The sequence below is a fragment of the Saccopteryx bilineata genome, chromosome 2, assembly GCF_036850765.1.
Source record: "Saccopteryx bilineata isolate mSacBil1 chromosome 2, mSacBil1_pri_phased_curated, whole genome shotgun sequence".
Classification (NCBI taxonomy): Eukaryota; Metazoa; Chordata; class Mammalia; order Chiroptera; family Emballonuridae; genus Saccopteryx; species Saccopteryx bilineata.
Window position 1 is genome coordinate 253,592,664 of NC_089491.1, and position 72,089 is coordinate 253,664,752.

Sequence of the window (72,089 nt, forward strand, 5' to 3'; positions counted from 1 at the left end):
GAGCATCAGCCAGACTCACCTGCACCCTGAGCAGTGGCTTCAGTGTTGGTGACTACGGTACAGTCTGGCACCAGCGGAAGCCAGGGAGCGCTCCCGGTATCCCCTGTACTACACAGACTCATATAAGCACCAGGGCTACGAGGTCCCCAGTCGCTTCTCTGGATCCAAAGACTCATCGACCAACTCAGGTGTTCTGCACATCACTGGGCTGCAGCCTGAGATGAAGCAGTCCGTTACTGTGCTACCTGGGACGGCAAGTCTAACAGTTACACAGTGTTCCAGACCCACAAGGATGTGAGACAAACCTCCTCTCTGCTCTCCAGTCCTGGTGCTGTCACCCCTGCTGGGCTGTGACCAAGTCTGGCTCAGCCGTAACTCGTATTGTCAGATCCTCATCCAGCACCTACCGGGTTCCTGGGACCAGTATTTGTGTCAGTGTCACATCCTTGTCTCCAGTTCTACTTTTAATTATTTTTTTCCCTTCAGTTCAACTTTTAGATGGATTTCTTGCTCATATGTTCTTGGTATGTCCATGTTATCACAGGCTACAATTCCTTGCTCAGAGACAGACATTTCCCATAGGAGACACTGTGGGGGACAAAGAGGCTGATTCAGACCAAGCACAGCTGAGAGTCGCAGAGGGACTGAGGTGATTCCGGTCTGAGTGCTCCCATCTGAATGTTGTGATACAGCCAACATGCTGAATTAACTGTATTCTATATACGAGCAGGGAACCACCAAAATTTCAAAAATAACAACAGTACTTTGTTTAAACAACGTGTGTATTAAATACTTAAGGATAATTCTGAAAAACTTGGACGTCTTATATAGTGAAAAGTATAAAACATTGCAAGGAAATTAAACTTAAGTAGATATCTCAAAATTTAGATAACTCAAAAGTTTTTGGTTCAAAATAACAAAATGTGGTTAAGATGACAGCTTTTCCTAAATTGAATGTAAAACTAACTGCAAAGTCTTCAGATAAAATACACTTTTGATGAGGATGAGGCAGAAAATTTCAGCCAAGAAATGGAAACCGTAAGAAAAGATGTAACTGAAACAGGGGCCCTGGAATAACCTTCTCTGCTTCCATGAGACCTGCTGCATGGGGGTGGGGGAGCTGCAGGAACCACACCAAGGAGAGGGGGGGACAGCAGCCTCTGTCCCAGAAGTGAATTGTGTTTGTGTGAGATAGGTCTTTGATTTTTCAACCAGGATTCACAGATGCAGGTTCCATTTGTAAGCCCTGGAATTACACTCAGGACCGGAAGTCAGTTTTGAGACACAGGATGAGAAGTCTTACTCAGCAAGTTGCAAGGACACACACAGTCTTTTATCGGAGTGAGGTGACAATCAGGAACGAGATCCTCTACAGCAGAAGCAGCAGCAGCACGACGTGGACAGGGCAGCCTGGCAGCAAGAGCACCGGGCAGCAGCCCTCCAGCCGTGGGCCTGGGAGTTCTGTCTCTGAGCCTTCTGACATGGAACCTCTGGCTTCCGGTCTGGCAAGGGGTGCTTCCCATGGGTCTCTGAGAGCCTGTCCCAAGTAAAGGCTGATCAGTAGGATGTGATAGAGAATGATTTAACGATGTGTTGCAGATCTGTGCAGAATGAAGATACAACCCCTCCCCCTCCCTCTGTGGTCTCATCTCTCTGTGGTCACTTTCCTTCCTCTGACTTCACAGCAGAGGTGACTGCTGGTAATTCTCTGACTGCCCCCTGAGGACCCGAAGACTCACCAAAGGTCTATGGCTTTGAGGATAACAGAAATGTTTCTAATCTCATGTTCCCAGTCTGGTTACTTCTCTGCAGACAGACACTTTATCTTGGGGACACAGATTCCCTCCGGGTAATGAATGGTAATGAATGGAAGGGTTAGTGGGAGGCGGATGCCAATGTCCTCAGCTCAGGGGTTAAGGACCGACCAGAATCAGATCAGAAGGATCCCATGCAATCTAATCTCAGGCCTTTGTCAAGAAACCAAGGGTGTGAGTACTTTTCTCATCTGCACCCAACCCATGTGGGGTGGCTCCCTTCCTGTCCTCAGGAGGACACAGGAAGTCCCCTCCCTGCCTGGTCTCCTGACCCAACCCTCAGCTCTGAGCAGATGTGTTCCCTGTAAGCTCCTTCCCTCAGATACCAGGCTCCCTTGTAAGTACTGGGATTCCCGCAGAAGCAGGAAACCAGGGGAGACTGCCCTTAGTCACAGAGGTCATCTCAGCTGGCGGGAAAGTGAAACCTCAATGCCTGAGACCCATGTGCTTAGTCCTGGGTGGGCCCCCCATCTTATGGCCGAGTCAGGGTGTCAGGGCGTAGTTCTGCTCAGAGTGGGAGAAATCCATGACAGTTTATGAGGCAAAAGGGAGCCCACTGTCCTTGTCATTTCATCGCACAAGGCATCTTCCTTAGGTCCATCAGTTCCTTGGAAGATTCTGGAAATGGAAGGTAAAGTCTCCATAGCAGGTGTTGGGAAGGAAACATGAGAATTTTGTGAATGTAAAGCTTCACAGTGAACCAAAGAGGGGTCAGTAATGAAGGGGAAATGAGTCTATTTTTGGTGATTTTTTAAAATTGCAAACGTTTTAAGTGGAAAAATACACATAACATTTTTTTTTTTCTGAAGCTGGAAACGGGGAGAGACAGTCAGACAGACTCCGGCATGCGCCCGACCGGGATCCACCTGGCACGCCCACCAGGGGGCAACGCTCTGCCCACCAGGGGGCGATGCTCTGCCCCTCCGGGGCGTCGCTCTGTTGCAACCAGAGCCACTCTAGCGACTGGGGCAGAGGCCAAGGAGCCAACCCCAGCACCCGGGCCATCTTTGCTCCAATGGAGCCTCAGCTGCGGGAGGGGAAGAGAGAGACAGAGAGGAAGGAGAGGGGAAGGGGTGAAGAAGTAGATGGGCGCTTCTCCTGTGTGCCCTGGCCGGGATCGAACCTGGGACTTCTTCACGCCAGGCCGACGCTCTACCACTGAGCAAACCGGCCAGGGCCACATAACATTTTTAATACTTGCTTAACTGCTACCAATTACATTCAATTACTACTGCTTTTATAAAAGTAAATATACACATAAAGAAATAAAGAATACTCCTTAATGTCTTATTGACTGTGCATGTTTATTCTAGAGAGGAACATTGTTCCTAAAAATAAAAAACTCCAGCATCACTAACATTTCATTTGGACCATTCATCCTGGCTGCTGACAGAACGACTGTGAAAAATGGCAACCAGGGATGTATCAGATCAATAATAGACATTTTAAAAAGAAAGTTATTCAAAGATGTAGAATCAATTTAATTTTTAAGTAATGGAGACTACCACCATGTACATAGGGGACTGGAGAGTTTATTGGAAATTCATTAAAAGGAATAAATAATTCTAGGCTACAATAAATAAAAATACTATATAGTTTTAAAATTATTTCATAATATACATTATCTTGCCCAAGTATAATTTTATATATATATATTTGACCATATTTGCAGGACAAATAATTACAAAATTCAACAACGAATAAAAAGAACATTTGAACAAGTGGTGAAGTATTTTTTTTACATAAGAACACAGTAAAAATGTTAACACTGAAATTCAGGCTATATAAGCACTTTTATTATTTACCTTATTACTCGTTTACACATGCATTCCCTTGAGAAGGTGTGGAGGTGCCTGTAAGCTAAGTTGTTACTACAAATTCCTTTGTTAGAGGAATCAGTAAATGGCAGACATCAGTTACTGATATCACATAGGGTCCTTGGGCCTTCTCAGTGCTAGGCTCTCCAGCAGTGATGTGCCACGTGGTCCCTTCCAGGGTTCTGCACGTACTCTGTGCTGACTCAGACGCCCAGGCTCTGGTTTAATGTCAACGCCTTTGGCACCAGATAGAGCAGCAGAGTTGGGCTGACACCAACTGTTCCCACAGGAGTCCCAAACAGTGATGCTGGTGATCTCCACCCTCAGGGTCTCATATTGGTTTTTTGGCTCCAGATCTGGTCACTCATTCTCCGTGATGATCCTGAGCTGCTATCTGAGAATGGAATAGGAGAAAGAAGAAGGTGGTTATGACTAGTTGAGATTTGAAGGGATCCCTGTATTAACCCAGGGCTCTAACCCTGGAAGCAAATGAGATAGAAGCCTTCCATCTGATCCCCAGCCTGGACTTTTGACTCATCCTCAACTCATGTGACCAACACCAGACTTGGAGAAATCTCTACAGTTATTTGTCCTCAAGAACCAGGGTTCAGAGGCTCTTCCATGGATCTGTGTACCTTCTGTCCATTCCAATCTTTTTTTGTGAGATAGATAGAGAGAGAGGAAGAGATAGGGACAGACAACAAGGGAGAGAGCAAAGAAGCATCAATTCTTTGTTGCAGCACCTTAGTTGTTCATTGATTGTTTTCTCATGTGAATTGATGGGAGGGGGCTACAGCAGAGTGAATGACCCCTTGCTCAAGCCAGCGACCTTGGGCTCAAGTCAGAGACCTTGGGCTCAAGACAGTGACCTTGGGTTCAAACCAGCGACCTCTGGGCTGAAGCCAGCAACCATGGGGTCATGTCTGGGATCCCATGCCCAAGCCAGCAACCCTGTGTTCAAGCTGATGAGCCTGCACTCAATCCAGTGACCTCGGGGTTTCAAACCTGGGTCCTCTGCATCTGAGTCTGATGCTCTAACCACTGCATCACCACTTAGTCAGGCCTATTTTTATAAATTATTATTATTTAGAAATTAAAATTAATGTGGTGACATTGACCAATAAGAGTACATATGTTTCAGGTAAACATTTATATAGCATTTAGACTGTTGTGTGTGTGCCCATCACCCAAAGTCAAATCATGTTCTGTCACCATATTTTTGTCCTTCTTTACTTCCCTTCCCCCACCTTCCTTCCCTGGTAACCACTTCACTTTTATCTACATCCATGAGTCTCAATTTTATATCCCATCCATGTGTGAAATCATATAATTCTTAGCTTTTTCTGGTTTACTTATTTCACTTAGTATAATGTGCTCAAGGTAAATAGCAATATATCATTATTTCTCACAGCTGAGTAGTATTCCATTGTGTACATAAACCACATCTTCTTTACCCAGTCCTCTATCCAGGGGCACTTCCATTGTTTCCATGTCTTTCATTCCAGTCTTTCTACTGAACTGTTCTGATAAGATGTCCCAGCCTGGTCTCTGCCATGCAGGCAGCAGGCTCAGGTGGGAAATGCTCATGGTTCTCCAGATGTCGGACACATGATCTCATGTGCACATCTGTCCACAGACTTGGCAGGCTTAAAAGAAAATGCTTGGATTTGGAACAAGGACTAAATCACACTTCCTGGTTCCCCATCACAGAAAGAGCAACCCCGCACGATTCACCCAACTTTCAACCTTTATCACATGAGAAATGAGACAGTGAAGTTGCTTTTCTCCATCGTGATCAGTCAGACTGAGGTGCCAGAGGACAGAGGCCTGCAGGGCGCTAAGGTCATGAGTAAGTGTCGCTGTTACTCACCAAATAGAGCGGTGATTCTGAAACACAGCTTGTCTACTTAGAGCCTGTGAGCATGTCCCCAGGTGGTGATGGATTTTTCTGTAAACTCTTGAGATGTAGTTCACATTCAATGTGTATATGAAATTTGGTAAACTTTACAGACACATAGAACATGGTTTATGAGATTTCTCTCAGTCAGAGGTTGGCACTGGCAGTTTTTTTTTTTTTAATGGGACATGCATCTAGGCACACTCAGAATCACGCACACAGATCACACACAAACACCCCTTCTAAGTGCATAGAAGCCTAAACCATCCAGAAGGAATAAAACTGCTGTTGAAACCTGGATGTATTCTTTACATTGGAAATTATTTTTGTAAATCACCCCAATAAAGCCAGAAGGGGAACAGATGACATGGGGTGTCTGTGTTTACTCAGTGTCACATGAGTTCAATGACTTCTACAGAATCTGGGTATGTTGTAGAATCTTATAATTGTGTTATGTGAAGAAAGGTTGACAAAACAACTCATAAATTAATAGTCACTTTCCTTGTCACATGCAAGCAAGGTGTACTCACTCTGGTGGCCCATCACTGCCCTGTCTCTGACTGTGACCAACACTCAGTCACGTTTTGTATTCTGCTGTCATTTGTGTTATAACCCAGGAGGTCTCATGTTCTCACCATTGTCTATCTTTATGGGGTCAACAAATGTACCTCATCCCCTTACTGGTTTCCTGAGGCAAATTGAATCCCCATGCACCCAAATTCAAAAAGATCATCTAGCGTTCCTTACTCACATGACAATAAAAACAGAAGTCCTCAATGAGGCCGGTCAGTCAAAGGATCCTGGCCTGTGTGTGAAGCGCTATGCTCACTGTGGGAACTCAGAGCTGTGTCCTCTCTGACCTGGCAGAGTCCCCTGAGCAGAGAATCCTTTGTGTTGTTTGAGCAGGTGATTCCTCCCAGGGCTCTCTCAAGGGGGAGGTCAACCTCCATCCTCCTCAGTCTGAGGTGTGAGCTGAGCTAAGGGAGGGGCAGAGCTGTCACTGAGGGACACACATTTACATGGACAGCCCCTCCTCTGGCAGAGGGGGGAGAAGAAAAGGAGGCCTGGGGCAGCCCAGTCCCACTGTGGGCTCAGGGTTGTGAGCACCATGGCCTGGACCCCTCTCCTCCTCGTGCTCCTCTCTCACTGCTCAGGTGGGACAGCCCTTGGGGACCAGGCCTCATTTCCAAATTTGTTCCCTGTATGCTTGAACTAATGTAAAAATTCACTGTGATCTCTGCCTCAGTACTAAAAGTGTGTGTGTATTTTGCAGGTTCCCTGTCCCAGCCTGTGCTGACTCAGCCGCCCTCCCTCTCTGCATCTTCTGGAGCATCAGCCAGACTCACCTGCACCCTGAGCAGTGGCTTCAGTGTTGGCAGCTATGGTATAAACTGGTACCAGCAGAAGCCAGGGAGCGCTCCCCGATTTCTCCTATACTACTATACAAGTACAAGTTTGGGATCCGGGGTCCCCAACCGCTTCTCTGGATCCAAAGACACTTCAGCCAATGTGGGACTCCTGCTCATCTCTGGGCTCCAGCCTGAGGATGAGGCGGACTATTACTGTGCTATAGCTCATAGTGATGGGAGCAGCTACCGTTACTCACAGTGTCTCAGATGACGAGAAAGTGAAACAAAAACCCCTGGGCCCTTAGGTCTTGGCTTAAAATTAGTTTTAAGAAAATCCTGTAATGATGTCTGTACAGGAGGCTTCTTAATGATAAGACCTGTTTTTCAGGAAAAAACAATAACATGGAATTTATAGCTGTCACCTGAGCCAGCACAGAGCATCCCAAGATCTCTTTCTTTCTCTAGCACGTTCATGCGCATGGGTGCGAATGCACACACACACACACACACACACACATGAAATAATAGTTTCGAGGTACTCATTCCCCGAGGGTCTGAAGTAAATGAACAAATAAAAATAGTATGTAATGAAAAAAAATACTTGGTGTTCTCTCCTGTTATTCCTTCTTTAATACTCATTTAAAACTTTTAGTTTTGACTCTCTGGTCCCCAGTGTGCAGGAAGTGTTCTCCACAACAAGAATTTCTGTGATGCACCCATTGTATGTCCTACAAGTTCCCTCCATTCTCACACTATCTGCACGGAGACGGGATCAGACCCACAGTTTCAGGGCTCTGTCCCTCAAGACTGTCCCCACTTCAGGTGCCAACCACACATAGGAGGTCTCCTACTGCCCACAATTTCTGTTTGAATTTTCTCCATCTTGAGGTTCCCATGATCCTGTCTTTGGGCTTGATGACCGCACTAGAGCATTGCATGGAACCCAGAGAAAGACGTGTTTACATTTCTGTGTTATTAGAGGATGTGGTAAAGGATGCAGGCAGACACGCAGATGATGACACATCGGGGTAGAGGTCTGGGAAGGTGCTGAGCACAGAACTCTTGTCCCTGTAATGTTGGCATCTGTCACCCTCCTGCTGTGGATTGGTTGGTCAACCCAGAAGCTGCATAAACTTTATGATTTAGTGACTTTTATTATGGGAGTTTCATCACCTTGACAGGATTAATTATCAACTCCACTCTCAGCCGCCTCTGTTTTTAAGCCAATGGGGGACGGGGCTGAACAACCTCAAGATTCTAATCGTGGTTGGTCCTTCGGCGTCCAGCCCTCCTCCACGAGTCCTCCCAGAGTCCCTGCATTGGATGAAGGACACTCCCGTTGCCCAGGAACTTAAAGTGTTTCAGGATTTCTTTGACAGGAATCGAGGGCAGAGCACACTATATATTTTTATTATCTCACAATATTTTTCCTGCAACAAAAATGGTGACCACAATGATCGTGTTCCCGCACAGAACTCATGTCCCAGTGTGAATCTTGTGTTACTAATGACACGGCCTCAGCTGTGAGTCAGAAGTCATGCTGGGCATAATCACAGTTTCCTCTCTGTCTGGATTATTCTACATATGAGATAGGACTCTGACCTCCTCTGTCACTGCCAGCACCCCTCACTCGTCCCTCCTTGTCCTCCTCTGCTGCAGCACCTCTCACCTTCTACATTTCTTCCTCTGGCTCATGAGACCGTAACTCTGTTGCATGTTGAGATTTTAGAAAAAAAAAGAAAAAGGTTTTGCTGTAGTTTCCATTTTCCAGGGATCCAATTCTAGGGAGGAAAATTTACATATTTAAGACTAACATAAAATTTCTTTATAACCATATGTTACTTTCAAATTTGAATTGATTTCACTCCCCAACAGCCTCAATCTCTTTACTATAACAATACAGTTATTGTTTATACCTAAAAATGTTTTCCCCACACTCTGAGTATTTGCAGAAATAAGCTCTCGGTGCATTTATCATTCCTCCCTCAGCGTTACTGAGGCTCCGCACAAGGTCAGTCTTGATGTCACAGACAAAGGAGGGAGTGGATGCCATATTTCAGCACATGCCAACAGTTTCCTTGTTGCCAAGAGTACTTGTATCTTAAGAACATCAGGGTTCACTCAATTGCACGCACATTTGTCTCATACTGATGAAATCCCATGCATGAGTCTTTTTCTAATATAAAAATTAATACTGCCTGACCAGGAAGGAGGTGGCGCAGTGGATAGAGCATTGGACTGGGATGTGGAGGACCCAGGTTCGAGACTCCGAGGTCTCCAGCTTGAGTGTGGGCTCATCTGATTTGAGCAAGGCTCACCAGCTTGAGCCCAAGGTCGCTGGCTCAAGCAAATGGTCACTCAGTCTGCTGTAGCCCCATGATCAAGGCACATATAAGAAATCAATCAATGAACAACTAAGGTACCGCAAGGAAGAATTGATGACTCTCCCTGTCTCTGCCACAACAAATAAACAAACAAACAAATAAATAAATACTTTTTTTTTAAATCAAACCCAGGTAGGCAGTGGGGACCACATTGCACTGTGTGGATGGCTGTGGTGTGCGGGCAGGAAGAAGGGGGAAGTGCTTACCCTGCCCTGTGCTTCCTGAGACCTGAGACCCCATAGTTGAGGGCAGAGCTGCTCACACCGGCTCACAGTCCTGGGATGATGAGGGACTCCGCTCCCTGTGCTCTCAGGGCTGGCACTGGACGTACACACCTGTCTCTCTCTCACTTTGGGACATAATTCAGCAGTAGTATTTTTTCTGAAGAAAGTGTAAGATCCACAAAGTAAGGGCCCAGTCACACACACACACACACACACACACACACACACACCCTCCTCTCTCTGAGTGCACATCCCCCTGGGCTCTGCAGTTCTCAGGCTCCTGTCCCCCCAGAACTCAAGAATCAGTCTGTGCTAACCCAGCATCCTCAGGGTCAGAATCATCAGGAGGCAGACTGTCCCTCAGAGGGAACCGCAGAGACAGGAGTGTAGCTGGGGTCTTGTTTTAAGAGCAGCCGGGAAATGCCCTGAGCACCTGCTCTATCCGAATGGGTGTGACACTCAGTGGTCAAGAGTGAGACTCCAGTCTTTGCTGGCAGCTCAGCCCACCCCGACCATCGCTGGGCTCCGTCAGCACATGAGGCTGATGATTGTGTTTATTCCTGAACCGCAGCCCCACAGCTGCTCACATGGTGCTCACCGTAGTGGGTTACAGGAGACACACCTCCCTGTGCTCTCAGGGCTGGTTGTCACATGTTTAGTCACTTACGAGTCATACATCCAGCTGTCTGAATTTCTGCTGAAATGTCTTCTGTCTCAACCTGGGCCACAAGCTTGTTCCCTCAGGGACATAATCTTCCCTTGTCTCCACCTTTCCATGAGTGATACATGGGTCTTTAGAAAAAAAAATATCGGGTCCAATTGGTCATTGGTAATTCAAATTGATGCCTCTACTTTTTGAGTGACTGAATGAACAAGTTCTCTAGCCTGAAATGCTGGACACAGGAGCAGAGCTGTAGGGGCGCCCACCCCTGACCCCACGTCGCTGTGTCCTAGGAACTCTGTCTCTGTGTGGTGCAGCCGTCACCGAGGTGGTCTGAAGTTCATAGGAGAGGACACTATGGGATTTCACTGAGCACCCGGTCTGCTTTCCTATCTACAGGCTCATTCCACAATGCAAATCTCGTAATAAATACATGAAATAGTAAATAAACAAATAATAAATAAATAAATAAAAGTATTTTAGAAAAGAAAATTATAATATGCTTGTATTCACCAAGAACAGAAGGCATTACATTTTCTTTTTTTTCTTTTATTCATGTTTTAAACCAGTGTTTCCCAACCTTTTTTGTGCCATGCCCCACCTTAACCTTTCTAAAATTTTTATGTCCCCCCCATGTAACATACATAATTTTTAACATTAAAAAATTGATTTGTTCACTTAATAAACATAAATGATAGTTTCTAGGAAGAAATCACTATGAAATTGTTAACAAAACACAGTAAGTAAAATTTCAAAACATATAATAAAAAACAAAAATTTAAATTCCAAATAATTTTAATACAGATTTTTCTATATTAATTTATTATTTTAATTTAGTGTGATCCTTGTGTTTGATGCTTGCTGCACAGAGATTTTATATTAGGTTCCAATTTGGTTAGCTTTAGTCTCAAGTCTCCACGTTGTGTTATATCCAGCCGATTTCTTTTTTTTACCAGTAAATCATTTACAGCACTAAATCCACATTCAGCTAAAAATGAAGATGGAAACGGTAGCAATAGTTTTCTTGCACATTTGGTTGAATTTGGGTATTTGATTTCTGTTTCCTCACAAAGCCACGCCATCACTCCTTTGATATTAAATAAAGCTTTAACTGACTCATCATTTTGCAATTCTGCGAGTTCTTCTTGATACTGCATATTTGATATATCAGACAAATCCACTAACATTGGCTGCATCATCCATGTTGGGAAATCAATTTGTTTTAAATCAGAAAATCTTTCTTTTAAATCAGCCAATAGAATATTCAAATGATTGACAATAACAAGTAAAGCGGTGTCAGTTACTTCACATTTTTGGAGCCAATGAAACTGTTTAAAGTTTTTGTTGTTAATATGTTTCTGACATAACTCAATATTGGTAATGAAACCAAATATCTTTGCTTTTGCATCGACAAGAGTTTTATTTGTTCCTTGAAGTTGCTTATTTAATATATTTAGTTTTTCAAAGATATCGTCTAAATAACTCACAAATGCTTTACCATCTATTGTTAACAGATACTTCATTTCAGGTTTGTCGCTTAAAAAATCACTAAGAGTATCAAACAGTTCCATAAATCTTTTCAAACAGTTTCCTTTAGATAGCCATCTTACTTCAATATGAAGTAAAAGTCTCACATGGTCTTCATTTTGTTCTTCACAAAATAGCTTGAAAAGACGCTCACATTTGGCACTAGCTTTAATAGCATTAACACACTTTATTACTGTATGTAATACTTCATTCAGAACAGGTGAGATGTTTTTAGCTACCAAGTTTTCCCTATGAATAACACAATGCACAAGAATCATTTCTGGATTCGCATCTTTCATCAATTTTAAACAGCCATTTTTCTTGCCCATCATATTGGGAGCACCATCTGTAGCACAAGATGTTATATTTTTCATTGGTACATCATTGACATCTAAGTAGTTTTTTAGCTTATTATATATATCTTTGGAGGTAGTGGTGCTTTCTAATCTTTTATAGAACAACATTTCTTCAGCAAAATGTCCTTTATCAATATATCTTCCGTAAGTTATCAATACTGCCTCACTGTCTCTCAAAGTTGATTCATCCATTTGTAAGGAGAATTTTCTTGTTTTCAGCTTTTCAATAAGTTGTTTTTCAATATCCTCACTCATTTTGTCTATTCTTCTGCTAACAGTATTGTCACTGAGTGGCATAGCTTTTACATCTTTGTCATCTTTTTCAAGAACCGTTTTAAGAAATGCTGATATTGACGGTTTTATCAAATTCTCTCCTATAGTGTGATTTTCTCCAGTTTTAGCAATGAATAAAGAAATTTGATAACTAGCCTCAAGAACACGATTATTAGTTGAAGTATGAGCAGTAAATAGAGACTTTAATGTTGTTCTTTTTTCAAAAATTTTCTTTAAAGTTTTAAAGTAAATCAAATCTGAATTAATATGAGCACTCTGTTTTGCCTTCAAATGCGCCTCAAGATGACCTTGTTTCATTGATTTGTTGGTCAAGCATTGCTGGCATAAAAGACAAAAAGGAATCCGCTCATCGTGAACAGCGGGTATGAACCCAAATTTTAAATATTCCTCTGAATATTGACGAGTTTTTTTCTTGCTTGCACCACTCATTTTACTATGGGCTATAAGAAATAAAAATAAGATCAATTAAAAACTAATATTAAAATATGTGTTAAAATATATTCAATGTGACATAGAGTAAACGTATACTAAAAATTCATATTTATTTAAATGTATATAACACATTTACTACACTACCACCGCAAATCAAAAGGTATCTATATTTTTCCCACTTGACAAAATTTTCTGGAAAGTTATGCTTCTAAAATTAAAATTGTCATGCATGCACTATTATAGCCCCAATAATATTTATAAAATATTATTGCTTTCTAGCCCCGATGCAAGAAGTACTTAATAACGAGTTTAATATTGATAAAAATAAAATCAAATACTTACCAATTATATCTATACAATATATATGTATATTTATTAAATCAACGAGCTTTTACAACAGTTTTGACTGACACTTATTTCAAATTAACACCAATTGAATGATGTGAAACACTACAGAAGTTGCGATGGGCCAATTAGGTGAGAATAACTGCGTTGTTTAGCAAGTTTTTAAAACGTCCAGGGTTCCCCGCGGCAGACGGTACACTCCGCAGTGAACCCAGGACGAAGTTTACTTGACAACGCCAATCACCCAGTTGATATTTTGGTCTCGTCAAACGAAATTATACTTAATAATTATTTACCACAATTATTTAAGAATTGCATTTTTTGTTAAATTTGGCACCGATATCGAGCATTGCATTTAAATGGCCCGGGGCGAAAGAGTTAAAGTCGTGTGGAGTCCATTTTCAAATTGCCCCCCTTAACTATCGAATTGCCCCCCTGTGGGGCGTGGGCCCCACGTTGGGAAACACCATTTTAAACACTATTTACATTAATATTCATCATCATTGTTTTAAAGTTAATCTCATGAAGGTGAGTTTTAGATAAAACAACAGGCACCTCTTTTAAGTGCATAGTGTCTGTGTAGAGCACAAAGTCTTCCTAAAGAGAAGAGAGAGCTAACTGAGGGCACCTGCCTGGCTCTAAGGCAGAGGAGCAGGGCCAGGGCAGAGCAGTGGGGAGGCAGGAGCTGTCTCTGCTGGCTCTGGTCACCATGTCACACAATGCTGTGTCTCTGCCTGAACACCAGGGGGCACACAGGGTCTGTTCCTGAAATGTCTGTGGGTAATGAGAGCTGGGACCAGCCACCTGGCACTGCCTGTGCCCCCTGTCAGGACTGACAGCTGTGAGCTCCCTATCCCTTGAGCCCAGGCCACCCTAACCCTGTCCCCACCCCCTGACAAGCTCAGACAGAGAGGCCTGACCCAGAGACCAGTGAGAATCAGAAAACTGAGGGGTCTGATTTGCATGAGTGGTCCCTCCCCCTTGCAGAGTATGAAGAGGGGCAGGGAGAGATGTGGGGGAAGCTCTGCTTCAACTGTGGGGCCACAGAGACAGGACTCAGGGATGATCCCCACCATGGCCTGGTCCCCTCTCCTTCTCACCCTCATCGCTCTCTGCTCAGGTGACTGCAAAAGGGGACAAGCAAAGGGACCTTGGGAAGACACATGGGGTCTGCTTCCTCCTCTTGCTTCCTGACCCAGAATCACCATCTCTGTGTCTCTCCCTCTTCCAGGATCCTGGGCCCAGGCTGTGCTGACTCATCGCCCTCAGTGTCTGGGTCCCCGAGACAGCAGGTCACCATCTCCTGCACTGGGAGCAGCTCCAACATCGGGGATGGTAACAGTGTGCAACAGCTCCCAGGAACAGCCCCCAAACTCCTCAACTTTGGCGATAGCAATCGTGACCCGGGGGTCCCTGATCGATTCTCTGGCTCCAAGTCTGGCAGCTCAGCCATGCTGACCATCGCTGGGCTCCAGGCTGAGGACGAGGCCGATTATTACTGCTTAGCATGGGACAGGAGTCTCAGTGCTCGCACAGTGCTGCAGGCCTGTGGGGAAGTGAGATAAAAACCAGCTGTCCCTCTTGAAGTGGGGTTCCCTGAGTGGACCCTGCTCTTTTATCAGCAGCTGCTTCCTGGGTTTGTGTGGCCAAATACTGGGGCCTGAGACCCACTTCATTCAGCTTGTCTGGACAGTCTGTCCACGTCCTTTACATTCTGCTCTTGCACCTGTCCTTGGAAGCAACCCACTGTGTGATTTTCTCATATTGAGCAGAAATATATGAATGATGGGGAAGGCTGCCCTGGGGACAGAGTTCATGAGGGGTCATGACGCTATGCACTGAAGCTCAGGGCCTGAGGGGGGTTCCGGCTGTGGTCATCTTGACCTGGACTGTGACGAGGAATCCGGCATCCCCATCATTGGCCATTTACCTAGTTCCAGATGTTCCAGAGCTCTGTCATCCTCTCATTAGTCTTCACCATGAAGGCTTGTCCTTCTCGCTCACAGGAGGTTTCTGCTATTCCTGCTGCGGGGGCACCAGGCGCCTGGACTGTGTCACACATGTGGGACGTGAGACGACTCCCTGTCCATTTCCATCAATACTAAGGTCTAACAATTGATTTGTTCTTGTTTAATTGCATTGTCTAAACTTGAACAGTTATGTTGAATACTAATGGAGTTAAAGTCACACTAGCCTGCTCCGGATCTTTGTGAGAATATTCTCCTCCCACCCCATCAGCTAAGATGCTGGCTGTCGGATTCAGTATTATGGGTGTGGAAAGAGTAAATGCATCTGTATTTTTCTACCTGTATGTGTTTTTTATTACAATTATTTAAACTCGTTCAAAAGCTCATTCAGGTCTATTGAGATAATATGTGTTTATATGTTGATCTACTAATATGAGCTATAATATTAAAGGGTGATCAGTTTGGAGTCCAGCTTGAAACACAGTAATAATCACTTATGGTGCTGGTATATCACTCTATTAACTTAATAATAGAATTTCTTAGTTAATATTTTGCTTTGAAAATTTGCATCACTCTTTCATGTTATGGGTTTGCAATTTTCATTTTTCTGTACTTTGTCAGATGTACGTCACTATGTCCCTGCTTTTTCTAAGAACTGGGAAAATTTTTCTATTCTTAATATTTTGAAAGAAAATAATGCATATGAATCAAACAAATAGAACCTTCTGAATTGGGAAGTTTTGTTAGTGCTTTCTGTGACTAACCATCTAATGCATTTGTGAAACAGTTCTATAATAACATTCCTATTTTTTTCTTAAAACCCGATTTTTATTCATTTATTTGAAATGGAGGCAATTATTATATGTTACTAAGAAAATATGCTACTGTCTAATTCCAATGGAGTTTAACATTCACTTATTTATTTTTAAATATTGTTTCCACATATTACTCTTGCATTGAGTATTTGTGCGTTATCCATTTTCATTCAGATTCAGTGCGTGGTTACTCTATTCTGTCGTTTGAAAGCTAGGTTTTGATGTGTCAATCAGATCTACTGGTTGGCTACTTCCTCCCTCATTCATTGTTACATTATTTTTATGAGAAGGATTTTGTTTTCTTTTTCTTTATTCTTGTACCTGGCAGAACTCTCAATGTCTCCCCTTTGTCCTTAGACACTATATGATGTCTATAGTATTCTCATTTATTATTTTTTTCTTTAGAGAAGGTTTTGATTTACAGAATATTTGAGCAGAAGGTGCAGAGACCTCCTGGCGCAGGTGAAACAGTTGTCACCGGGCTCCACCAGACGCCAGGCCCCCTCCCAGTACCTTCTGAGCCTGCACTCAGCTCAGTGGGAGCCAGGGCGCTGCTGTCCCAGCTCCTCCTCTGGGTACAGAGATGCCTCAGCAACTCGGGCTGAGAGCTCACCTGTGGTCTTCTCCCCGAGGATAAAGCTGCTCATGATGTCACTGTAACCACTGTGCCTCATCCCTGGAGAAGTGAGGCCACCCCTCTGCCTGTGCTGCCAGGCCTCTCACTGGGTCCTCACTGCTGGTGACAACAGCCAGCTTCAGGTGACAACTCTAGTCACTCATGTCCCACTTCTGAGATTCTGCAGCCTTGCTGTGTAACTTGTCACTTAGAGAATGTTGGCACTAACACTCATGGGACATTCTCTCCATTTTTATGAGGACATCAATTCTTGGACCAGAACACAGAGTCTCTCTAGGATAACAATTCTGTAGACAATTTTGACACTTCCATGGCATGGGAGATTTATTCAACATTATTCTGTTTGTGGTCAATTGAGGTTGGCAAATATTAATTAGTGATTCTTAAGGAGATATCTTACTTACTCAAAGAAGAGAATTTGGTGCATAGTCAACAAATACATAATTTATAATTTGTTAGCAGAGCTTCCAGAAACCCCGACAGAGATGGAAAACCATGAACTCATGACGGTGGGATCACTGATGTCCCTGCAGGGTGTGGCAGGAGGAACGGGGATGAGGCCGCCAACGGGGATCCTTCAGGCTATGGTCACTCCTATGAAAGTGCACCTGGGGAACCCAGACTTCCTTGTCTACAGGCCAGAAAACAGTCCTGAGCCTGCAACTCTGCTTAAAGGTCCTGCTGTGCATTAAAACACAGGGCTGTGGTTCTGCTGCCCCCGTGGGGCCTTCTGGGTCTCACAGTGTGAGATACTGACGAGGTCCACACTCCACTCCCATGCAGGAGAAGTTATTGCTCACCTGGGACTGGGAGCAGTAAAAGTCACCCATGTTTGAGTCTCCTGCAGCTGTGACTGCTCCAGCCCCGAGGAGAACCCGGGTGCTGGTCTCCCTCCGCCCATGGGAACCCGAGGTTCTCTCTGCCTGACCCACGTGTGTTGCATCATCATTCAGCACAGAGTAATCCAAGGACTGGCATGTGGAGAAACAGCAATATATTTGTAATCATTGACTTTATTATTAAAAATAAAGTTTAAGAAGGAGAGAGACTCAGTGTCCCTATTTTCCCATGGACATCAGCAGGTAGTACTATAAGGGTCTCCCCCAGGGCTCCATGTTCCTGCGCAATGAGCAGCCATGTGAGAATCCTGGGAACACTGTGAGCTGCGCAAGTGCAGCTCAGAGACCCATTCTCACCTTCACCAGCCATGAGGCGCTGCCCACCAGCCCCATCCTGTGTGGGTCCCAGGACTGTCCCTGCTCCCTGTGAGAACTGGGGCAGCAGCAGGAGCAGTCAAATTATTCAGCACAATGAACTTCCCTGCCCTAATGACAAATGTCGGTGAAGGCAGGGAGGACAGTGCTCTTCTGATGGGAAGGAGCCATGTAGAGAGCCCTGTGAGAAGGGAAGGAAGGGCTATTCAGATTAAAAGACACAAGGTGGATGACAGGGACCAGGGGCCTGAGATCATGGAGACTGCTCTGAGCTGAGACTGGGCCGCACGTGACTGGACCAATCTTCTCTCAGGTTCTCTGTCCTTTCAGCTTCCTTGTGTCCTCTGCCACTCATTCCAGCACTCCTCTGGGTTCTGCAGAGACAAACTGTGGGGAGGGGGAGGGCTCTGTGTGGGATCCACGAGAGATAGGCAGGGAGGTTCATTCTCTCTGCCTTAGTGACCTTCCTCTCCAACTCTTTCTTGGTGACTATCTCTACTTCCCCAGTTGAACCCAATAATTTGAGCTCTTGTTCTTCAGTGTAATTTACCTATTTCTCCCCAAATAATGCACCTGTTATTCTCAGAGGACAAGGAGGAACTCTGACCTGCACTTGAGATTCCATGAGGCACCCCTTGTCCCTTTGGTCAATTTCCCCAGAAATGCCATTGCCCCGGTGCACGTTCAGCTCGGCCCTTCCTGAGAAACTGTTCCTTACTCCTGTCTCACCCTGTGGAGGGTGTGGTCGCTGTGGCCAGCACTGCCAGACTGCGGAGAACTCTCTTAGCTCCATCGAGGGCAACTGAGCAAACTGTGTCCTCATTGATGTGGGACTTTCCTGGCCCTGTGAGGTCCTCATCACCTCATGAGGTCCTGTGTCTGGCTCTCTCATCACATGCCTCTAAATTGCTGTCATCTACTTGTTCTCTATGGCATCTTTGGCAAAATCTGATACATATGGAGCTCGTAGACAATGAGGACCCACAATAAATTCACTAGGGGAATGTGGGTTGCTAGGAATGTTTGTGCACAATTAGAATCAGCTTATTGTTGTATTTCCTCTGTGGGACCGCAGGACACAGAGCTTCGAGGTGTCTCCACTGTGTCATGGAGTCTTTCAATTTTAGTCCCTTAAATACTGAGCTTACGTCAGACTTAGGGAGAGGAGCACCTGGGGTCAGACAGGATCTGACATCTCACAGAGCTGCTCCTGTGACACCAGACTCACATCCTTCTGTGTCAGCATGTTGATCCCTTGGGCAGAAGCTCCTCCCATCTGCTCTGGGAGCCTCTGCAGTGTGGGGTCCGGCTCTGGGACAGAAGCTTCATGAATGTGAGGCAGCTCACGTAAATGACAGATTATGACATCGGACTGGGCGATGCCTCAGGTCCCTCAACATGCTCTTCCCCCTGGGAGGAGGGTCGAGGTCACCCCTCACTCCTCTTGTTCCACCCATCATGCCTCTGTCACCCACTGTTACCAATACTTGTCACGGTGAGGTCCCTGCTGTCGCCTCTGCACCAGCACCAGACTGTCTAAGGCCATATCTTCCATTTGCATCTTCAAGAATGTCTACTTGGCTGTTCCCCTCAAAGCTGAGACCTAAATATAGATTTCTCTTGTTTAATCTTATTATCTAATACTTACAGAATGGTGTGAATATTAACAGAGATAAAGGTCACCTTAGCCTGTTCCTGATATTTGTGGAAATGCCCCTTCCCACTTGATTAACTAAGATGCTGCATTTACTACGAAGTTATGCATGTGTGTGAGGGACTGTTTATTAGCATATTATAAGTGCATACGTTTGTATATTATATTGATTTTTAAGACACAATGTTAAATCTGTTCAAAGTACTTTTCCTCCTCAATCTAGACAATAAGATAATACTTATTACTGTATTAATATGTTGTATTATATGAAAATATTTCCTAATATGAAATAACACTTTTAGAATTCAAATAAATTGCACTTATAAAAGTGTTTAAATTATTTATCTGATATTGGGCTAGGTGTTAATATTTTAAACTCTTGTAGCAATATTTAGCGTTATTTTCTGTAATTACCTTTTCTGTAAAATTGTTATGTAAGGTGTGTTATCAACATCATAAAAAAGTCACAGCATCCTACTTACTTTTAAATATTATAAAAAATATAAAGAATTTACATTGGAATCATTGAATCTCTGAAGGATTGGTAGAGTTTCCTTCTGAAAATGGCTGCATCTTACTCTATTCACTACAGTTGTTTTATTACAGTTTTTATTTCTCTACAAAGTTGCTCCTTTTAATTAGTTTATTTCTTCTATACCCAATATTGTGTCTTCTAAGGAAAGTTTATATTTTATCTATTTTTATTAGAAGTCCTCTCTAATTATTATGAATTTTCCATTTTACATGTATGACCAGGAGGGAACACTATTAATTTGCTCTGTGACCTCTATGTGACTGCTCAGTGAGAACAATTCATTCAAAAACACTTGGGTCTCAAGGCTGGACCCTGTGCTCACTGATGGAGACACAGCAGCTGGGTTCTCTCTGTCTTGGCAGAGTCCCCTGAGCAGGGACCTTTGTGTGGTCTCAGCAGGTGCTTCCTCTTAGGGATCTCCCAAGGCGTGAAGTCAACCTCCATTCTCCTCAGAGTGGGATGTGAACTGAGCTCAGCACCAGGGATCAGGGAAGAACTGGGTGGTCACTAAGAAACACACATTTGCGAGGACAGCCCCTCCTCTGGCAGAGGGGGTAGAAGAAAAGGAGGCCTGGGGCAGCCCAGCCCCACTGTGGGCTCAGGGCTGTGAGCACCATGGCCTGGACCCCTCTCCTCCTCATGCTCCTCTCTCACTGCACAGGTAGGGATAGAACTTGAGGACCAAGTTTATTCCTTTCATGCTGAAAATCTCCTGAGAAACATTCCCTGGTTCCTGTGCCATCATTGACAAGTGTCTTTCTCTGCAGGTTCCCTGTCCCAGCCTGTGCTGACTCAGCCGCCCTCCCTCTCTGCATCTCCTGGAGCATCAGCCAGACTCACCTGCACCCTAAGCAGTGGCTTTGATATTGGTGGGTATGGGATACGTTGGCTCCAGCTGAAGCCAGGGAGCCCTCCTTGGTATCTCCTGAGTTACAAGTCAGATTCAGATAAACACCAGGGCTTTGGAGTCCTCAGCCGCTTCTCTGGATCCAAAAATGCTTCAACCAATGCAGGGATCCTGTTCATCTCTGGGCTCCAGCCTGAGGACGAGGCGGACTATTACTGTTACACATGGCACGAGGACAGTAATACTTACACAATGCTCCAGGACCACAGGGAAGTGAGAATAAAACCTCGCTGTGCTCTCCCTGCCTGGACTGTCAACATTGTTCTACCTGGGACCAATTCTAACTCAGAGTGACATGAATTGTCACCTCTTCAATCGTCATCTCTTTTCCTTGTAGCCATGGGTTTACAAATGTCTTTTAATTTTCTTATTCAAAACATTCATTCACTTGTTTCTAACACCTTCTCACCCTGATCATGTGCATCCATCAGATTTAAGGCAGTGACCTCCCTTGGATATGATGGTGAAGATGAGGTCTTTTTTCTCACCCACACCCAAGCCAGGGTCAAAGTCTGACTCACAGAAAGGGATGATCTGAGTGTTTCCAGTCGATCACTGGGTCCAGTTGCCCCACGTGTATCCCTCAGGGACCAGCACTAAGAGTTCTGTCACCTTCCCTCTACATCTACTCACTGTGGCCTGTCTGTGGGGACTGTCATGTCCCTCCTGAGGCTCAGAGAATGCAACTCTCTACGTCTACAGGGATGCTGAGGGGAAAACGTCTTTTCCAGAGTGAGATGTGACTGTGTGTGACCTCCTTGTGCACACAGGACACCAGTGTCAGCTTCCTCACACCTGTGCAGGTTCTGTAGGATCGCCCTCTCTTCTCCATTTTAGGTGATCCATTTAGGTTCATGCCAAGATGTTGACAAAGCTGGGGACATTTAAAGTTTAGGAACATCAGATGATGGAGATCCACACCACTAAGGTTTGAAGGAGGATCATGAAGGTGACGGGAGTTGTTATAAACCCAATCCCGGCCTCACCAGGGCTGCTCCCACCTCACCCTTCTCTCTGCACAGGTCAAGGACTCAGTGATGTTGGGAATGGTCATCAGGGGCACCATTTCCAATTCTCTTTTACCCTACTAGTACAGGGTCAGCTCCTGCACTGTCTTCATTTCCTATATGAGTGAAGCAGCCGTCTGCAGGTGACTCCCAAGTCTCTCTCAGGGTCCTCTGCCCTGAGGTAGTTGGACTCCTGTCTGTGTTTCCCCTGGTGACCTAACTCCCCGGGTCTCCAGGTGCCATGAACATGGATCCATCATGACCACGCATCCACGCATCTCCTTACAGCTGCCGCTAAGTTTCCTCTCCAGGTCTCATGTCATGACCTCTCACCTGCTTTATTTATTAAAGACACTGCATCTCAGGTGCGGGTACTTGTCCGGAAGGACAAGCCCACATCCACCCTGCTGCTCCTGGTCCTACCTCATCTGCTTCTCAGGAGGCTCAAGAGAGGGTATAAGAGCCATGGATTTTTCTTTTCCCATTCTTGTAAATTTCTCCAATAAATAGTTGCAGGGGGTGGGTAGATACCACCTGACATTGGGGTGTTTGCATTTGCACTTGGTGCCAAATGAGTTCAATCATCCTTCCTGAATCTGCGTATGTGGATGAATCTGACAGTTGCATCATTTGTAAAAGGGGAGATAACTCACAAAATAACAGTCACTCCACACCCCCCTCCACCCAGCGGTTAGTAACCACTGATCTGTTTCCATCTCTAGGAATTTACCTTTCTGTGCAGTTCACACATTAAGTCATATAACATGTGGGCCTGTGCACGTGGTGCCTTCATTTAGTGCTTTCACATGGTGACTCTGGACTCACTGATGCTGTGGAGGGATGTGTCCCTTTTCTTTTTATAGCCGGATCATGCTCCATCCTATGGACATGGCACAGTTTGTCCATCCGTTCATCAGTGATGGACATTTTGGGTGTTTACAAATTTCAGTAATTAAGCATATGACTACCACAAACAGTTATGTACATGTTCTTGGAGGCACACCTGTTTTTATTTTTCTCGAGTAGTTACCTGGGAGTGAAACTGCAGGATCACATGGTCATTGTAAGACACACTTTTTGAGCAACTGCCAGACAGTTTTCCAAAGTGGCTTCACCCATTGGCACTTCCACCAATGCTGTGTGAGGGTTCTACTTCTCCACATGCTCACCAGCATTGGTGATTATATACAATTTTAAATATAGCTATCCTAGTGGGGATACAGTGGTACCTCCTTGAGGATTTGATATAAATTTCCCTATTTTCTAACCATCTTGAGGATCTGCAAGTTGCACATAGTTTTTTCTAGGTTCTGAGCAGCCTTCTTGTAAACATAGTTAAGAATTCCATACAAGCAATAGTTACCGCACAGAGCACCTACTGTAGCCAACCACAGCATTAAATTCACACACAAATGATCCGTTTTTTTAAATAACTTAAATGGTATATTTGGACACAATTTGTCTGACGTCAGTGTCCTTGTCTGATGTCAGTGTCATCCATTACCTGCAATGGCACATGCTGTTCTTTATTCAAGTTACTTATGTATCTATGTGAAAACCCAATGCTCCAAGTACGGGTTTCTGTTGGCCCTTTTCACTCGTAGATAATTGCCACCGACAGGGTCACTTGGTAAGGTCCCTCCAACTCTTGACTGTGAGCTTGAGCATTGACTCTGAGGGGGACCCACTGCTCACATTATGAGGAGAGCTATGGCTTTCTGCAGGTGGGGACATTCACAGACAATAAAGATGTATAAAATGTCACCACCAGAAATAGACTAGAGCGCCTCCTTGCCACAAACTCCCCATCCCTAGAGGGAAGGGCCCTTTTTTCCTCAGTTCTGATGGAAACTCACAAGGAAGGAGACGTTTAGCCACCAGGGGAGAAAGAACCGTTGTCCTGCACCAAAAGGGACATGCCTCCATGAGCCGGTCACTGCTCTGGACGTGATCCTGGTCTCAGGGTTTATGTAAGAGACACAACCTCAGTGCTGATCACTGAACAGCCAAGGGCGGTGTGGGCTGACTCACCCTGAGGAGCGTGAGGTGAGCAAAAACTGCCCTGAAGTGATGGGGAAAAAACAAGAGTGGACACATGGCCGGGCCCTGAGACAGGAGGCAGTGGACAGACAGAGCAGTGGGAAGGCAGATGTCAGCTCTGGTAGGTTCTGGTCAACCTGACACACAATGGGATGGACACTAGAGGGCGCTCAGGGCTTGTTGCTGAGGGGCCTGGGGCAATCAGAGCTGAGACCAGCCTCCTGGCACTGCCTCCTGTGCTCTGCTCAGGCTCACAGCTGTGACCTCCAAATGAAGGACCTCACACAGCCCCACCCCTGCAAACACCCACGGCCATCCTTTGGCAGAGTGACCTGACCCTGGGCCCAGGGAGGGATCAAGTAGCTGGGGGTTCTCATTTGCATGAGATCATATTCTCTCAGATTATAAAGAAGAGAAGGGAGAGATTGGAGGAAGCCCTGCTTTAGCAGTGAAGACACCGAAGGCAGGACTCAGTGACAATGTCCACCTTGGCCTGGTCCTCTCTTCTTCTCACTCTCATAGCTCACTTTACAGGTGACTGGATGTGGGGACTGAAGAAGGGACTCTGGGAGATGGTTGGGACCCTGCTTTCTTCTCTTATCTCCTGACCCAGAATCACCATCTCTGTGTCTCTCCCTCTTCCAGGATCCTGGGCCCAGTCTGTGCTGACTCAGCCACCCTTCGTGTCTGGGGCCCCAGGACAGAGGGTCACCATCTCCTGCACTGGGAGCAGCTCCAACATTGGGGGTAATAGTGTGAGGTGGTTCCAACAGCTCCCAGGAACAGCCCCCAAACGCCTCATCTATGGTAATAGCAATCGTGACCCAGGGGTCCCCGACAGATTCTCTGGCTCCAAGTCTGGCAGCTCAGCCACGCTGACCATCACTGGGCTCTAGGCTGAGGATGAGGCCGATTATTACTGCGAGTCCTATGATGACAGTCTTAATGGTCACACAGTGTTCCCGGCCTGTGAGCAAGTGAGACAAAAACCAGCTGCCCCTCTTAATGTGGGGTTCCATGAGCTGAAACCACTCTTGTGACACCCAGCTGCTTCCTGTGTTTGGCCAAATACTGGGGCCTGAGACCCACTTCAGTGAACTTGTCTAGACAATCTGTCCACATCCTCTGATTTCTGCCCTTGTACTTGTCCTTGGCATCAACATATTATGTGATTAACTCAAATTGAGCAGAAATTCCTGAATGATGGGGCAGGGTGCTCTGTGGACAGAGTCCATGATGGGTCAGGGCAGAACAAGGGACACAGAATATAGCCGTGTCTGAGTCAGGACACATCGATAGTGTCCAGTATGTGTCCAGGTAACAAGAATTCCCAGGAGCAGCCCCAAAGCCCTCAGCTATTTTATGAACTTGACCAGCAGGGTCTCTGATTGATTCTCTGGCTCAAGTGTGACAAGTGTGTCCATCACTCAACTGAGGTCTAAGGACGAGGCTGGTTCTCAGTGCCACTCCTGTCCTGTGACAGTGTTCTCAGTGTGCACACAGAGCTGTAGGCCTGTGAGGAAATGTCACCAGTGCCCCTTGCACACTTGTTGGTGAGGGATGTCCCAGCAACCTCCTTCCCAGGCTCAGCTGGTGACTTCTGTTATCTCTGTTGCTGTCACCGTGGGCCAGTTCCATCCAGGGGCAGCACCTGGGAGTGTAGGCCCCTCATCTCCCTCTGTCCTCAGATCACTCCTCACAGCCCATCCCTAGACAAAAGGACTTAAAGTAAACAGAGGACTCTCTTCCTGTCACATGTAGACACAGACTCTCCATGCACTGAAGCTCAGGGCTTGAGAGGTGTTCTGACTGAGGTCATCTCAGAGCTGGACTGTGATGAGAAAGCTGGCATCCCCATCATTGGCCATTGACCTAGTTCCAGATGTTCCAGAGCTCTGTCATCCTCTCATTAGTCTTCACCATGAAGGCCTGTCCTTCTTGCTCACAGGAGGTTTCTGCTGTCACTGCTGTGGGGAAATCAGGCACCTCGGGCTGTGTCACACATGTGGGGCTTGGGACGACTCCCTGTCCATTCCCATCAGTGCTAAGGTCTAACCATTGACTTGTCCTTGTTTAATTGCATTGTATAATTTGAAGAATTATGTGGAATACTAATGGAGTTAAAGTCACACTGGCTTTCTCCTGGTCTTCGTGAGAATATTCTCCTCCCCACCCCATCAGCTAAGATGTTAGCTATCGAAGTCAGTGTTATGGGTGTGGAGTGAGTGTAAATGCCTCTGTCTGTTTCTATCCGTATGTATTTTTTCTTACAATTATTTAAATTTGCTCAAAGGCTCATTCAGATCTATTGAGATAATATTGTTCATCTGTTGATCAACTAATATGATCTATGATATTAAAGGGTTGATCAGTTTGGAACCCAGCTTGAAAGACTGTATGTAATAAATCCCTTATGAGAATGGTGTATAAAGTTGTTAATCTGATACTGGAATCTGTTAGTTAGTACTTAGAACATTTCCATCAGTATTTCATGTTATGGGTGGGTTTACAATTTTCATTTTCTGTGCCTTATTTGTCAGATGAATATGTCATTATTTCCCTGATTTCTCAAAGAATTAGGAATTTTTTTCTATTCTTAATATTTTAAAAGAAAAAAAATGTATGTGAATCAAGCAAATAGAACCCTCTGAATTGGGAAGCTGTGTAGGTGCTTTCTGTGATGCTAACTGTATCTTATATGTTTGTGAAAGAGATCTATAATAATGTTCCTATTTTTTTCTTAAAAATTGATCTTTTATTCATTTTCTTTAAATGTAGGCATTTATTTTATGTTATTAGGAAAATATGCTATTGTCTAGTTCCAATGGTGTTATAACACATATTTACTTTTAAATATTATTTCTACTTGTTACTTCTTGTTTTGTGTACAGTGGTACCTTGAGATACAAGCAGACCAACACACAATTTTTTTTTAAGATATAAGCTGCGACTCGGTCTGTATTTTTGTTCGAGATCTGAGTGAAATTCGGAGATACAAGTCGTGGTTCGGGAAGCTGCTGCTGGTTGGCAGATTGTCGCACGAGTCCAGTATCAACAGCACACCACCAGCATCTCGTTCTTTCTCACGTGTTCCCTGCAGAATCAAGTTGAATCTCTTGTGCTGTGCTCATTCTTGCATCATTTTTGCATTTTTTACTAACTTTTTTTGTGTGCTATCATAGTGCTGAAGAAAATGAGTGTAAAAGACAGTGGTGAGGAGAAAAAGAGAATGATGTCAATAGAAGTAAAGTAAGAAATAATAGAAAAGCATGAGCGTGGTGTACGAGTGATTGAACTGGCAAGGCTGTATGACCCCAATACATTTACAATTTGTACCATCCTTAAACAAAAAGATGCCATCAAAAGCACAAATTCAGCGAAGGGAACTAAAATTTTGTCCCAGTTAAGGGCAAATATTCATGAAGAAATGGAGAAGTTTCTGCTGGTGTGGGTGAAAGAGAAAAGCTGACAGGAGATACAGTGATGGAGACTGTAATATGTGAAAAGGCACGTATTATTTATGGCGACTTGAAGAAGAACCATCAACCTCAAAAGAGGCAGCAGAAGATATGTTTAAAGCAAGTCAGGGCTGGTTTGAAAATTTCAAGAAGAGATCTGGTATCCACTTGGTGGTGAGGCATGATGAAGCTGTGAGTGCTGACATTAAGGCAGCTGAGGAGTACATTGCATGTTTTGCTGCGCTTATCTCAAGGGAAGGCTACATCCTCCAACAAGTGTTCAACTGTGACAAAACAGGATTGTTTTGGGAAAAAATGCCCCGGGGGACTTTCATCACCACAGAGGAGAAGAAGCTGCAGGCCATAAACCCATAAAGGACCATCTGACTGTTGTATTGTGTGCAAATGCTTTCAGTGACTGTAAAGTAAAGCCACTGCTAGTGTATCATTCCGAAAATCCTTGAGCCTTTAAGACTCAAAGATCTTAAAGAAAAACTGCAGGTTATGTGGCACACCAATGCTACGGCATGGGTTACGCGGCAGTTTTTTATTGAATGGGTAAATCTCATCTTTGGTCCGGCAGTGAAGAAACATCTTCAAGAAAATAAACTCCCAATAAAAGCATTACTAATCCTTGAAAATGCTCCTGCCCACCCACCTGGTCTTGAAGATGACATTCTCCATGAGTTCAAATTCGTGAAAGTCCTCTAACTCCCACCCAACATGACTTCAGTATTGCAACCTATGGATCAGCAGGTCATTTCCAACTTTAAAAAGATTTACACAAAGCACTTGTTCTGCTGCTGTTTTGAGGTGACTGAGAATACAGTTCTAACCCTTTGAGAGTTTTGGAAAGATCACTACAACATCATGATATGTTTACGCATTATTGACTTGGCATGGCAAGAGGTTACAAGAAGAACCTTGAACTTGGAATGGAAAAAGTTATGGCCTAATGTTGCAGACAGGGACTTCGAAGGATTCAAACCAGAGACCAAGACTGAGGTAGAAGTGTTAGAGGAGATTGTGTCCCTTGGAAAGTCGATGGGTCTGGAGGTAGTTGAGGGTGATGTAAACGAGCTCATCGAGGAACATGAGGAGGAACTCTCAACTGAGGAGCTGAAGGAGCTACAGATAATGCAACATACGGAGCTTCTGCAAGAGATTAGTAGTGAGGAGGAGGTACAGTCAGAGGAAGTGATTTCTACAAGTGAAATTAAAGACATGCTGGCTATGTGGGAGAAGCTTTCAAGTTTCATTGAAAATAAACACCCAGAAAAAGTTTCAAGTGGTCATGCTTCAGCACATTTTAATGACACTTGTTTGTCACATTTCTGTAACATTTTAAAAGGCAGGCAAAGCAAACCTCTTTGGATAGATTTTTATTCAAAAGTCCTGCAAAAAGTGCCAAAAGTGTAACCAAAAAGGCAAAAATGGGGATGATGAAATAACAAATATGTAATGTTAATCATAGGTTAAGTTTAAAGTTAAGAAAGTGCATTTTTTTACAATTAAGTTTATGTGGTTTCATTTTAAGTAAAGAAAGTACAGTTTTAGTTTTGTTTAAAGTAAAGAAAATGCAGTTTTAGTTAACATTTAGTGTTAAGAAAGTGCAATTTTAGTTTATATGTCTACACTGCCTGCATTCCTTCCTCCCTCCCTCCTCCTCCACCATTCACCTCCGTTAGCCGCACTAGTCTGTCTTCAAGGTGAGAATACAGTACTAAATAACACTTTTATATTTTATTTCATATATTTTGTTATGCATTGGTAAAGTATACATGGGTGTTTCTTAATTAAAAACATGTCTTTTTACATAATTTAGGATGGTTTGGGGATGTTTCAGAGGGCTGGAATGGATTAAATCTATTTCAGTTATTTTAAATGAGAGAAATTTGTTTGATATACAAGTTGACTGACTTACGAACGTGGTTATGGAAAGAATTAAGCTCGCATCTCGAGGTACCACTGTATTTGTGTGTTATCCATTTTCCTTCAGAGTCAGTAAGTGGTTGTTCTATTCCATTATTTGAAAACTACATTCTGATGTGTCAATTAGATCTACTGTTTTTGTAATATCTCCCTCATTTATTGTTACATTATCATAATGAGGAAGCTTTGGGGTTTTTTCTTCTTTTTCTTTTTCTATTGTATCTGGCAGAATGCTCAATGTCTCCTTCTTGACAGCTTTTCCCTTTACTATTTGGTTTCTAGAGTATTCTCATTTTTAATTTTTTTCTTTAGAGAAGGTTTTGATTTACAGAATATTTGAGCAGAAGGTGCAAAGATTTCCTGGTGCAGGTGAAACAGTTGTCACCAACAGACGCCAGGGCCCCTCCTAGTACCTTCTGAGCCTGCACTCAGCTCAGTGGGAGCCAGGGCTCTGCTGTCACAGCTGCTCCTCTGGGTCCAGAGAGGCCTCAGCAACTCGGGCTGTGTGCTCACCTGTGATCTTCTCCCCGAGGATAAAGCTGCTCATGATGTCACTGTAACCACTGTGCCTCATCCCTGGAGAAGTGAGGCCACCCCTCTGCCTGTGTTGCCAGTCCTCTCACTGGGTCCTCACTGCGGGTGAACAGCCAGGTTCAGGTGACAACTCCAGTCACTCATGTCCCACTTCTGAGATTCTGCAGCCCTGTCTTGGAGCTGTCACTTAGAGAATGTCTACAATAGCACTATGGATATTGTGTCCACCTGTATGAGGACATCAATTCATAGACCAGAACACAGAGACTCTCTAGGATACAATTCTGGAGATAATTTTGTCTCTTTCATGGCATGACACATTTATCAACAACATTATTCTGCTCATGGCCACTGCAGTTAAAAAACCTAGTTACTGGCAGAGTTCATGATGGGTCAGTGCAGAACCAGGGACAAGAAATCCAGCTGTGTCTGAGGCAGGACACATCGGTTGGCAGTTAATGAAACTGGCCCACTGGGCATCCTCCAGGCTGTGGGGACTCCAGTGAGAGGGCACCTGAGGAACCCAGACTTCCCTCCCTAGATGCAGGAAAAGATGTCATCTACCACTACTCTGATTAAAGGGCCCGCTGTGCAGTATAAACACAAGGCTGTGGTTCTGCTGCCCGCAGTGTGGCCCCGTGGGTCTCACAAGGGTGTGAGGGGCTGCCAATGCCCAGACTTCACTCCCATGTGGGAGAAGCCTGGGTCTGCTCACGTGGGACTGGGAGCAGTAAACGTCACCCATGTGTGAGTCTCCTGCAGCTGTGACTGCTCTAACCCCGAGGAGAACCCGGGTGCTGGTCTCCCTCCGCCCATGGGAACCCCAGGTCCTCTCTGCCTGCTCCCAAGAGAGTTTCATCAACACTCAGCACAGAGTAACCAAGGACTGGCATGTGGAGAAACAGCAATATATTTATAAAAATTGACTTTATTATTAAAAATAAAGGTTAAGAAGCAGAGAGACTCAATGTCCCTATTTTCCCATGGACATCAGCAGGTGGTGCTATGAGGGTCTCCCACAGGGCTCCATGTTCATGCGCAATGAGCAGCCACGTGAGAGCCCTGGGAACACTGCAGACTAAGCAAGTGCAGCTCAGAGACCCATTCTCACCCTCACCTGCCATGAGGCGCCGCCCACCAGCCCCACCCTGTGTGGGTCCCAGGATTGTCCCTACTTTCTGTGAGAACTGGGGCAGCAGCAGGAGCAGCCAAATTATTCAGCATGATGAACCTCTCTGCCCTAATGACAAATGTCAGTGAAGGCAGGGAGGATATTGCTCTTCTGATGGGAAGGAGCCATGTAGGGGCCCTGTGAGAAGGGAAGGAAGGGCTATTCAGATTAAAAGACACGAGATGGATGACAGGGGCCAGGTCCCTGAGATCATGGAGACTGCTCTGAGCTGAGACTGGCCGCACTGTGACTGGACCAGTCTTCTCGCAGGTTCTCTGTCCTCTCAGCTTCCTCGTGTCCTCTGCCACTCATTCCAGCACACCTCCGGGTTCTGCAGAGACAGGCCCTGTAGAGGGTGAGAGCTTTGTGTGGGACCCATGAGAGACAGGCAGAGGGGTTCATTCTCTCTGCCTTAGTGACCTCCCTCTCCAACTCTTTCTTGGGTCACCGTCTCTACCTCCCCAGTTGAACCCAATACCTTGAGCTCTTGTTATTCAGTGTAATTTACCTATTTCTCCCCAAATAATGCACCTGTTATTCTCAGAGGACAAGAAGGAACTCTGACTTGCACCTGAGATTCCATGAGGCACCCCTTGTCCCTTTGGTCAATTTCCCCAGAAATGCCATTGCCCCAGTGCACGTTCAGCTCGGCCCTTCCTGAGAAACTGTTCCTTACTCCTGTCTCACCCTGTGGAGGGTGTGGTCGCTGTGGCCAGCACTGCCAGACTGCGGAGAACTCTCTTAGCTTCATCGAGGGCAACTGAGCAAACTGTGTCCTCACTGATGTGGGACTTTCCTGGCCCTGTGAGGTCCTCATCACTTCATGAGGTCCTGAATATGGCTCTCTCATCACATGGTTCTAAATTGCTGTCACCGACTTGTTCTCTATGGCATCTTTGGCAAAATCTGATACATATGGAGCTGGTAGACAATGAGGACCCACAATAAATTCACTAGGGGAATGTGGGTTGCTAGGAATGTTTGTGCAAAATTAGAATCAGCTCATTGTTATATTTCCTCTGTGGGACCGCAGGACACAGAGCTTCGAGGTGTCTCCACTGTGTCATGGAGTCTTTCAGTATTAGTCCCTTAAATATTGAGCTTACGTCAGACTTAGGGAGAGGAGCACCTGGGGTCAGACAGGATCTGACGTCTCACGGAGCAGGTCCTGTGACACCAGACTCACATCCTTCTGTGTCAGCATGTTGATCCCTTGGGCAGAAGCTCCTCCCATCTGCTCTGGGAGCCTCTGCAGTGTGGGGTCCGGCTCTGGGACAGAAGCTTCATGAATGTGAGGCAGCCCACGTGAAGGGCAGATTATGACATCAGACCAGGCGATGCCTCAGGTCCCTCAACATGCTCTTCCCCCTGGGAGGAAGGTCAAGGTCACCCCTCACTCCTCTTGTTCCACCCATCATGCCTCTGTCACCCACTATTACCAATACTTGTCACAGGGAGGTTTCTGCTATCGCGTCTGCACCAGCACCAGACTGTCTAAGGTCATATCTTCCATTTTCATCTTCATGAATGTCTACTTGGCTGTTCCCCTCAAAGCTGAGACCTAAATATAGATTTCTCTTGTTTAATCTTATTGTCTAATACTTACAGAATGGTGTGAATTTTAATGGAGATAAAGGTCACCTTAGCCTGTTCCTGATATTTGTGGAAATACCCCTTTCTATTTGATTAACTAAGATGCTGCATTTAGTACTAAGGTATTTATGTGTGTGAGAGACTGTTTATTAGTATATTATAAGTCCATTTATTTGTATATTATATTGATTTTTAATACACAGCATTAAATCTGTTCAAAGTACTTTTCCTCCTCAATCTAGAGCAGGGGTCCCCAAACTACGGCCCGCGGGCCGCATGCGGCCCCCTGAGGCCATTTATTCGGCCCCCGCCACACTTCCGGAAGGGGCACCTCTTTCATTGGTGGTCAGTGAGAGAAGCATAGTTCCCATTGAAATACTGGTCAGTTTGTTGATTTAAATCTACTTGTTCTTTATTTTAAATATTGTATTTGTTCCTGTTTTGTTTTTTTACTTTAAAATAAGATATGTGCAGTGTGCGTAGGGATTTGTTCATAGTTTTTTTATAGTCCAATCCTCCAACGGTTTGAGGGACAGTGAACTGGCCCCCTGTGTAAAAAGTTTGGAGACCCCTGATCTAGAGGATAATATTTATTACTGTGTTAATATGTTGTATTATATGAAAATATTTCCTAATATGAAATAACACTTTTAGAATTCAAATAAATTGCACTTATAGAAGTGTTTAAATTACTCATCTGATATTAGGCTAGGTGTTAATATTTTAAACTCTTGTAAACAATATTCATTGTTATTTTCTGTAATTACCTTTTCTGTAAAATTTATATGTAAGGTGTGTTATCGACATCATTAAAAAAGTCACAGCATGCTCCTTACTTTTAAATATTATAGAAAACATAAAGAATTTACATTGGAATCATTGAATCTCTGAAGGATTGGTATTTCCTTCTGAAAATGGCTGCATCTTACTCTATTCACTACAGTTGTTTCATTACAGTTTTTATTTCCCTACAAAGTTGCTCCTTTTAAATAGTTTATTTTTTCTACACCCAATATTGTGTCTTCCCAATATATAAAAGTATATATTTTATCTATTTTTATTAGAAGTCCTCCCTAAATTATTATGAATTTTCCATTTTACATGTATGATCAGGAGGGAGTACTATTGATTTGCTCTGTAATCTCTACATGACTGCTCAGTGAGAACAATTCATTCAAAGACCCTTGGGTCTCATGGCTGGGCCTTGTGCTTACTGATGGAGACAGAGCAGCTGTGTCCTCTCTGTCTTGGCAGAGTCCCTTGAGGAGAGACTTTTGTGCGATCTCAGCAGGTGCTTCCTCCCAGGGCTCTCCCAAGGGGTGAAGCCACCTCCATCCTCCTCAGTCTGGGGTGTGAGCTGAGCTCAGCACCAGAGCTCAGGGAGGGGCTGGCAGTCACTGAGGGACACACATTTGCATGGACAGCCCCTCCTCTGGCAGAGGGGGAGAAGAAAAGGAGGCCTGGGGCAGCCCAGCCCCACTGTGGGCTCAGGGCTGTGAGCACCATGGCCTGGACCCCTCTCCTCCTTGTCCTCCTCTCTCACTGCACAGGTAGGAAGAAACCTTACAGAGAAGGGCAGCTGTCCAACCTGGATCACCCACTTTGGCTCAGACCCTAAGGAATTTTCCTTTGGTTCTTGCCCCATGTGCCATTTGTGTCTGCAGGTTCCCTGTCCCAGCCTGTGCTGACTCAGCCGCCCTCCCTCTCTGCTTCTCCTGGAGCATTAGCCACACTCACCTGCACCCTGAGCAGTGGCTTTGATGTTGGTGGGTACAAGATACTCTAGCACCAACAGAAACCAGGGAGCCCTCCTCGGTATCTCCTGGAGTTCGACTCAGACTCGGACAAGCACTAAGGCTCTGGGGTCCCCAGCCGCTTCTCTGGATCCATAGACGCCTCAGCCAATGTGGGGTTCCTGATCATTTCTGGGCTCCAGCCTGAGGACGAGGTGGACTATTAAGGTATGATTTGGTGCAATAATGCTTTGCACAGTGACAGACAAGATGAGGAAGTGGGGCAAAACCTCCAATCTACTGGTCTTGCTTCATGACAAATGCACATTTTAAATCACTTGTATGTACGGGTATACAGATGATACTTGCAAGAACCATCTGACTCATAGTGGGTCTACCTTTCATTCTCTAGTCTATGTCTCTGAAGTCTCAGGAAAAGAGTATAAAACCAAATAAAGTTATGACAGAAATCATGTTTGTTTTCCATGTGTAATAGACCCAGAAATAATGAGAGACTTTCGAACTTTTTTCTTGGTCAAGTCCTGGACCTTCCCACAGGTGGACAATTTTTAACAGTGTGGGCTCTGCTCTTCCAGGGGTCTGAGCGGCAGCTGTCCCACACTCACCAGCCTCCAGAGCTCAGGACTGGCTGTGAGGCAGTGTCCCTGGGCCAAGGCACAAAACCTGAGATGCGGGTGAAGACTCGGGCCCAGGAGGAACCCCAGGAGCAGAGCCGGCCTGTTAACCTCGCTGGGTCCCTGCATCTTCAGTTGTGAAGTCAGGGAGAGGGGGAACCAAAAGGGGAAATGTTGGGTCTGAGGCCAAGAACCCCATTTAGGATCACAAGGGGTGGGGGATGCTCCACTGTTGCTGGGGAAATGCAGAGCCCGCTCCAGGGAAGGGGGTGAGGAGGGTCCGTGGTCAAAGCACTCTTATAGCCGACAGTGCCCAGGGCCGTGGGGACTTCAGAGAGGGGGCTCAGGCACTGACTGTGTCCTCTCTTCTCACAGCCCACTGGAGCTTTCCAGCACTCAGTGTGGGCTGTGCTGTGGGATGTCGGGAGCCGATTAACCGCTGCTGGTTGACACAGTCACAGCAATGAGGAAGAGGCACAGCGGCACTCCCCCCTAACTTCTTGGGTTTATTTGATTTTTCTCCCCCCCCCTTTTTGGGTGTGTGTGTGCTATCACTTATGGCACAGGGTTAGCATCTGGAATTAATAGTCGCACTGTGCTTTCCCTGCAGATTGACAGTAATTTCTCTGCAAATGAGACAGAGGGTGTGAATTCCACAGAAAAGCCTACAGACCTTCCTACCCTTTTCATACTATAGAAGAGTAGAAAAACCTTCCATTCCTCTTACATTCCTGACTTTCAGGTAGCATAACACTCTGAGAAAAATAAAATTAGAACTTAACTAGTACATGAAAATAATAGACAAACATAATTTTATTAGACAAAAGTCCATTAGGTAAGGTACTGTTATAAATCAATACTGACCTTTTAGAAGCTTGCTCCAATATTGTTGTTGCTGCTCAAGTTATTGTATAACTATACTTAGAATGGCTTACCACCTGATTTATAGCTTAAAGAAATGTACTAACCTCTTCCTGGAATATTTATCCACATTAAAGCAAAAACAACTATTAACCAATGTATTCTGCATAACATGTAATTGTAACTTAAGTGTATAAAAAATAAAGCTGTACTAGCAATTGGCAGAGATGCCTGGCAGATGAGCTAAAGAATTTGACTTTCTCACTCATTTTGTGCCAATGCCATTCATTTCTGTGGAATCTCAAGATTACCCCCAGGGCAGGACCCCAGCAGTGGGACATCCGGAGCAGGAACTCCCCAGACTGTGCTTGTGTCACTCCCCCTGTGAAGCTCTCAATGAGCCCAGATTGAAAGTCATTTTCTCTTGCACAGGGAGCAGCTCACCTGACCTTGTCTAGGGCTCCAGACAGATTTCTTATCTTGTGAGCTAGGTTAGAGGTGACTGAATCCAGAGTTCAGCCTCTTCTTTGGCTCCTTTGTCAGGCCCTCTGTGAAGGTCTTGATGAGCCCAGACCTAGGTAGTTTTCTTCTGCACTAGGCATGACACATACATGGAGGGTTACCAAGGCAATGGTTCCAAAGGATCCTGGGCAGATCTCTTGCCTTGTGACATAGACAATAGTGACTGACCCTCGAGGGTTCAGCCTCTTCCCCGGATCCTGTGTGAGCACACGGCCTCCCAGACCCCCTCTGGGCTCCAGGCTGATGAAGAAGCTGACCATCATGGGCACACGGCTCAATACAACTCAATGCCACAGAGAACTCTCTCTGCATCGGAAGTGAGGTAAACACCTGCCTAGCTCTCCCCAGTGACCCATCTGGGCCCTCTCCCTGACTATGACCAAAACCAGCTTAGGTTTTGACTCTGTCACTTGTGCTACAAACCATGAGGGTTCCTGTTCTCATGGTGGTCTATCTTTATGAGGATGATAACAATATCTTTTCTTGTTGGTCTAATAGAGCATTACGGCCATGTAACCAGTTTTTAATGTGTTCCTGTGTGTTGCTGGGCTCTGTGAGAAGGAAAGCAGCAGTTCCACATCTGGGACCTGGTTCCCCAGGGCCGGCTACTCTCAGGTGAGACCACGAGGCTCTGGGGAATGACCTGCTGGCGCCACACTGCAGATAGGATGTGCACAATTCCTGAGGTTGAATTTGGAGAGCTTCTATTATTTTTATTTCAAAATATTACCTTTCTTAAAAACTATTTTTTCAAGCATAAAAATGCATTTTATTTTAAACCCACAGTGACATTAATATTTAATATAAATTACAGCCTATTGAAAAGGCAGCGCTCTTGTAGACTGTGAATATTATCTCATGACATATGTGAGGTCGGTTCTGTTTAATTCCTGTTTGTCAGTACACTGTAATTTCAGGCCTCCTCCGAACACAAATCTGGACTCAGATTATTTTGTGTCTTAATTTTATGAGTCATTGAGGTAGCTAAATATAAATATTCTACACAAATTTTTGAATAAGATAAAGAAAGAGCAGTTTTCAACGTATTTCTGGAAGCCAAATTGTTTTTGTTTCTATAACCAGATAAGAACAGTTAGACTGCAGACCCACGGTCCCATCCGTGATTCAGGCCGCCCATCCCCACTGAGCCCTGGTCCTCCACGGAGCCCTGTGCTTCCCTCCCTCGGTCAGCAGTGCCAAAGCAGGGGACTTGTCTCACACCCCACTTGATGGGAACCAGCTGGTAACAATCCTCACCTCATTGTCCCCAGAAAGGTGTCATCAGCACAGAGCAGGGGGTGGGTCATTGTTTCACCTTTGCTGGGACACCCAGTGTCCAGTGGGATCTGAACACCCCTGCCCTTCTGCCATGGCTCAGCAGGAGGGGGCCTGACTAAAGGGAGAGAAAATGGGAACCAGCAGAGAGTGATGCAATCTGGAAATGTCCAATGTCCAGTAAAAATGCCACTTGTCACAGCAAGGAGCAGAAAAATCAAAACTTGAATGAGAAAGAAGAGTCTACTGACATTAACACAGAGATGACACAGATGATGTAATTCTATGACGTATATTCTTAGGCAGCAATGATAATATCCACTCAATGAGAAACAAGTGCTTTTGTACACATGGGAAACAAGAGAAAAATCAGCATGAAAAAAAAGTCATAAAAACAAAACAAATAGAAATTATAGAACTGAGAATGGAATAGTTGAAATTAAAGAAGAAAATTCTCTGCAGGGACTCAAAAGTAGTTGACACAGTATTTATTTATTTTCAGAAAATAAAGAAAAACATATGTAGTATTCCCTCTGCATATCCTCACCACCATGGAACATTTTCTGGAGGATGTCACTAGGGGTTGCTGTGGATCTCAGAGCTCCAACACCTTACACTGGAATCTTTCTATTTGAATGTCCCCTAAACCTTTGCTCACTGCCCCAAGTTGGAGGTGACAACACTTGCTTCTTCTCAAGAGACAGACTCAGTGCTCACAGCCTCCAGCCATGGTGAGCACTGTGACCTGGACTGCTCCCCACCTCGTTCACCTCCCTCACTGCATAGGTCGAGACTGGTCCCGAGGACCAGGTCTCATTTCCCAGATTCATTTCCTTCATACTCAGTGTCCTGAGAAACTTTACCCTGTTTCCTGCTTTGTCATCCATAAGTGCTGTGTCGGCAGGTTCCCTGTCCCAGCCTGTGCTGACTCAGCCGCCCTCCCTCTCTGCATCTCCTGGAGTATCAGCCAGACTCACCTGCACCTGAGCAGTGGCCTCAGTGTTGGCAGCTATGGTATAGACTGGTTCCAGCAGAAGCCAAGAAACTCTCTCAGTATCTCTTTTCCTACTACATAAGTATGGATTTGAGCTCTGGGGTCCCCAGCTGCTTCGCTGGATCCAAAGACACCTCGGCTAATGCAGGGCTCCTGCTCATCTCTGAGCTACTCCCTGAGGACAAGGCGTGCTGTTACTGTGCTACATGGGATTAACAGTGATATGTACACAGTGCTCCAGAGTCACAGAGAAATGAGACTAAAACCTTTCTGTGCTCCCCTGACCACAGTACTCATTCTTGATCTAACTGGGACCAGGTATAACTTAGAGTAACATCTGTTGCCACGTTTCCAGGAAGTAGTTGAATTACTCAAAACAGAAAATCTATTAGCTTTTCATAGGTTTTCCCTCATGAACCATCAAAAATTAAAAGTTTCTGACAAGGCAATGGCACAGTGGATAGAGTGTCAGCCTGGGACACTGAGGACCCTGGTTCAAAATCCTGAGGCTGCTGGCTTGAGTTTGGGACCATAGACATGACTCCATGTTTGTTCCCTTGAGCCCAAGATCACTGGCTTGAGCCCAAAGTCACATCCTTGAGCAATGAGTCGCTGGCTCAGCTGGATCCTGCCGTTCAAAGGCACATATGAGAAAGAAATCAATGAACAACTAAGTTGCTGCCACTATGAGTTGATATTTCTCATCTCTCTCTTTTTTTGTCTGTCTGTCTCTCTCCCTATATAATAAATAAATAAATAAACAAACAAAAACAAATTCAGTTTATATTGGCATCAAAATAAAAAACACTTAAGGATAAATCTAACAATAAGGAAAAGGAACACGCCTCCATGGGACAGTCACTGCTCTTCACCTGATCCTGCTGTAAGAAAAATAACATAAATAAAACAAGCTCAGTTCTGACCACTGAACAACGAAACATGGCATGAAAAGAATCTCCTGAGGAGTCTGCATAGAATATAAAAAGTGTCCTGAAGTGATGGTGAGGTCATGTAAGGGGACACCTGTGCTCCCTTAAAGCAGAGGTCAGTGGACAGGGCTTTGGGGAGGCAGGAGCTGTCTCTGATGGGCCTTAGTCACCATGTCACACCATGCTGTACCTAGGCCTTGGCACCAGGGGGCGCACCGGGACTGTTTCTGAAGGTCTGGGGGAATGAGAGCTGGGACCTGTTACTTGGCATTGCCTGAGGCTCTCTGCTCAGGGCTCACAGCTGTCACCTCACAGAGTCTTACTGTTTCAGGCACAGGGACTAGTGAAGAGTAAAAAACCTGGAGGAAGACTCTCATTTGCATGAGTGGCCCCTCCCCCTTGCAGAATATGAAGAAGGGCAGGAAGAGATGTGGGGGATGCCCAGCTTCAGCTGTGGAGCCACAGAGACAGGACTCAGGGATGACCTCCGCCATGGCCTGGTCCCCTCTCCTGCTGACCCTCATCGCTCTCTGCACAGGTGACTGGATAAGGGGACAAGGGAAAGGACCTTGGGAAGACACACAGTGTCTGCTTCCCCCTTTTGTCTCTCAACCCAGAATCACCACCTCTGTGTCTCTCCCTCTTCCAGGATCCTGGGCCCAGGCTGTGCTGACTCAGCCGCCCTCAGTGTCTGGGTCCCCGGGACAGCGGGTCACCGTCTCCTGCATTGGGAGCAGCTCCAACATCGGGGATGGTTAGAGTGTGCAATGGTACCAACAGCTTTCAGGAACAGCTCCCAAACTCCTCATCTATGACAGTAGCAGTCGTCCCTCTGGGGTCCCCGACAGATTCTCTGGCTTCCAATCGGGCAGCACAGGCATGTTGACCATCGCTGGGCTCCAGGCTGAGGACGAGGCCGATTATTACTGCCATTCCTATGACAAGAGTCTCAGTGCTTGCACAGTGCTGCAGGCCTGTGGGGAAGTGAGACACAAACCTGCTTTCTCCCTGAAATGTGTTCCCCAGACAGTCCCCACTCCTGACAGGATAACTGCTTCCTTCTCTTAGGATAGCAGTTTACCCTCAGGAGTCCTCAGCTGATTCTTTGGCTCTGAGTCTGGCAATTTAGGCTCCCTGATCATCACTGGGCTCCCCCAGAAAAGGGGCAGGATGGGGCCAATTTGCATGAGCAGTCCCTCCTCTGTGAGGCCAGCTGGGAGGGATAAGAGAGGTCTGGGCAGCCAGCCCCAGCTCTGTGTCCTAAGAAGGGACTGTGAGCACCATGGCCCGGACCCCTGTGCTCCTGTGCCCTCTCTCAGTGCACAGTGGGGACAGGCCAGACAGACACAGGGCAAACATTCAGCCTGAGCACTTTGACTCAGACCCTTAGAATTACTTGTCCCATGTGCCATGTATGTTCACAGGTTCCCTGTCCCAGCCGGTGCTGCCTCAGCCAGCCTCCCTCTCTGCATCTCTGGGAATTTCCTAAAACTCACCTGCATCATGAGAGATGACATCAGTGTTGGCAGCAAATCTATACAGTGGTTTCAGCAGAAGCCTGAAACTCTCCCCTTCCCCAGAATTTTCTGTATAACAAATCAGACTCAGATAAGCACCAGGGCTCTGGGGCCCCAGCTGCTTCTCTGAATCCAAAGGAGCTTCAATCAATGCGGGGCTCCAACCTGAGGACCAGGCTGTCACTGTGTGATGTGATTGGGCACAATAATGCTACTCACAGTGACACATAACATGGACACATGGGACATAAACATCAGCCTGTTTAGAATCTTGCTCCATGACAATTTAATCATTTTTACGTTACTTAGATATACACGAACTGTACTTGGAAGTACTTTCTGGTTCATAATGTGTCTATTCATGGTTTTTTTCATTCAGTGTTTCTGAAATCCTATCAGAGAAAATAAAACAAGAATAAAATAACCCATCATGACACTGGTGTTGCCTCATTATCGATGTGATAAAACAAGAGCCTGTGGAGCCGCCCTCTGTCTTCACACAAGGGAAGTGAGATTCATTAACATTTGTCTTCATCGGGTCCCCACGGCCATCCCAGTGGGAGCTCCATCATCCACAGCATGGATTCCTTCCTTTAGGAGTCAGAGCAGGGACCTTCCTATCCCTCCCGGGCTCCTGTGCACAGGGCTGGCTGAGGAGCAATGTGTCCCTGGCTCGAAGTATCTGATGCAAGATGCTGTGTGAGGACCCAGGCTCGGGGAGAATACTGACAAAGCTGACCTGCACTCTCACAGGTGCCTGTCCCTTCAGAGGTGATGTCCAGGAGACGGTAGTGAGTCAAGAGCAGATGTGGTTTGCTGTCTGAGTCCAGCACATCTTTCTATGAGACCTGAAGGGGTCAGGACACTCAGTGATTGCTGGGACAATGCAGAGCCTGCTCAACAGAAGGTGAAGAGGTGGTTCCATGGATGAGACCCCTTTACAGCTGACAGCACTCAAAGCCATCCCTGTCATCAGCCATTTACCTAGTTCCAGATGTTCCAGAGCTCTGTCATCCTCTCATTAGTCTTCACCATGAAGGCCTGTCCTTCTCGCTCACAGGAGGTTTCTGCTGTCACTACTGCAGGGGCACCAGGCGCCTCGGGCTGTGTCACACATGTAAAACTTGGGATGACTCCCTGTCCATTCCCATCAGTGCTAAGGTCTAACCATTGACTTGTCCTTGTTTAATTGCATTGTGTAAACTTGCAGAATTATGTTGAATAATGATGAAGTTAAAGTCACACTGGCCTGCTCCTGATCTTTGTGAGAATATTCTCTTCCCCACCCCATCAGCTAAGATGCTGGCTATTGGAGTCAGTGTTATGGGTGTGGAGAGTGTGGAAACGCATCTGTCTTTTTCTACCTGTATGTGTTTTTTATTACAATTATTTAAACTTAGTCAAAGGCTCATTCAGATCTATTGAGATAATATGTGTTTATATGTTGATCTACTAATATGATCTATAATATTAAAGGGTGATCAGTTTGGAGTCCAGCTTAAAACACTGTAATAATAACTTATGGTGCTGATATATCACTCTATTAATCTAATAATAGAATCGCTTAGTTAATATTTTGTTTTGAAAATTTGCATCAATCTTTCATGTTTTTTGCAATTTTCATTTTTCTGTACTGTGTCAGATGTATATGTCACTATTTCCCTGCTATCCCTAAGAATTGGGAAAATTTTTCCTATTTTTAATATTTAAAAAAATAATGTATATGAATCAAACAAATAGACCTTCTGAAATGGGAAGTTTTGTTAGTGCTTTCTGTGAAGCTAACTATGTATTTGTGAAGCAGTTCTCGATTTTTCCTTTTATTTTTCCTTTTTTTTTCACAGAGACAAAGAGAGAGTCAGAGAGAGGGATAGACAGGGACAGACAGGAATGGAGAGAGATGAGAAGCATCAATCATCACTTTTTTCGTTGCGACACCTTAGTTGTTCATTGATTGCTTTCTCATATGTGCCTTGACCGCAGGCCTTCAGCAGACCGAGTAACCCTTTGCTCAAGCCAGTGACCTTGGGTCCAAGCTGGTGAGCTTTGCTCAAACCACATGAACCGGCGCTCAAGCTGGCGACCTCGGAGTCTCAAACCTGGGTCTTCCGCATCCCAGTCCGATGCTCTACCCACTGCGCCACCGCCTGGTCAGGCATTCCTATATTTTCTTAAAAATTGATTTTTTATTCATTTTTTAAATGGAAGCAATTATTATATTTTGCTAGGAAAATATGCTGTCTAATTCCAATGGAGTTTAACACTCATTTATTTTTAAATATTGTTTCCACATATTACTCTTGTGTTGAGTGTTTGTGCGTTATCCATGTCCATTCAGAATCAGTGTGTGGTTGGTCTATTCTGTCATTTGAAAACTAGGTTTTGATGTGTCAATCAGATCTACAGGTTGGCTACTTTCTCCCTCATTCATTGTTACATTATTTTTATGAGGAGGATTTTGTTTTCTTTTCCTTTATCTATTCTTGTACCTGGCAGAACTCTCAATGTCTCCCTTTGTCCTTAGACACTATATGGTGTCTAAAGTATTCTCATTTATTATTTTTTTCTTTAGAGAAGGTTTTGATTTACAGAATATTTGAGCAGAAGGTGCAGAGATTCCCAGGCGCAGGTGAAACAGTTGTCACCGGGCTCCACCAGACGCCAGGGCCCCTCCCAGTACCTTCTGAGCCTGCACTCAGCTCAGTGGGAGCCAGGGCGCTGCTGTCCCAGCTGCTCCTCTGGGGCCAGAGATGCCTCAGCAACTCGGGCTGTGTGCTCACCTGTGATCTTCTCCCCGAGGATAAAGCTGCTCATGATGTCACTGTAACCACTGTGCCTCATCCCTGGAGAAGTGAGGCCACCCCTCTGCCTGTGCTGCCAGGCCTCTCACTGGGTCCTCACTGCTGGTGACAACAGCCAGCTTCAGGTGACAACTCCAGTCACTCATGTCTGACTTCTGAGATTCTGCAGCCCTGTTGTGGAACTGTCACTTAGAGAAGTCTACAATAGCACTGTGGGACATTCTGTCCGCCTTTATGAGGACATCAATTCATAGACCAGAACACAGAGACTCTCTAAGGTAACAATTCTGGAGGTAATTCTGTCTCCTTCATGGCAAGGACACATTTATTCAACCTCATGATTATGCTCATGGCCACTGCAGTTAAGAAACTTAGTTACTGGCAGAGTTCATGATGGGTCAGTGCATAACTAGGAACAAGAAATCCAGCTGTGTCTGAGTCAGGACACATCGGTTGGCAGTTAATGAAACTGGCCCACTGGGGATCCTCCAGGCTATGGGACTCCAGTGAGAGGGCACCTGAGGAACCCAGACTTCCCTCCCTAGATGCAGGAAAAGATGTCATCTACCACTACTCTGATTAAAGGGCCTGCTATGACTATAAACACAAGGCTGTGGTTCTGCTGCCCGCAGTGTGGCCCCGTGGGTCTCACAAGGGTGTGAGAGGCTGCCAATGCCCAGACTTCACTTCCATGTGGGAGAAGCCTGGGTCTGCTCATGTGGAACTGGGAACAGTAAACATCACCCATGTGTGAGTCTCCTGCAGCTGTGACTGCTCCAACCCCGAGGAGAACCCGGGTGCTGGTCTCCCTCCGCCCATGGGAACCCCAGATCCTCTCTGCCTGCTCCCAAGAGAGTTTCATCAACACTCAGCACAGAGTAACCAAGGACTGGCATGTGGAGAAACAGCAATATATTTGTAATAATTGACTTTATTATTAAAAATAAAGGTTAAGAAGCAGAGAGACTCAATGTCCCTATTTCCCCATGGACATCAGCAGGGGTGCTATGAGGGTCTCCACAGGGCTCCATGTTCATGCGCAATGAGCAGCCACGTGAGAGCCCTGGGAACACTGCGCAAGTGCAGCTCAGAGACCCATTCTCACCCTCACCTGCCATGAGGCGCTGCCCACCAGCCCCATCCTGTGTGGGTCCCAGGACGGCCCCCTGCTCCCTGTGAGGACCGGGGCAGCAGCAGGAGCAGCCAAATTATTCAGCACAATGAACTTCCCTGCCCTAATGACAAATGTCGAGGAAGGCAGGGAGGACAGTGCTCTTCTGATGGGAAGGAGGCATGTAGGGGGCCCTGCGAGAAGGGAAGGAAGGGCTATTCAGATTAAAAGGCACGAGGTGGATGACAGGGGTCAGGGGCCTGAGCTCATAGAAACTGCTCTGAGCTGAGACTGGGCCGCATGTGACTGGACCAATCTTCTCGCAGGTTCTCTGTCCTTTCAGCTTCCTCGTGTCCTCTGCCACTCATTCCAGCACACCTCCGGGTTCTGCAGAGACAAGCTGTGTGGAGGGGGAGGGCTCTGTGTGGGATCCACGAGAGACAGGCAGAGGGGTTCATTCTCTCTACCTTAGTGACCTCTCTCTCCAACTCTTTCTTGGTGACCGTCTCTACCTCCCCAGTTGAACCCAATACCTTGAGCTCTTGTTCTTCAGTGTAATTTACCTATTTCTCCCCAAATTATGCACCTGTTATTCTCAGAGGACAAGGAGGAACTCTGACCTGCACTTGAAATTCCATGAGGCACACCTTGTCCCTTTGGTCAATTTCCCCAGAAATGCCATAGCCCCAGTGCACGTTCAGCTCAGCCCTTCCTGAGAAACTGTTCCTTACTCCTGTCTCACCCTGTGCAGGGTGTGGTCGCTGTGGCCAGCTCTGCCAGACTGCGGAGAACCCGCTTAGCTCCGTCAAGGGCAACTGAGCAAACTGTGTCCTCACTGATGTGGGACTTTCCTGGCCCTGTGAGGTCCTTATCACCTCATGAGGCCCTGTGTCTGGCTTTCTCATCACATGGCTCTAAATTGCTGTCATCTATTTGTTCTCTACATCACCTTTGACAAAATCTGATACATATGGAGCTCGTAGACAATGAGGACCTACAATGAATTTACTAGGGTGACGTGGGTTGCTAGGAATGTCTGTGCAAAATAAGAATCAGCTTATTGTTATATTTCCTCTGTGGGACCTCAGGACACAGAGCTTCGAGGTGTCTCCGCTGTGTCATGGAGTCTTTCAATTTTAGTCCCTTAAATATTGAGCTTACGTCAGACTTAGGGAGAGGAGCACCTGGGGTCAGACAGGATCTGATGTCTCACAGAGCAGGTCCTGTGACACCAGACTCACATCCTTCTGTGTCAGCGTGTTGATTCCTTGGGCAGAAGCTCCTCCCATCTGCTCTGGGAGCCTCTGCAGTGTGGCGTCCGGCTCTGGGACAGAAGCCTCATGAATGTGAGGCAGCCCACATAAATGAAAGATTATGACATCGGACTGGGCGATGCCTCAGGTCCTTCAACATGCTCTTAACTTTGGGAGGAGGGCTGAGGTCACCTCTCACTCTTCTTGTTCCACCCATCATGCCTCTGTCACCCACTCTTACCCATACTTGTCACAGGAAGGTCCCTGCTATCGCGTCTGCACCAGCACCAGACTGTCTAAGGCCATATCTTCCATTTGCATCTTCAAGAATATCTACTTGGCTGTTCTGCTCAAAGCTGAGACCTAAATATAGATTTCTCTTGTTTAATTTCATTGTCTAATACTTGAATAATAATGGAGATAAAGATCACCTTAGCCTGTTCCTGATATTTGTGGAAATGCCCCTTCCACATTTGATTAAGTAAGATGCTGCATTTAGTATGAAGTTATGCATGTGTGTGAGTGTTTATTACCACTTTATAAATGCACATGTTTGCCTCTTCATATGGTTTTTTAGAGTTGGTGATAATTTGCTTAAAGGTTTTTTCCACAAAAATGAAGACAGTGTGATCATATTTATTGCTGCATTAATATGTTATGTTATATAAAAATATTTCTTAATATGACTCAAAACTTGCATCATTGCAATAAATCATGTTCCATAATAGTGTATAAAATTATTTATCTGATACTGGGCTATTGGTTAATATTTAAAAAAAATATTTTGTAAGCCCTGGCCGGTTTGCTCAGTGGTAGAGCGTCGGCATGGTGTGCAGGAGTCCTGGGTTCGATTCCCAGCCAGGGCACACAGGAGAAGCACGCATCTGCTTCTCCACTCCTCCCCCTCAACTTCCTCTCTGTCTCTCTCTTCCTCTCCCACAGCCGAGGCTCCACTGGAGCAAAGTTGGCTCGGGTGCTGAGGATGGATCCATGGCCTCTGCCTCAGGCGCTAGAAGGGCTCTGGTTGCAACAGAGCAATGCCCCAGATGGGCAGAGCATCACCCCCTGGTGGGCATGCCGAGTGGATCCCAGTCAGGCACATATGGGAATCTGTCTGACTGCCTCCCCATTTCCAACTTTAGAAAAATACAAAAAAAAAAAAATTGCAGCAATATTCAATGTTATTGGACTATTATTTCTCTTTTTGTGTAAGTTATATGTAAAGTGACTATCAATATTATAACAAAAGCTATAACATCCTACCTACTTTTCAATATGGTGACAAATATGAAACGATTAAATTGGACCCCTCTCATCTTTGAAAGCTTGGTCAAATTTCTCAGTGAATTGTCTGTATGTTATGCTATTCAGTAGAGTAGTTTCATTACATTTTTTAATTTTCTACTAAAATTTTTTCTTTTTTACTTTATTTCATCCAAATCAAAATTTCTATCTTCCAATGAAAGTGTACATTTTACCTATTTTTAATCAAGTTTTTATAAATTTTACATTTTTTTGTAGTAGAGACAGAGAGAGTCAGAGAGAGGGACATATAGGGACAGAGAGTCAGAAAGGGAGAGAGATAAGAAACATCAATTCTTTGTTGTGGCTCCTTAGTTGTTCATTGATTGATTTCTCATATGTTCCTTGACCCCGGGGGCTACAGCAGACCGAGTGACCCCTTGCTCGAGCCAGCAACCTTGGGCTCAAGTTGGTGAGCCTTGCTCAAACCAGATGAACAAAAGCTCAAGCTGGCAACCATGGGGTCTCGAACCTGGGTCCTATGCATCCCAGTCTGATGCTCTATTCACTGCGACACCACTTGGTCAGGATAAATTTTACATTTTTAGATATTTGCCAGGTGGGGGCACTCTGGGGCAGACCTGTGATCCCTACCCAGCTGTTCACATAGGACCATTCACTTGAAAAAATCTGGGCCTCACAGAATAGGCCCTGTGCTCACTGATGGAGACTCAACAGCTGTGTCCTCTCTGTCCTGGCCAAGTCCCCTGAGCAGAGACGTATGTGTGGTCTCAGCAGGTGCTTCCTCCCAGAGCTTCCTCCCAGGGGTGAGGCCAAATTTATTCTCCTCAGCCTGAGGTGTGAGCTGAGCTCAGCCTCAAGGCTCAGGGAGGGACTGGCTGTCACTGAGGGACACACATTTGCATGGACAGCCCCTCCTCTGGCAGAGGGGGGAGAAGAAAAGGAGGCCTGGGGCAGCCCAGCCCCACTGTGGGCTCAGGGCTGTGAGCACCATGGCCTGGACCCCTCTCCTCCTTGTGCTCATCTCTCGCTGTGCAGGTAGGGACAGACCTCACAGACACAGGGCAGCTGTCCATCCTGGATCAGACACTTAGATTCAGATCCTAAGGTACATTATGTTGGTCGTTGTCCCATGTGCCATCTGTGTTTGCAGGTTCCCTGTCCCAGCCTGTGCTGACTCAGCCGCCCTCCCTCTCTGTATCTCCTGTAGCATCAGCCAGACTCACCTGCATCCTGAGCAGTGGCTTTGATGTTGGTGGGTACAAGATATACTGGTACCAGCAGAAGCCAGGGAACCCTCCTCGGTATCTCCTGAGGTTCAAGTCAGACTCAGATAAGGACCAGGGCTCTGGGGTCCCCAGATGCTTCTCTGGATCCAAAGATGCCTCGGCCAGTGCAGGGCTCCTGCTCATCTCTGGGCTCCAGCCCGAGGACAAGACGGACTATTACTGTGATATATGGGATGATGGCAGTAAGAATTACACAGTGCTCCAGAGTCACAAGGAAGTGAGACTAAAAGCATGCAATGCTTTCCCTGCTGTGGTTGTTAACCTTGTTCTGCCTGGAACCAAGGGTAATGCAGGGTGAAATCTCTGCAGTCAACCCCTTTGCACCCATAGTGTACAAACATCTTCTTTTTCTTTAGTCAGAATGTTCATTCATTTATTGCTAAATGAATGAACACTTCTCACCATGATCGTGTGCACACAGACACCATTAGGTCTTAGGGCTGTGCTCCTCCCCTTGGGGTTGATGGGTGAGCTAGGAGGTGTCTGACCTCACCCATGCCCAAAGCAGGGTCAAAATCTGACTCACCACTGTGGGTGGTCTGAGTGATTCTGGTCAGTCACTATGTCCAGCTTTCCTCTCTCTCATCTCCAAGGGACCAGCTCCAAAAGTTATGTCACCTCCTCTCTACATCTGCTCATTATGACGTGTCTGTGAGAACTATCATTCTCCTCCTGAGGCTCAAAGGAAGCAGGTCTGTGGCTCCAAGGATGCTGAAAAAAAAGAGTGTTTTCCAGAATGAGACGTGACTTTGTGTGACCTCCTTGTGCACAAGGGACACCAGTGTCAGCTTCCTCACACCCGTGCAGGTTCTGTGAGAGCCCCCTCTCTCCTCCATCTCAAGGTGATCTGAAGCTCATGCCAAGATGTCAATGGAGCTGGGGACAATTAATGTTTAGTAACATCAGGTGATGGAGATCCACCCATACAGCTTTGAAGGAGGATCATGCAGGTGTGGGGAGTTTTAGGGTCCTAACTCTGGGGACACTGCAGGCCTGACATAGGCTCCTTTCTCCTCACTCTTCTCTCTGCACAGGTGAAGGGCTCAGGGCACTTGGAAAAGGTCACCTGGGACAGAGTCCCTGTCCCTCTTCTCCTGTCTGTGGTACCGGATCAGCCCTTGTACCATGTTCACTTCCCACATAGAGTGAAGCTACCGTCTGTCTGTAGGTGACTCCCGGGTCTCTCTCAGGGTGCTCTGCTTTGAGCTGGATCAGACTGCCATCTGTGCCTCCACCTGTGACCTAATTTCCTGGGTCTCCAAGTGTCATGGACATGGATCTATCATGGCCACACGTCTGCTCAGAACCACTGCTGAGTCTCCTTCTCCAGGTCTCACGTCATGACCTCTCACCCACTTCATTTATTAAAGACACATAATGTCAAGTGTGAGTTCATGTCCATAAAGACAACCCCATATCCACCCTGCTGCCCCTGGTCCCACCCTGTCTGCGTCTCAGGAGGCTCAGGAGAGGGTAGGAGGGCCGTGGATTTTGCTGAAACCTTTCCTATAATTTTCCCCAGTAAACCAGATGGGGGACACAACATGACATTGGGGTGCTGGCTTTTGCACATGGTGCCAGATGAGGATGATCACCACTCCTGAATCTGGGGACTGGGTGGAATCTTACTTTTGAAGCCTTTGTGGAATGAGAGACAACTCAGGAATTAACAGTCATTCACCATCGTCTGTCCACCTAGCAATTAGTCGCCATTATTCTGCTTTTTATGTTTACATCTTTAGCTATTTTGTGCATTTTAAATAAATAAAGCTAAATAACATGTAGTCCTGTGTGAATATTTTCCTTCATTTAGTGCTTTCACACAATAAATTACAGTCCACCATGTTGTGGAGGGGACATGTGTCTCTAATATGAGCACACACTAACATTGGAATACACATCTCAAAAATACCATTAAATTTGTTGTTGTCCTATTCATCTGATTAGAAGAGTGGGAAGGAGTTCCAGGAGGCGCCCCTGAGTTGAGCTTGGCTTCCTAGAGAGGCAGGTGGAAGCCAGATCATCACGAAGACACTGTTGTTTTGACAATGTCTTTGCAGCTAATTCTGGGAGATGCGTTATAAGTAAAATGGAATAAAGAGCATTGACAGGGAGGGAGGGTGTAGGACTGTTGTCATATTCCAGGACAAGATGCAGTGTTTTAGCTCAGGACAGAGTGATGATGAGAACACAGAAGAGTCAAGATCTGTTCTTGTTGTAGAATCAGCAGAATGAAGGGTTGTTGGAGATTTGGGTGAGGAAGATGGGTGTCTCTAGCATGACTCCATGTCTATGACTTGCCGGGTTCCAGCCCCGGGGGGAATCCAGGGGTCCCACAGGAAGAGACGGCATCGGCGCGAATCGAGTGAGAGAGCTGAATTCTTTTCTTTCTCTTTATTCTCTAGTTAGCATTTACTGCCAGGCATCTCTGCCAAATGCTGGTCTAGCTTTCCTTTTATGCACACACACTAAGTTACAATCACATGATATTCAGAATACATTGATTAATTATTGTTTTTGTATCCCTATGCTTACATTTTTTTAGGTAACTATAAATCAGGTGGTAAGTCATTCAAAGTATAGTTATACAATAACTTGAACAGCAATAACAATGTTGGTACAAACTTCTAAAAGGTCAGTACTGAATAACAACTCTACCTTACCTATGATGCTATTGTCTAGTCAAATTTTATTTATTACTATATTCATACTCTAGTTAAGTTCTAACTCTATTTTTCTCAGAGTGTTCCACCACCTGCAGGTCAGGTATGCAAGAAGAAAGGAAAGTTTCTTTACTCTACTACATGAAAAGGATTAGGGAGGTAAAGTGATGAATTAAGTGAAGGCTGAAAGGTGCTCTGTGGATAGTTACTGTTTCCTACCTATTCATAAGTCACAATCTATTCTTTCTAACATGATTAATAAGAAGTTCTCCTACCAACTTAACCCTTTATGAGGGATATCATAGCCAGCCTCTTATATCTATGAGCCCAGTTCAAGGGGCTTACAGGCTTTTCTGTAGAACTCACACCCTCTGTCTCATTTCCTAAGACATTACTTTGAATCTACAGGAAATGTACGGTACTATTATCCCTGTTCCATAAATGATAGCACACACCCAGAAAAGAGGGGATATAAGGCCAGATTAATTCTAAAAGGTCAAAGGGGGAAGTATCATTGTGCCTTTCCTTTTCAGTGACTTTGTCAACCTGCAGCTATTAGTCTTCATTGTGGTGACTTTATCAACCAGCAGCCATTGGTCTTCTTCTGCTGTGACTTTGTCAACCAGCAGTTGTGGATCTTCTTCTGCTGTGACCTTGTTAGCCAGCATTAGTGGATTGGCTCCCGACAATGACTGGGATCAGGGAGTATGGTTCAGTGATAAGGTTCCGAAGAATTTCAAAAATTGTTAACATAAGTATTTTAAAAGAAAGACTCAGGCCCCCTGTAAAGTCAGTAGTTATGGCCACCACCACAGCCGCCTGGCCCATGCAGATTCACATTTGATTCTGAAAGACAGTAATGAAACAACGGAGTCAAGAACTGGTGGTCCATTAGCTTTAATCCTAGCTTGCACTCCGTGGGCAAGTAAAAACACACAGTGGGAAAACACTGCCCTTTCCATTCATAGCTTCCAAAGCCACTGACTCAGCCGAGTTTCCTAAAATCAAAGGTTTGTACCTCACCAGCCTTATTCACCTCTGTTCCTCATCTCCTTCTTCGGCACAAACTCTGCACAAAGTGGCTTCTTTTTCAGCACTCCACCATCTTGGCTGCTTCTCCTCTCCTTCACATGGCCTTTCTTTACTCTCCTCTCTAATGCTAATTTCAGTAACTGAGAGAGTGCAAGCTCCCGGTCTGCCCCATTTTATAGTGTAGAAATAAAAACCTTTAATCCAATATAAAAACAAGGAAGTCTCTGATACAAAGTCACTTAGGGTGGGAAAGGCTTACTGTTAAAACTAAGCCTTAGAGTATAACAACCCTGCCTGCTTACAGCCTGTCCCTCACACCCAATGCAAACTATAAATGAGCAGACATATATATTATATTTACAAACTTATCTGACCAACACCCCTTTATCCCTCCTTTCTGAAAAGAAAAAAATAACCCAGAGAAAGAGATTAAAGGGGCAAAAGTTAGGAACTAATCTTAGTTTAACTATAGTTCTCTGGAAGGACTCGGCCACTTGCTAGACAGCAAAGAAGATAAAAGTTATCTGAAAACTCCCTCTTCCCCTTCAGTAAGATTCTTTAGGAGACAATGTTTATATATCTTAATTAAAAATTCCTGCACTGATTCTAACTCTTTATCCCCTCCTGGGGTCCTGAGAGTGACTTACACCTCTAGACAAAGGCATCACAAGCCCACTCCCCTTGCTTGAAAAACTTGCATTCTGTAACATTTTATATGCTTTCTAATAATCATCCCTTTTGAAATCCTTTATATGTATAAAAATTTGTAAACTAAACAAGCGGGGACTAGCTTATTAGGTTATTAGGTTTCCTAATAAATAGCCCCAACATTTTAAGCAAAGGTAATTTCAGTTAGCTTCTCTCCTTATTCTAAGCTGTTGGTCAAATAAGTTTTTAAATGTGATATATGTGTTTGCTCACTTATAGTTTGTATTGGGTGTGGGGGACAGGCTATAAGCAGGCCAGGTCATTATAGTCTAAGGCAGGGGTAGTCAACCTTTTTATACCTACTGCCCACTTTTATATCTCTGTTAGTAGTAAAATTTTCTAACTTCCCACTTGTAAAGCCAGTAGCCATGGCCACCATCACAGCAGCCTGGCCCATGCAGGTTCGCATTGGATTCGGACAGTCGGTAAAGAAACAATGGAGCCAAAAACTGAGAGGCCATTTTCATTAATTCTAGCTTGCACCCAGCGGGCAAGTAAAAATACACACTGGGCTCCAAAACCCACTCACATTCAGTGCTCACAAAGCTACTGACTTATCCAAGTTTCCTAGAATCAAAGGTTTCTAGCTCACCAGCCTTATTCTCCTCAGTTCCCCATCTCCTTCCTTCTCTCTACACAAACTACACAAACTGGCATCTCACTCAGCACTCCACCATCTTGGCTGCTTCTCCTGGCCACATGGCCTCTTTCCGCTACTCTCTGCTCTGCTCTACTCCCTCTGCTTTCTCATGCTAATCATCCCAGGAACCAAGAGAGCCAGCTCCTATTCTGCCCCTATTTTATAGTGTAGCTTCACAACCTTTAATCCAATATACAAAATAGGGAAGTCTCTAATACAAAGTCCCTTCTCTGAGTCATGATGGGATTGTACCACCCCACATCCAAAAGGGTGGGAAAGGCTTAATCCCCAAAACAAGCCCCAGGCTACAAAGATCCTGCCTGCCCACAGAGACACACATTAATTTCACCTGGGCAATGCCATCTGTAACAAAGTGAGCATAATATATTTTATCTGCCTAACACCACTGGTTCCACAGTAATGGTGATTCATAAAGTAGGGAAGTAACTTTGCTTTATAAAATTTATAAAGCAGAATTACAGCAAATTAAAGCATATAATAATAATTACTTACCAAGCACTTTATGTCGGATTTTCACTAAGTTTGGCAGAATAAGTTTTTATAAAACAACTTACTATAGTTAAATCTATCTTTCTTTTTATACTTTGGTTGCTCCGCTACCACCCAACATGAAAGCTGGAAAGCCCACTAGTGGGTGGTAGAGACCAGATTGACTACCACTAGCCTAAGGCTTAGTTTTAAGATTAAGCCTTTCCCACCCTGAGGTGGTACATTCTCATGAGGAATCCCATCATGCCTCAGATAAGTGACTTTGTATCAGAGACTTCCTTATTTGTTTATTGGATTAAAGGTTTTGAATCTGCACTATAAAGTGGGGCAGACCAGGAGCTTGCTCTTTCTCAGTTCCTGAGATTAGCATTAGAGAGGAGAGCAGAGAAAGGCCACGTGGAGGAAAGGAGAAGCAGCCAAGATGGCGGAATGCTGAAGAAGAAGCCAGTTTGTGTAGAGCAGGGGTTGGGAAGCTTTTTGGCTGAGAAAGCCATGAACACCACATATTTTAAAATGTAATTCTATGAGAGCCATACAATGACCCGTGTATGTTACTCATTATCCAATAAAAGTTTGATGTTGTCCCGGAGGACAGCTGTGATTGGCTCCAGCCACCCGCAACCATGAACATGAAAAGTAGGAAATGAATGGATTGTAATACATGAGAATGTTTTATATTTTTAATGTTATTTTTTTTTATTAAAGATTTGTCTGCAAGCCAGATGCAGCCATCAAAAGAGCCACATCTGGCTTGCGAGCCATAGGTTCCCCACCCCTGGTATAAAGTTTGTGCAGAGAGAAGGAAATGGGAAACAGAGGTGAATACGGCTAGTGAGCTAGAAACCTTTGATTCTAGGAAACTTGGATGAGTCAGTAGCTTTGTGAGCACTGAATGAATGAGTTTTGGAGCCCAGTGTGTGTTTTTACTTGCCTGCTGGGTGCAAGCTAGGATTAAAGGTAATGGCCCACTAGTTATTGACTCAGTTGTTTCATTACCAACCGTTCAAATCCAATGTGAACCTGCATGGGCCAGCCGGCAGTGATGGTGGCCATGCCTACTGGCTTTGCATAAGCTAACCATTTTGTTGTGGCAACAAGGATGGGTGGTAGACACTAGAAGATTTGGGAATGTCTTTGCCAGGTATGTAAAACAATTTTCACTACTGTGTTATCTTGTGGTCTTGGGGTGTAAGAATGATTTTTTCTTTTACTAGATCCTATAGATAGATGTTGTAAGTTTGTTAGTAATTGACTATTGTACCATTCATCCTCTTTAACCACCCCAACTGGTATGTGATTTGGTCTATAAAATCAGCCACAGAATGGTAGGGACTGGCTACATGATTTGGGATTGTTCCCCGTGTAGCTAGCCAGCTAATTAATAACTCTTCAAAAATTCATTTTGACTTGGTGTCTCTATCTAACCTGTGGATTAAGGTACAGTACTTTACAACAGTTAAAGCACCAATGACAGCAACCCTGTAACCGTGTCTTCATCCCTTGTCACTCATGTGTTAGAGAGGGTGAATGGGCATTTAAAAATATATTTAATGACTTACTTATATTTTTATTCAAAAATACTTTTTACTGACTCCTAAGTGTCAGCACTCTCCATGGTTCGGGTTCCAGAGCCGGGAAACCACATTGTAAATGTCATGACATCCCATGGGTTTTAGTCTGACTCAGTGTTAGAGACACTGATATGATGTCATCTGTGAATCTTTCAGGTGAACACATGAAGTTCTAAAGCAATGAGTACAGAAATCTGAAGTTGAAATGCAAGAGTTTGACTAGAAAAGTGTATATAATTGATTACATTTATGAATGCCACTGAGACTACATGTGTGGATTAAGTCTCTGGGAAAGTAAATATTAATATTCATAAAAGCAATTAGAATAATATCCACCACAGCAGGTCCCACAGGAGGATGTGTGGAATAGTGAAAATAGTTGACTGTGAGTAGTTAGTGGGCTTAGGCTGGAATTCTGGAACTCTGTGTCATTTCCCTTGTCACTGTCCTTGTCACTCCAGCCTGTTTTCACTGCCCAGACACAACAGCACTGTGCAGCCCATCCCGTCCTGTGTGGAGACCTGTTCCCCTGGTGTCCACTCTAGGGCTATGGGTTCCGGCTGCATCTTGGTCAGGTGTCCTTGATCAGCTTCCTCAGGGCAGAGGGGCCACAGAGAAGCAGTTCTCTCTAAATAATACAGATCTGTTCTGGGAGAATTTGCTGGGCATATGTTTTAATGGACCCTGCTTATTTAAGTTTAAAGATAAGGACAACAAATGAAGAGGGTTATGGGCACTTGTCTTCTAGGCGGGAATTGAAATGGGATGAAGGGGCCTGATTTGTCAGTCTCTCCCACAGAGGGGGTGTAGACGGGTGTCAATATCTTCTATTTTCTCTAGCTGGGTGCTGGTCTCCTTGCTTCAGCATGATTATTCACTTAAAGGCCCTCCTAAGATAATGATCTAAACACTAGGGGAGCACAGGATGGCTTCACACTGAGTGAATGTATTTAAACATTGGAATGAGGTGTGGGCACACCTGCAGCACAGTAAGGAGCCCCTGAGGGATGGGAAGCCCTGCCCTGTGGGCGTGTGTGATGTGTAAGGAGGGGCTGGAGACCAGAGACTCAGTCCCTCTCTGCTCAGCTCCTCCTGTCTCTCCTTCCCAGTTACAAGTGAGTCTGCACTCTCAGACAGCAGGGGGTGCTGTGGGCTTGTCCCAGAGGGAGGGCTGAGGGGGTTCAGTTGAGAAACAAGCCCTGGGGCTCTAACCTTTGTTCTCTGCTCTCTGCTCACTGGGACCAGCAGCTGTGACCTCCCAGTGCCCCAAAAGATGCTCCCCATACTCAGCTTTCAACAAGTTTCAGCCTGGGAACACCCAAGAGAGGTAAAATTTGCATGAAGGTTCCTCCCTGCCCTCCCCTGAGGGGACAAGATAAGAGAGACTGTGTGCAGTTCTCTCACGTGTGGGGCTCAGAAGCAGAGTGTGGGCATCTCCACCATGGCCTGGACCCCTCTCCTCCTCGCCCTCCTCGCTCACTGCTCAGGTGATGGACTGAGGGAAGGGAAAGTGTTGATGGGGGACAGCTGGGGATTCACTTTTGTCCTTCCAATTTGAGAACATGCTGTGAAATAACCCGAGTCTCACATCTCTGTGTCTCTACAACTCTGTTGCAGTGTCCTGGGCACAGCCTGAACTGAGGCAGAAAGCCTCGGTGTCAGGGTCTGTGGGACAGAAGGTCACTCTCTCCTGCGATGGAAGCAGGGGCATGGGCACTTTTGGAAAAAATGGTGCAGCCTGGTACCAACAGCTCCCTGGTGCTGCCCCCAAAGCTGTGATGATTGATGGGTCTCGGCCCTCAGGGATCCCAGATTGGTTTTCTGGCTTCATTTCTGGCAACATGGCCTCTCTGACCATCACTGGCCTCCAGCCTGAGGACGAGGCCGACTATCACTGTTCAAGTGGTAACATGATGACTCAGACGCATTGGGAACTGAGACAAAAACCTGCCCCTGTTCCTGGTGATCTCTCCTGAGACTGTGACAGAGAACAACAGAGAGGGTGACTGTAGCAGGTGGAGAGGGTCAGAGGCCCACTTTCCAGGTACAGATGAACTTTAAAGGGGCAGTGATGCTCAGGTGTTCTTTTTAACAGATTTATGAAATTACAAGTTGCATGTCTTACAGTTGATTTGTTTTAAGCATTTATTTTCATTGTTATTAACATATTTACGGCATTATGTAACGGTTGTCAATGTATAATTTTGGAACACTTTCTTGTCTCAAAGAAATTGCCACCTGTTATAAAGTACTGTACTTCTATCCACAAGTTACATAGAGACACCAAGGCAGGGTACAGAAGAAATTTTATAGGAGCTTTATTAATTACCCTAGCTACTCAGAGCACAATCCCAAATCATGTAGGACAGGGGTCGGGAACCTATGGCTCGTGAGCAAGATGTGTCTCTTTTGATGGCTTCATCTGGCTTGCAGACAAATCTTTAATTAAACAAATAATGACGTTAGCCCTGGCCGGTTCGCCCAGTGGTAGAGCGTCAGCCTGGCATGCAGGACGCCAGGGTTCGATTCCCGGCCAGGGCACACAGGAGAAGCTCCCATCTGCTTCTCCACCCCTCCCCCTCTCCTTCCTCTCTGTCTCTCTCTTCCCCTCCTGCAGACAAGGCTCCATTGGAGCAAAGTTTCCCCAGGCGCTGAGGATGGCTCTGTGGCCTCTGCCTCAGGCGCTAGAATGGGTCTGGATGCAACAGAGCGATGCCCCAGAGCGGCAGAGCATCGCCCCCTGGTGGGCATGCCGGGTGGATCCCAGTTGGGTGCATGCGGGAGTCTGTCTGACTGCCTCCCTGTTTCCAGCTTCGGAAAAATGAAAACAAAAATAATGACGTTAAAAATATAAAACATTCTCATGTATTACAAACTATAGAAATGATCCCTGAAAGTATAGTCTTTCTCATGTATTACAACCCATTCATTTTCTACTGCTCATGTTCATGGTTGCGGGTAGCTGGAACTAATCACAGCTGTCCTCTGGGACAATATCAAATATTTATTGGATAATGCGTAAGGTACACGATCATTGTATGGCTCTCACGAAATTACATTTTAAAATATGTGGCGTTAATGGCTCTCTCAGCCAAAAAGTTTCCTCACCCCTGATGTAGGGTGTAATTCAGTTATGAGCCTGCTTTTATACAAAATCAAGTACTGGTTGGAGTGGGTAAGGAGGGCCTTGTGATCCCTTTGCCTAGAGGTATACGTTACTCTCATGACTTTAGGGTGAGTCCAAATATAGGAATTCTTGATTAAGATACATAAACATTGATTTCTGAGGTTTTCAGATAAGTTCTATCTTATTTTCTCTGTGTGGCAAGTGGCCCCAGGGACCTTTCAGAGAATTCTAGGAATTAGCTATGACTAGATGACTCAGTTGCCCTTGGAAGCCAGGAAGCTCCTGCATTCTTCCCTTTCCTTTCCTCTTTAAAATGGTGTTGCTAATGCTAAGTTTTACAGCTCCTTGGCACCTTATCACACACCCATTTGCAAATCAGTCCTCATCTACTCTCTGCTCAGTCCTGGGAAACTGCTGATGCTCTTCTCTTCTGTATAGATTTACCTCTTTTGGACATTTCATCAGGTTAGCTGAAAAAACTGGGAGAAACATTGTGGCTATTGTATTTTACTTAATTAGTTTGCATACTGTTTTTGAGTTCTATCAATTTAGTGGCATGGGTGAGTCGTACATTTTTATGGCCATGTAACACTCCACTGTGTGAACATAGTTCAGTTCGCTCATCCATCCATCAGTGCACTGAGCGATATTGGGTTGTTTATCACCTTCTGTCAGTTGTGCATAGTGTTGCTTCAAACATTCATGCATATGCCAGGACATCTGTGTGCAAGCTTAGTGTTTTGTATTTTTTTTTCCCATATAGGTTTTTATTTCTCAGACAGAAACCTAGGATTGGGATTTATGCATCATATGGTAACTGCACATTAAACTTTTGGGGGAACCATCAGATATTTTCCAATATAGCTGCATGCATTGAATTTCTACCAACAATATATAAAGATTCCAGTTCTAACGATTGATTTAAGCTTTCATTTTGATCACAGCCCTTCTCATCTGGGTGGAATGATATCTCACTGCAGGATGACTTTCATTGTCCCTCGTGGTCAGGGATGTTAGCCTGTCATGTGCTGTATCGTTCTCCTCCTGTGATGAAAAGACAAGGCTCTGTGGGAGCCCATGAATCACTGACTTTAAGAATCTGTAAACAGAATGATTGCTGAGATCACACACTCAGCCTGTGCTCATCTCTACACAGCAGAAAATTTTTGTTCAGTAATATAATTGCTCTCAGAGATGATGGAACAAGCAGTTTGAGGCCACCCTCCCATGGGAGGACCACAGACAGGATTGTCCTGTGGACACGAGCTGGGATGGGCATGCAAAGTCACACCTCATATATCTTCTCTGGGACTGTTGTAGAGTCTGCCTTCTGACAATGTCCCTCCCTTAGTCACCGTTCCAGGAGAACCCCAGGCCAGAGTGCATCTTCTGAGGTCTCAGCTGAGGCCCCTCCACTGGGAAGCACAGCCTGGAGGGAGCCTGACTGCGGCCCCTTCTTACACAGCGCCGTCTTCACCGTCCTCACGGCCCACATGCATTCTGACAGTCACAGGACAAAGATTGCATGAGGACATTCTAGTACAAAATAAAAATTTCAAAAATCTGGGGTGGGGAGAAAACCCAAAATTTTGAGAAAGTCAATTTCTGCTGATTAAACCTCTAGTAGTCTTTCCTTGTTATGGAATCCCAAGCTGACTAACATGAGGTGCCCAGTTTGGATGTGGACCAGGGCAGCCTGGAGTCCCTGTTGTAACCACCAAGCTTCACCCATAGGTACTGAAGGCATCCTAGCACCTTATTGAGACTTTCTCCTTCTGGTCACTAGAGAATAGCAACTTACTCCATAATTTAATGTATGGCCATGCAGCACCGGAAATAATTTCTAAGATCACCAGGGTGTATGTCCCTCACTTCAGGAAACAGAAACCTGACTCTTTAGGACCAGCCTGGATCCATGACTACCCCGTTTCCATGACACCCATGGGTCAGCAGAATAATGAGAACCAACCAGTGTTGTTAGTAAGTTTCATAAGGTCAAGGGGGTTTTGACAAGTTTGCTCACTGTGCTGTCCCAAGTACCTTAAGCAGTGTCTGGCATGTGGGAGAGTCACATTAAGTAATCTTTAAGTGAATAATTGCAAACATATTATTTCCCCGAGCCAGTGATTTTCAACCAGTGTGCCGCAAGAACATCTCAAACATGTACTATCTTGCTATTGAGCAGGAACACTGACCTCATTTCCCGTAGACTGTCAAATTAAAAAAAAAGAGAGAGAATGTCTAATACAACAATTGCAGTGCAGTGTGAATAAATAAAAATATACCTATTTTTGTTTTGTCAGAGCATCAAAAATATATTTTTTGGTGTGGTGCAGTATTTCAGTGCTTAGTTTATGAGTGCCATGAGGCAAATAAGGTAACAGAGTGTGGGCATCGCCCAGCTTTGAATGAGTGACTGAGAACACAAGTCCCTTTTCCAGTGATCTCAGAAAACTCTGGTTACAAGAAGGAGAAAGTGTCCTTCTGGGTTAGTGGGTCTCTAACACCTCTCTCATGCCTGCTGATCTCCCTCAGTAATGGCTCCTAACCTCAGTTCATGGGCTCTTCCAGGCAGCCGTGTTGGGTAGAATGGACCAGCACTGCTTTATCTGCATTGTGTTTAGATTTGTAAGTCTGTGTTCTGTTTCTGGTTTCCTGTTTACCATGGTGTTACAGAGCATCCTTTCAATATACAAAACTATAGTAAAATAAACAGTTTATTTAAAGAAAGTTGTTAAGTGAATACTAGTTCAGGTGGCGTCTGGAAATGGAAGAAGTAATGGCTGGACCACGGTTAGCATTTGACAAACAGCTCTATCATGGGGAGAGGAGAGTGGGGATTGTTGGGGTGGGTCTAAGTTTCAATCCTTGCTCCATTTTTTATAAATGACTTCTAGGAATGTTTCTCCTTTTTAAAAATAATTTTTATTGAATTTATTGGGTGACACTGGTTAGCAAACTTATGCAGATTTCAAGTGCACATTTCTATAACATCAACTGTACACTGTCCTGTGTGTTCACCATTCAAAGTCAAGTCTTTTTCCACCATCATTGTCCCCCCTGAGGCTCTTCTTCCCTCATCCATCCTTCCCCCCCGGAAGTGAGTACTCTGACAACATCAGATGCTCCCAGGACACAGGGCAGCAGGAACTCTCATTTATGCTCCAGGAAATCAAATGCCACTGTCACTGTGGGAGACACTTTGTCAGTTTATTACAAAGGTAAACCTACTTTTTTGTGAGACAGTGCATAAATCACACCACTAGGTATTTTCAAAAACAATCACTGGTCTCCAAATAAGCACATGCACGTCAAGTTCACAGCTCCTTTATTCATGTTTATTACAATTTAAAAGCAACTGCTGTGTCTTTCAATAGGTGAATAAATAGACAAATTCTGTACCTGTAAACGACGGAAAGTGATTCAGTAGGATAATCCAACACGCATAGTTCTAGGTGAAAGCAGCCAATATGAACAGGCTAAAACTGAGGAGTGGAGGATGGAGGTTGGAGGGACCCTGAGCTCCCATCTCAGGGCACCATGTTTATGGCATCCACCAGAGGGCGCCCGTGTCCCACTTTCTCATTTGGGAGTCCTCCCTGACTCTTGCAGGTCTCCTGTGACACCCTGGGACTGAAGCCCTGCACACTCCTACACTCTCCTTTTGTCAGCTGGATCTGTGGCATGGATCAAGGTGGGGTTTGCTCAGCCCCCAGAGTAGGGTAGATTTGCATTGAGATGTCCGACTCTCGTGGTCTGGATGACAAATAAGATGTTTGAAGGCTCAGGCCAGGCTGTGCTGCTGAGGGGAAGTCTCAGGGCGTCCCCAGCATGGCCTGGGCTCAGCTCCGCTTCCCTCTCCTTTCTCACTGCTCAGTTGGTGCCTGCAGAGAATTCTGGGAGGGCAGCTGTTTGTCACCTGAAAAGATGACCTTTCCCATTTCCCTAGGAACAGGGTCTATTCTGTCCCCACTGATGTCCATGTTGTTTTCTCCTTACAGGATCCTGGTCTGAGGTTGTGTTGAATTGGCCTTGTTATTTTGGTGGTGGGTTCCTCCAGGATAGAAGGCCACCATCTCCTGCACATTCAGCAGTGGCAACTTTGGGACAATTATATGTACTGGTACCAGCAACACCTGGGCTGTGGTCCCCCCACCACTGTGATATATGAGGACAACCAAAGAGCCCCTGGGGTTCCCGACTGGTTCTCTGGCTCCATCGACAGTTCCTCCAACTCACCTCCCTGACACTCTCTGGGCTCCATCCTAGGAACGAGGCCGATGACTACTGTCTGTCTAGTTATGGCCGCAGCTATGATCACACAGTGGATCTGGCCCATGGGGGAGCAAGACCAAAAGTTCCCAGAGCCTCCTTGTCCTGGGTCTGCTCTCACTGTCCCCTCAGATATCAGTGCTCTCTCCTGTCCCCTCAGATATCAGTGCTCTTTTCTGTCCCCTGATGAAAAGTGTGTGTAGATATTGTGGGTTCACGAGTCTATTTTCTTATCTAACATCCACCATGTCTTGATGGATAATTGCCTATTTCTTTTGCATTCAATTTATGGAGATCATGTAGTTTGGAATAGAGTTCCTGAGCCTCTGGACATCTGACAATGGGGCTGGGTCTCCCTTCAGGAGAGGGCTGTTCTGTGCATGTGGAAAAATAAGAAGCATTCTTTGGGCTCCACACATCACAAGGCAGTACGCTCTGCTCTCTAAATCATGACACACAAGACACCTCCAGACAGTTCTGGGTATTCCCTGAGGGGACACACCACCCTTGTATGAGAACCACTGAGCTAAAAGAACATGCTTGTAGCTGGACACTCAGGACTTTGGCCATGAGGAGCTGTGTGGCCAGTCACCCACAATGGATGCTGAGGGGCGTTCCTGAGATTTCCACACAGCTGTCTGTGAAGACAGTTCACTCACAGGCAACTATATCTGTGGTTTGGTTCCTGTGCTCCCTGATTGGAACACCATAACTGTGTCCTCTCTGGCCTGCAGGAGTCCCTTGAGCAAAGACCATTCTGTGGTCTCAGCAGGTGCTTCCTCCCAGGCCTCTCCCAAGGGGTGAAGCCACCTCCATCCCCCTCAGTGTGGGGTGTGAGCTGAGCTCAGCCCCAGGGCTCAGGGAGGGGCGGGGCGGTCACTGAGGGACACACATTTGCATGGACAGCCCCTCCTCTGGCAGAGGGGGGAGAAGAAAAGGAGGCCTGGGGCAGCCCAGCCCCACTGTGGGCTCAGGGCTGTGAGCACCATGGCCTGGACCCCTCTCCTCCTCGTGCTCCTCTCTCACTGCACAGGTAGGGACAGAACTCGGGGACACACGGCAGCCGTCCAACCTGTATCAGCCACTTTGGTTCAGACTCTGAGAAAGTTTAATTCAGTTTTTGTTTCATGTGCCATCTGTGTTTGCAGGTTCCCTGTCCCAGCCTGTGCTGACTCAGCCGCCCTCCCTCTCTGCATCTCCTGGAGCATCAGCCAGACTCACCTGCACCCTGAGCAGTGGGTTCAGTGTTGGCAGCTACTACATATACTGGTACCAACAGAAGCCAGGGAGCCCTCCCCGGTATCTCCTGAATTACAAATCAGACTCAGATAAGCACCAGGGCTCCGGGGTCCCCAGCCACTTCTCTGGATCCAAAGATGCCTCCGCCAATGCGGGGCTCCTGCTCATCTCTGGGCTCCAGCCTGAGGACGAGGCGGACTATTACTGTGCTACACCTGTTGGAAGTGGAAGCAGCTTCCGTTACTCACAGTGTCTCAGATGATGAGGAAGTGAGACAAAAACCCCTGAGCACACAGTCCTTGTCTCTGAGCCTGTTTAATTGAGAAATATCTAACAGTGCCTCACTGAGGGGCGACTCCGCAGTTACACCTGTTTGGGACCAGGAGTGAGGGACTCGGTTAGTAGTGCAGGGCATCCCAGAAAACCACACAGGTGAGGTTATAGAGCCCATCTGCCCATGCCCACAGGGTGGTAGTAAGTAAACAAATTAATACTGTGTCTGCATCTACACATGATGACCAAGTGAGTCATGTTCACCCTCAAATCTTATGCCACAAAGTGTCAGTACTGTGCTGCTGCTGATACATCCACAGTGATGTGTTAATACTCACCTTGGTCACAGACACAGTGTCCAGTCTCTGGATCAGCCTTCAATTCTAACTGGACCCAGATCCACAGACCATCACTGACAGCCCCTCACTCTGTCCCTCCTTGTCCCTCCTCTGCTGGGGGACCCTCCCCCTCCTGGTCTCTCTGGCCCTTCAGGTCTTAGCTCCATCTCCCTATTAGGTTATCAGAGAAAACTGACAAGGTCTTGCTGTAAGAGGGTGATTAACAAGTATTAGATCACAATAACATTTCTTCATAATCTTATTCCCACTCTGCTCTCCAAATTGTAGTTGTCTCCTCCCCACCACCGACAGCCAGTCTTTTAAATATGACAATTTATGATTAATTTTCCTTAAAAATGATTTAACGAGCCTTGGATTACTGGCATATAGGAGCCTTTGACACATTTAGTATTCCTCCCAGAATCACTGAGGCCTTCACAATGTTAGTCTTGATGTCACAAATGAAGGCCTGCTGCATATTTAGCATAAACGGAATGTTTTTTCTCATTACATATAATGCTAGTTTTTCTAATAAAATCAGCACCAGTTTGGCCACACAAACATTTTGCTCAGATTAGTGAAGTCACACGCATTTTTCCTTTTCTAAAATAATAATAAAGACTCTTGTGTTCACCCTCAGGGCAGTATCGCTATTATAGCCACTGTGGACAATGGCTGTGGTGAGACTTGTAGGGAGAAGTGGGCCGTGTGCCCACCGCCCACTCTGTGTTTCCAGAACTGAAGACCCCACGGCTCTGGTTCTTGTGCCTGCGGGACAGCAGTGGACAGAATTCTCTCACTCCTCGAGACCTGGACTTCTGACCAAATGGAATCGTCATACTAGCTAATCTACACCAAATTCCTCGTTCCTGTGTCAGATGTGCCCTGGTGCTTGATCAGTGGCCTTCTGGACACTGACCTTCCTTAGCTGGAGCTCCAGGACCCGGAGGGTCTTACAGAGGACCAGTCCCAGGAATGGATTTACATAGAGAACCACCCTCAGGGGATGGAGGGAGTATAAGGGAGACAGGAGGCCACCTGTCCTTATGCTGAGGAAATGGCTCCCTGAAGGTCCATGGGGCAAAGTCTCTCTCTCTCTCTCTCTCTCTCTCTCACACACACACACACACACACACACACACACACACACACACCCCGCTCTAAGTGCGTACTGTTCTGGACTCTGCATTTCTTAGGTGTCTCTGTGTCTCCAGAAGTTAAGGCTCAGCCTGTGCTGACCCACTATCTCAGTGTTAAAATCTCCAAGAGGCCCTGGCGGGACAGCCTGGTTCACTGGAGCATCGTACTCAAGCATAGAGGTGGTCAGTTCAACCCCTGGTCGGGGCACAAGCAGGACAGACTGACGTTATGTCTCACTCTCTCTGTCTTCCCTCTTTTCTTGCTAAAATCAATAAACAAAAAATTTAAAGAGCAATCTCCAAGAGGCAGACTCTCCATCAGCAGGAACCAGCAGCGACACGAGCGTGGCTGGGGTCCTGTTACAGGGCAGCCAGGGAATGCCCTGAGCACCTGCTCTGCTGGGATGGGTTTCAGTCTCAGGGCCCAAGAGTGAGTCTCTGCTCTCCGTCAGCAGCTCCGTCCCATCGGCCATCTCTGGGCTCCAGGCTGCTCCTGAGGCTGATCATTTTATTCATTCTGGGACAGCAGCTTGCTCTCCTTGACCATCGCTGGGCTCCAGCCTGGTGCTGAGGCTGAGGCTCACTGCTCAGCATGGACAGCAGCCTCTCTGATCACACAGTTCTCCAGGACAGCGGGTCCATCCTTACCCTGCATGTGGGGTCCTCAAAGAGCACCATGTAACCGCCCCAGGAAAGGATGCAGGCTGGGTTCCCACTGACAACAGTGTGTATAACTCAGGATTATTAAGGATAATATAAGTGAACAACAAAAAGCTACACCGGCACAACGGGCAAGTTATATAGGCAACGTAGTGGTGACTACATCTGTGGTTGTGATAACAAACGTTCACATACTTTAAAAAGTAACGGAAATGGATTTCCGGATTTACGTACAGGAATATTTATTTTCTCAGATTTTCCAATTCCATTAGCAGGTGCTGAACACACATACTTAGGGGACCCACCTCTCTGACCATCAGTGGTTGTTCCCCAGGGTCACCAGCAACCAGCCTCCGCTTTCTGGCCATGTCACTTGCTCTGACCTCTGACTCAGGGCTCTTCCTCACTCTGCCAGGAAGATCACCTGACATCCTCCCGATCTGACTGACATGGCTCAGCTTTGACCAGGCCTCTTGGGCCCGCCTCCCAAATGCGCACCCCCACATGCGCCAGGGAAACCGGCACCATATGTGTTCCTGTTGCACCTGTTACCTGTCCTGTTACCTATATGTGTCGGGAGCCGATCAATGACTGCTGGCTGACAAGGTCACAGCAGAGAAGATCCACAACTGCTGGTTGACAAGGTCACAGCAGGAGAAGACCCACAACTGCTGGCTGACAAGGTCACAGCAGAAGATCAAAAACTGCTGATTGACAAAGTCACAGCAGAGAAGACCAATGGCTGCGGGGTGATAAAGTTACCGCAAAGGAAAGGCACAACGATACTTCCCCCTTTGACCTTTCGAATTAATCTGGCCTTATATCCCCCCTTTTTCTGGGTGTGTGCTATTACTTATGGCACAGGGATAATAGTACCGTGCTTTCCCTGTAGATTCCTAGTAATTTCTTTGGAAATGACACAGATGGTGTGAGTTCCACAGAAAAGCCTGTAAGTCCCTTGAAGTGGGCTCATAAACATAAGAGGCTGGCTATGATATCCCTCGTAAAGGGTTAAGTTTGTAGGAGAATTTCTTCTTATTAATCATGTTAGAAAGAATAGATTGTGACTTATGAATAGGTAGGAAACAGTCACTATACACAGAGCACCTTTCAGCCTTCACTTAATTCATCACTTTTCCTCCCTAGCCTTTTCATGTGATAGAGTAGAGAAACTTTCCTTTCTTCTTGCATATCTGACCTGCAGGTGGTGGAACACTCTGAGAAGAATAAAGTTAGAACTTAACTAGTGTATGAATATAGTAAATAAATAAAATTTGACTAGACAATAGAATCTTAGGTAAGGTGTAACGGAGTGGCCTGTTGCGTGGCCTTGGATGGGAACACAGCCGGCAAGTAAAGAATATTTTGTTAAGAGACTTGTTTTGTGACTGAAGGCAGTTGCTGGGCTTTTTCTCAGTAAAACATTCTCATGAGATTTTTGTATTTTCCAAGAATAAGGAGAGGAATGTGTTGGGATCCATAACAGCAATAGCAATTAATGCCTTCTGATATTGTGTTGCTACTAAGCTATCTTGCAGGTGCACTCTATGTATCTTTAAGCAAAAGTTACTCTTGATGCTATGCCAGTTTCTTAATAAGCAAGCCTTTTGAAGTCTTGTGAGAAAAATTGAAACACTGCATGAACTCAGGGCCATTTGCCTGAGCAAGCGGTGGTCCTTTGCTAGTCCTTGATGATTTCGTCTGCTAATCTCTCTCTGCGCCCTTGACTCACAACAACAGTAAAGTAGAGTTATTAATTAGTACTAATCTTTTAGAAGTTTGTACCAATATTGTTATTGCTATTCAAGTTACTGTATAACTGTACTTTGAATGACTTACCACCTGATTTGTAGCTTATAGATATGAATTAACTGTTATCTAGAAATATGTAACATAGTAAAACAAAAACAATGATGTATTCAAAATACCATGTAATTGTAACTTAGTGTGTGTGCATAAAAAGAAAGCTAGACCAGCATTTGGCAGAGATGCCTGGCAGTAAATGCTAACGAGAGAATAAAGAGAAAGAAAAGAATTTGGCTCTCTCACTGGATTCATGCCGACGCCGTCTCTTCCTGTGGGACCCCTGGATTCCCCCCGGGGCTGGACCCCGGCATATATGCTCAGTGCCTACACAGCAGACAGTGTTGGAGCTGTATGGGTACAGTGGACAAAGACTGACATTTTGAAAAATAGTTTTTCATGGAGATAAATATCCAAGTGTGAGCATATCTCTCTAGTCCCATGGTGACTTAGAAAGGTCTTTTCTCATCTCACTCTAGTGAGAGTACCACCAATAAAGACTGCTGTAAAAAGACCATTCTGTGTGGTGTGTTTCTGGACATCAAAGTGGCTGGAGAATGTGAGCCCTGTGACCAGCGGGGAGAGTCATACATTGTGTCAGAGTGTGGGTGCTGGGCCAGACAGCTGGTAAACCACCCATCACCTTCTGGAGAAGTTGAGCAAACAGTCATACATTGTGTCAGAGTGTGGGTGCTGGGCCAGACAGCTGGTAAACCACCCATCACCTTCTGGAGAAGTTGAGCAAACAGTCATACATTGTGTCAGAGTGTGGGTGCTGGGCCAGACAGCTGGTAAACCACCCATCACCTTCTGGAGAAGTTGAGCAAACAGTGTTTTCACTCAAGTGTGACCCCCTCCCTTTCTCATACCCCTTTCTGTAATGTATGGGACAATGGCAGTAGTTACACAGTGTCTACAGTACGAGGAAGTGATAATAAAACCTGATTTCCGCTCTCCAGGCCTGGTGCCGTCACCCCTGCTGGGGGCTGTGACCAAGTCTGGCTCAGCCGTGACTCGTGTTGTCAGATTGTCATCCAGCACCTGCTGTTCCTGGGACTGGTAGTTGTGACAGTGTCACACTCTTGTCTTCAGTTCAACTTTTATTCACTTATTTCCCCTTCAATGCAACTCTTAAGATGGATTTCTTGCCTATATGTTCTTGGCGTGTCCATGTTATTACAGGCTACAGTTCCTTTCTGACAGATAGACATTTCCCATAGGAGACACTGTGGGAGACAAAGAGGTTGATTCAGGCCAAGCTCAGCTGAGGGTCACAGAGGGACTGAGGTGATTCTGGTCTGAGTGCTCCCATCTGAATGTAGTGATACAGCCAATGTGCTGAACTAACTGTATTCTATATAAGAGCAGGGAACCATCAAAATTTCAAAAATAACAACAGTCCTTTTTGTAACACCATGAGTATGAAACCCTTAAGGATAAATCTGAGAATTAAAAAAAATTCTTAAATGTATAAGACACTGCAAACAATTAAACTTAAGTAGGTATTTTAGTTTTTGGTTCAAAATACCCAGTGTGGTTAAGAGGACAGTTTTTTCTGAATTGAAAATTTAATGACAAGGTCTTAGGTAAAACACACTTTCAATAAAGGATGAGGCAGGATATTTCAGCAAAACAAAAATGAAAACAGCAAGGGGACAGCAGCCTCTGTCCCAGGAGTGACACAGACCCGGTGGGAGAAGCTGCCATGAGGGCTGAGGGCTGAGTGGGTGCAGGGGGCCTGGGCTGGGGCCACTGGGTGCTGAGCCTGTGCTGCCACCTGCAGTGTGCACCTGGGGTGACATATCTGTGACTGTCACTCCCATGAAGGACTCTGTGACTTGCAACTTGCTGAGTAAGAATGCTGAGCCAGTGTCTCCTAACTGATTTCAGGGTTGCTGACTGAGTTTCCAAGGCTTAGAAATGGGACCTGTGTCTGTGAACCCTGAACTGAAAATTAAAGACCTCTCTCAGACAACCACAGTTCACTTCAAGAGCTCCTTTGGCCTGTCCTTGAAAGAGTGTGACTCTGCCCTGTGACAGACGGGGTGCTGGCAGCCTGTTCTGTGGGGTAGGATCAGGGAGCACTTATGCACAATTAGAATGTGCGTTCCTGGTCCTTTATTTCCAGGTGACCGTGATCTCTCAAGGGCTTTGTAGGACCCAGAGCACAGGTGTCTCCCTGCCCCACCCTTGTCAGAGATTGTTTCATGCACAGGGTCCTGCAAATGGCCAGGAAGAGCCGAAATTGAAACAAAGATTTTGATAGAGTGGTGTATGAGTTAGTGTTCCCCCAGGAACAAAAACAGCAAGTCCCTCAATCTCTGTCTCTCCTATCAAGAGAGTTTTAGGCCTGACCTGGTGGTGGCACAGTAGAGTATTGGACGGAGATGCAGAGGACCCCGGTTCAAAACCCTGAGATCACCGGCTTGAGCACAGTCTCACCAGCTTGAGTGTGGGGTTGTTTGAGCATGGGATCATAGACATGACCCTATGCTTGCTGGCTTGAGTCTAAAGGTCATTGGCTTGAGCAAGGGGTCACTAGCTCTGCTGTAGCCTCCTAGTCAAGGCACATAAGAGAAAGCGCTCAATGAACAACTAAGGAGACTAAGGAGCCGCATTAAGAATTGATGGTTCTCATCTCTCTCCCTTCCTGTCTGTCTGTCCCTCTCTGTCGCTCTCTCTTTTGCTCTTTCTTTCTCTCTCTCTCTGTCACACACACACACACACACACACACAATTAAAAAAGAGAGTTTTCAGATGGTTACTCCTCCACAAGCAGAGACTTTACGTTGAGAACACAGATTCCTTCTGTATAATCCATGAAGGGTCAGTGGGAAGCTGATGTCAGTGTCCTCAGCTCATAAGTTCAGAGACTCTCAGAATCTGACTGCAAGGGACCCACGTAATCAGATTTCAGGGCTTTGTCATGAATCCACAGCTGTGAGTACTTTCCCCTGTCTGCCCCCAGCCCGGCCTGCTGGCCTCTTCCTGTCCTACTGAGGTCATGCACAGCCACCTTCCTCCTGGCCTGTGGGGCACAGCTCCTGCTCTAGGGGACTGTGCTCCCTGTACACCCCCCGCCCTCAGGCAGCAGGTCCTGCTGGAAACACAGCTCTTCCTGCAGAATCAGAATCCAGCGGGAGGCCTGCCTGAGTCACAGGTATCAACTCTGCTGGAGGGAGGGACCATGATGACTGTGGGTCCCCGTCCTCAGTGCTGTGTGCCCCCGACCTCACGGCCAGGTCAGAGTCTCAGTGTATGACTCTATCCAGAGCAGGAGAAGTTGGTGACAGTTTATGAGTGCAAAAAGTGACTGTGAGCTCAAGAGTAGCCACCCAGGGAAACCAACTGCTCACAGTTTGAGGAG

The 72,089-nt window shown here is 45.7% G+C and overlaps 1 pseudogene and 1 gene segment (V, D, J or C); both read left to right on the top strand.

Annotated features, from left to right (window-relative positions):
- Positions 1-39,923: 39,923 nt before the first annotated feature.
- LOC136322480 (immunoglobulin lambda variable 1-40-like) lies at positions 39,924-49,563 on the top strand (annotated as a pseudogene).
- Positions 49,564-64,257: 14,694 nt separating this feature from the next.
- Positions 64,258-64,771, top strand: LOC136322481 (probable non-functional immunoglobulin lambda variable 5-48). The segment is given in 2 exon segments: positions 64,258-64,303; positions 64,419-64,771. Coding segments are annotated over 2 exon segments (399 nt in total).
- Positions 64,772-72,089: the final 7,318 nt, after the last annotated feature.